Here is a 71,730-nt window from a genome sequence, read left to right as displayed (position 1 = left end):
AGGTTTAGTAGCCAATAAAAATTTCAAAATATGTAACAAGATTAAAACTTTATCACCATAGTACCATGATTATGCAACACATCATTAAGCTAAGGACAAGTCCAATAAGAAAGAGTCTGTCATTGATAGAGCAGAATAGAGAAAAAAACAATCAAAAGATGAAATCTTTGACTATTTGAAACTCTTTACTCACACGTATACTTACATATACAAGCTCTCATCAGAACTCAATTCACATAAGAAAGAGAAAGAGACAGATAAAGTCGAACACTTAACATACAAAACTAGACAAATAACATCCAAAACTGTGAAAATCAAAGCCCAATAACTAACAAAACACCTTTCCAGAACCCAAGAAGCCAGTAATAATGGTAGCGGGGATTCTATTATCAGGAGGGATTTTGGTGACAACACCAGAATCATCAGTTTCTGCGGCTGAGGTGGCGGCGGAGAGTCTGCTGCAAAAGCGCCTATTCAGCTGCTTCGATGAACATAGGATTCTTGATTTGTCGGAAGCGGTGCAAGCCAAGAACTTGCGGTTCTGACCAGTGAAACACTGCCTGTTTCTGCTGAAAAAATGCGTGGTTTTCACAGATGAAATTGGATACGAGCGGCTTTTGGCTAATCCCACAAAACTCGAGGCGATTTCCAAGGAAACTGATGCTACGGATGCCATAATAGTTGCCAGAAGAGGCTTTGTGGAGAATGGAGAGGTTTTAAATTGTTTAAGAGGGTTTGCAGATTTTTATTGTGTCTGTGATTGGGTAAGGGGTTATCGTATTCTTGGATAAGAGCATCTCTAATAAGAATAGTGTAACCATAGCCCAGCTACAAACTGCTCCTGCCACATCATCAGCACTAAAACTCCTCCTAACACATTATAAGGATAAGCAACTGGACAAGCAATAGCTCAGTCATAGCCCAGCCACAATAAACAAAATTATTCAAAACAAATAATTAACTATCACACAAAATACGGAATTAAATTTACGACACATATACCGGAAAATTCAATAATAATATTAAAGTTTTAAAAAGTACATTAATTAAAAAAAGTACATTAACAAAAAAAATACATTAATTTTTTTAAAAAAACTCCTACTCCACGCACGCCCCGCCTCCGCCTCACGCCTCGCCGTCGTCGTCGTCGCCGTCGCCATCGTCGCCGTTGTCGCTGCTATCTGGGACCCCCAAATCTATTGCATCTGAGCCCGCGTCTGAGCCCCCCACCTGTGCCGCGACGGCAGTCAAATCGGCTCGCATACTCACGAGCAGTGCGTGAAAAAAAACTCTTCTACTCGAGGTCAGTGGTATTCTTCCAGTCATATATGACCTTGTACATCTCAGCTCGCGTTTGTTGACGCGCCAAGAAGACGAGGTCGGCTGTCGGGCTGCCAACAGTGGGGGATGGCGACTGGACCTCCTCGGACCTCTGGCGAGTCCGTTGCGCCCGCCTTTGACCAACCGAGCGAGTGCGGCGAGTAAACGCGGGAGGGGACGGGGTCTCCTGAGCATCTTCGGGGAGGTCGTGGGAACTGCCGCTGCTGCCGCCGGCGTAATCACCGGTATAGTTCAGGCGCTGCTTCTTCGGCCAGCCAGCATCGACTCCTGCCCGAAACTTCTCGGAGTCCATTAGCACCAGTTAGCAGTTCCAGTAGGTGAACTCCTTGTAAAGCCCGAGCACGGGGGACTCTTTCTCCGCCATCCTTCTGCAGTCCTCGTCAGTTTGGTCACTGGACTGCATTCGGAGGGCGTTGGTGTACAAGCCTGAAAATCGGGAGACCCCTTGCCGGATTCGGTCCCACCCCTTCCGACACTCCTCCCCGCTGCGTGACCTCCCCTCCGGGCAAAATGCCTTATAGGCTGCTGTTATCTTAGCCCACAAGTTGACGATCCTCTGATGGTTCGAGGCGAGGGGATCATCACAAACACTCACCCACGCCTTGGACAGCTCGACGTTCTCCGCGTCCGTCCACTTCCTCCGTGCCAAGCTGTCGTCACCAGCTGGCTGCGACGACTCGCCGACCACCCTCTTCCCCTTCTTCTTCTTGGGCGGGCCCTGACCCCGCCCTACTCCCCCCGTTTGAACGGGAGTGTCCGCATCCCCGAGATCTAGTCTCAACTCCTCTAAGGAGAAGGTCTCAAACCCAGTGAACTGCGTCTCCGCTGGGGTCGATGTGTGCGAAGCAGCAGTAGCAAAATCAAGACTGGGACGATAGACGTTGTCCCCCCCGGCGTCCCCTGCATCCCCGGGTACCCCGGCGTCCCCTGCATCCCCGGGTGTCCACCCCGGCATCATCGGCATAGGGGGTTGCATCCCCAGTCCCCCCTGCCCGCCCGGAACCGCAGGCCCGCCCTGCATCACCGGACCCCCCGGCATCCCCTGCCATCCCATCAAACCACCCCCGGATGCCACCCCGGGCATCATTTGCTGCCAAGGGTAGTAGTACCCGGGCATCGGACCCCATCCACCTCCTGCGGGTACCATCGGAGTTTGAGACCCGCTCGTCCCTGGAGTAGGCTCGTTGTTGTGCTCCATTTCGCGTTGTTGATCTTGTACAGAAATTAAGATAGAGAGAAAACTCGTTAAAACAAGTGGTGCAAATGAAAATGACATACAGATCGCGTTTATATAGTGTTTCGAAAAAAGAAAAAAAAAATCCCGCTCGCCGATCTGGAGCCTGCAATGGCGGCCAGCGAGCGCATCGCCGAGCGCTCGGGAATCAGCGTGCGCTCGCCGTTTTTCTTGCCGATTTGGCGCTCGCCGGCTGCAATGGTTCGGCGAGCGGACCGGCGAGCCCCAAGAATTGGCTAGCCGGTGCGCTCGCCGCTATTGGAGATGCTCTAAGCAAGATTGCAGTCATTTTTTTGTTATTTACTTTTTGACTTATAATCAAAAAAATAAATGGTTAAAATAGCATTTTCATTGGATATAGACCATTTCTCGATGTATGTGTATCATATTAATCTTATGTGTATTGGTTTTAACAACCTCTCTGCATCCACGTAAAATCAACTAAAACAATGCATTCACCCGTTAAAAACATGCATATTTTGTGCCAGAACAAGAAAGTCATACTTGAATTCGTCATTATGAGTCATCTCGATATCATACGATATCATCGAGTTTCATTCTATTAACATAAGAGCAAGAAATCATACTTGAACCCGCCAATATTAGTTGTCTCGAATTCATACACCATCATCCAGTTTCACTCTCTTAATAAATACTATAAATATAACATGAACATCTAATATAACAAGTCAAATATCATAGTTGCCATGATTTTTCTTGCTTTGATAGCCAAAGTGTACATATCTCAACATATTATCTTATGTTGCTTTAGTACTACCCTGATTAATGTGAAAAATATTTTCCAAGTCCTAATCTACAACCGATCTTCCAATAATATGATTAATTGCAAATGGCAAGCATGGAAACTGAACTTATGGTTACTTTCTTGATCGTTTGCAGCATAAACAAGCAATCGTCTTCATGTTTGTAGACGAAGCTGACAAACGTCCCGCCTCGATGGAATGTGTTAGCAACCCAACTTTGTAGATGCTCTAATACATGGACGGAGTAAGCATATAAGTAGAAGGAAAATGATTATTGAGTTGGAGATGTATGAATTATGATCATGTGTGCGTATGAGTTAATTTGTGATTTTGTTTTATGGAAAATCCCTCCTTTTGTGTGTGTTCCTTTTTTCATCTCTTTGGAAGACCAGTTACTAAAGACTGACAGTCTTAGCTAAGATGATTTTATGCATAGAAAAATTGGTCACTCGTTACGATAAATATTTTCTCCCTCGTGTATTTTTTTTGGGTAGTAGCCGGTAAGAAGTGATTTAGCAAAATAAGATTTCAAGAATAAGAAAATGAGCTTATATATATGGCATGAGCATGTTAGTTGGGTAAAAAAGAAAAGATAGCTATGTTCCCAAATGATACTCAAGATGATTGATAGTTAACTTACTTCACTAAAGTAACATGTGGTACCTGTAAAAGCATTGTACATGTACTCAGAGCATTTTAAAGTTTCTTTGAACTAGCTGCTCTCTCTGAGCCAACCTCCAACAGTCCAATATTCCCCACATTTTTTTAAGTTTATGTTGAGCAAACAAAGAAATAAATATCTAGCTGTAAAACCAACCTTGAAGCGGGTCTCTTGGATAGGATGGAAACAATGCTATCCTTGTTCAAATTTCGTGCAACTGTCTTGGTCAAGTCATTAAATGCATTGAAAGTAGGCATCTCAATATCCTCTTGTTTTTAATAAAAAAACCCCAACTTCTTAAATACCTCATCTGCTCGGACATTATATATCTGAATCGTAGAATCATCCATCCTAATTGCAATTATGTTGTTATCCTGAGCTAAAAATGTTGCTGCAAGTGGTGGTGGCATGAAGGTTGTCATTGTCTGCAATATTCATGATTTAGAGAAATGAATATAAGCTCATAACACAAGGGGACAAAATTCATTATTTCATTGCATCATTACCTTGAAAGTCATCATATTGAACAAAGATATCTTTCCTCCAGATGCTGACATTACCTAAGAATCATTCTTTGATAAAGCAAAGCAAGAAACGGCTTTTTCATAATATACAGTAATATTTAAGCCAAAATACATAACAGAGCAGTTTAGATACTTGCCTCCTTTGGAACTTCAAAAGTTCTTGACCACTTAACTCCCTTGGAACTCCAGAAGCTCTTGAGCTACTTGACTCCCCTGGAACTCCAAAAGATCTTGAGTTATACCTTGGAACACCTGAAGTTTTTGAGAGAGCGTGACCTCATGCACAAATTACATAATGTAATCTTCCTTATAAAAAATTTAGGGCACACTTCCTTAAAAGTTACAACCTTTTCTCATTTTTTGGTTTTTTTCCATGAACTAACAAAGTAGCATATAATGTCATGAACTTAGCGGGTTGTGCGAATTTCTCATCCGATCCGACCCAGATATTTTCGGTGATATTATGGGCTAGTTTGAATACCTCAGTCTTAATAATTACTTTAATCAATTTTAACTATAACTATACTAATCTTTAAATATTACTATAAAATTGTTTAATTGTAATCAAATGCATATTTTATTAGTTCAAAATGAGATAATATTAGGGGTGGGTCGGTACGATATATTGTACCGATCATATCGCATAACGTACCGAGTACTGCAATGTACATTACTACCACTGTACATTTTGGACTATGCCAAATAAAAATTTATTTGGTAGACAAAATGTACAATAAATATATAGAACCAAAGAAAATTAGTACTCATATTTTATTATTTTAAAGACATGTCCTTAAATAAATGCAATAAAAGGAGTAGAAATTAAAAAATTGTCCATAAATGTGTGGGTCCAATGTTGCCAAATAAATTACGAAGTACTTCCTCGGTCCCAATGAATATGACCTATTCCTTGGCCGGCAAGGAATTTTAAGCTATCTTTATTTTGTGTATTAAGTGGAGAGAATAAAATAAGATATAGGAGATAAAGTATAGATTAAAGTGTTTCTATTTCTAATAATGAGTCTTTTTAGTTGGGACAAAACCAAAGAGGAAACTGGTCATCTTCGAAGGTACGGAGGGAGTAGTAGGGTAGTACTCTCTCAGTCCCATAAAAATAAGGACAAGACGACACATGTATTAATGTACATGTTGATAAAGTAAGATAGAGATAAAAAGAAAAAGTAATTACAATATTGTTAGCGGAAAATAGAGTTCACCTTATTAGAGAGAAAGAAGTTATTAAAATTAGAATGTGTCATTTTCATGGTAAAGTCCAAAATGGAAAAAAGTTTAAATTTTTGTGGAACAAAGAAAGTACTTATATGCATAAATATATTTTATGTTCTTAAATAGGTGTAATTAGTAACCAAAATAATGTCAAAAAATCATAACCCTTCTGAAATTTATAGTAATTCTTCTCTTTAATTATTTCCTATATAAATTTATATGTAGAAATCATGGTATTAAATATGCCCGGTCAATGGATTTTGACCAAATAATAAATGTGACGAGACATTTAATTTTGTGAAATTAAATGACATAGCGTCGATCTACATTTTACGTAGATAAATGTAGTATATTCACTTTCTCAAATCCGATTTCCGGTGAGTGAGAAATAGTGGATTAAAGTTGGACATAATTAGCTTTTATTAAAGCTTGGAGTTGGAGCTTAGGGAATAATTAACTAGTGTTAATTATCCCACATTGGAGGATTAACACATCTTTTAATGTGTATAAATTAAGTGACTTTATGTTACTTAATAATTATAGTGGACCAAGATGGGTGAAAGAGCCCACACGCGCGCACACGCGCGCGCCGCCGCCGCCCGCCCGCCCGAGCCCGAGCCCGTGCTCGCGGTCGCGGGCCGCGGGCCCGATCCCGATCCCGATCTCGATCTCGATCTCGATCTCGGACTTGGACTTGGACTTGGACTTGGACTTGGACTTTGGGTGGTCTTCGGTTACGAATCTGCCATGATGAGCCTTCATGGCTCGGTTGACCCTGCATGGTGGCTTGGCCTATAAATAGGCTAGCCATACCACTGCATTAGGACACACCATTACAAGCCTTCTGCATCATCATAAGCTCTCTCCCTCTCTCTGCATTGTCCTTCTGTCGAAGCTCTGCCCTCTCCTCCATCCAATTCGCCGGAGCTCTACTGATTGCGGTGCTGCATCAATAGAGACGTAGCCGTTTTACCTTTGGGGACGACACGCCAAACCGAAGAGCACTACCGGGGCGTATCTCGTCTTGCGGGAAGAGGCCTCCTCGACTCGGCTAAACATTCACGGTTTATTTGTTTCATTGTAATTCAGTTCAGTTTCGTTTCTTGTATTCCTTCTTTTGGGTTGTATTACGCCCGACTTTTATCTCTTGTAATCCAGTAGAACCAACATTATAGTCTAATTCTTCTCTTTAATTATTTCCTTTATAAATTTCCGTAGATGTTATTCCCAAGTTTTGTGAGCCTAAATTTTAAAAATCTATTGCTATTTTATATTGTGAATAGAGAAAAAATTTCACTTTAAATATATTGTTATAAAATGATTGTGTATACTATTGTAACAATTTGATGTGGAATAATGTCCAAAATAGGGAAACAAAATCATGTTTTTATGTATGCTTACAATTAGTTTAAAAAGTGTCCAAAAAAGTGTTTCTTCGATTCACTGCACAAATTAGTTTTAAAAATTTACTATGCACGTATGTTTACAATAAAAATCATACATATGTCAACATATGAATAAACGGACATATGTATTTCATCATTGGGTGAAGCATAAAGAAAGGCTAAACCAAGCAGAAAATTATCTTGAACAAGATAAATGGCTAACAACAAAATGAATTTGTCTATTAGTCTAGAATACCAATAATACCTCAAAAAGCCTTTCATCTTACATCATATGTTTTACCCAAAATGTGGTAAATTAGATTGTCATGTATAAGCCAAAGGTGAGAGTTACTTACATAACCAGCTCCCAAGAAGAAGAATACGTTATGGAGTGCCAGAATACTAATGTACAGTTATGTTAACCACAATGTCATTACCGCCATTCTCCACCAAACCCCAAGAGAGAGTTATACGGTGAGAGTTGAAAATGCAACGTTGCCTACTGCGATTTGTAACATGTCTAATTTCTGGATATCACCTTTGTGCTTGATCTTGGGACGATCCCCCGACTAAAGGAGTGGTTGGTACGCTGCTTGTAGACCCATTTTCAACCGGTGGTGGCATGCCCCATTTACCTTTGGATTCAAGCGGTTCAAAAACATGAACTGAACCGTCCGAGAGACCCAACGCAAACTGATTTGGCTCGTGTGGATGTGCAGCAATCACAAGAGGGTGCACATTTGAACTGCTGGAGAATATAAGACAACGTTTAGGTAACTAAGAAATAAATAGGATTTTTATAACCTCTCTTGCACATATGTACATCTGAATATACGGTAGATCCACTACAATTAGGTTCATAGTCGCAATTGGGGTCTATTTAATTCCCAATTAGGATCTAATTAGGGTGGATGCACATGAGTCTGACTCATTATAAAATGGGACAGGACCAGTTATGAACTTCACAATATCAATAATCAGATGAGAGACTAGTTTGCGATGCATGATGGCTCCTTGGGAAACATGAGGAAAACAAAGCCCAACAGCAATCGGTTAATTATCATGAGAAATACTTGCCTGACACTTGAGGGAAGATAAGAGGAAGGATTAATGCGGCATCTCAAACGAAGGTGCGCAGCAGTGAATATGCACACCGTTCCATCAAGAAAACTTGCATATACCAGCTGGCTATCACAGGAAAACGTCGCATGTGATATCGAGGCAGCAGATTCTCGTGGTGTCCACTGACCACGGAAAAGACGCTAAGTGTTAGAGATCTGCACTAAGAAACTCTTGATTTTTAACAAGACAAATTGCGCAGTTAAACTACCTGTTTCATGCATGTTAATTTCGTTGTTTCAAATATGGCGAGCTGTGTCTCATGTACAACCAGAAAATGAATCTGGTCTTGATGAAACTGTACACGTGTTTCTGACTGTGCTGCCAGTGACCTCTCAGGAGGTAGTTGCAAAAATCTTGATTTCTGCTTTTCCCATCCATCAGAACTCCACACACATATCTAGAGAGGAACAGCCAAATATATGTGAAAATCAGAAATGGCTCATCATAAAGTAAGCAAATCAACATTAGTACAAACACATTCTCAGGTTCTTGACCTGAGCATCGGCTCCTGATGAAACTAGGACATTTAAAACATTTGAGAAGGCAAGTCCTGTAATTCTTTTAGAATGACCTTTAAGCTTGCTTTTGACCTGCACAAGAAATCAAATCAATAACATACTTCTATTCCTAGCCTCTGGCGAAATAATTGTTTTTAATAAAAAACCCTAACTTCTTAAATACCTCATCTACTCGGACATTATATATCTGAATCGTAGAATCATCCATCCCAATTGCAATTATGTTGTTATCCTGAGGATGAAATGCTAAAAATGTTGCTGCAGGCGGTGGTGGCATGAAGGTTGTCATTGTCTGCAATATTCATGATTTAGAGAAATGAATATAAGCTCATAACACAAGGGGACAAAATTCATTATTTCATTGCATCATTACCTTGAAAGTCATCATATTGAACAAAGATATCTTTCCTCCAGATGCTGACATTACGTAAGAATCATTCTTTGATAAAGCAAAGCAAGAAACGGCTTCATCAGGGTTTGTGTCAGCCGCATCATTGGTCATCAAAATGCCACTTGATGGTTGCCATAATTGTGGTGAAATAGTGGCAGTTGCCTACATCATTAACATTTTAATCTCAGGTGACAGATACTTGAAATTTTAGGGTGAAGAAGATAATAGTCCCTCTTACTTTTCCACTCGAATTATGGTCACTCCGCTGCCATTTCCAGAGTAAATGGATTGTATTTGAAGCCAATGCCAGTATGGCACCACCAGAATTTGTATATATTAACCTAGATATCTGTTAGAGCAATACAAAGAAGAACCTTGTTAGTGACCAAGTGCCAACATGTCTGCACAATCAACATGAAAATGACATGATTTTAGTAGTCATAAATAGATGGGATAAGTTCTAAACAAGAGGAGATCGTTCTGGTTAACAGTTTGGCTCTGGTAGAATAAAACAGACAGGCTAAAGGTAAACAATACTCAAAACAACTTGCGAATGCAAGAACAATCATTAGATCTCCATACATCATTATAACTAATAATCAGTGATAACGACTACTGGTTAACCAAGTATACCAAGATACAAGAAAAATAAAATAAAATGGTAAGGACTATAATAGAAAAGAAAGTTTATGAATTGCAAGTGTGCTGTAGGAAAGGAATTATGGTGGAAAATAAATGATTGTGTTATACCAAGCTTTTTATACAGCCAGGAACTTCTATATGAACATATTCTTATGCTTAATGCAAAAAAACTGTTTTACAATTCGAAAGAAACATAAAATCTCATGGCAACTTCTGATCATAAAAATGATATCTCACAAGTATATGCCCGGTAAGATGTAGAACAAAAAGAGGATACACCTTTGTTACTCTTAAGTTCTCTGGGAGCTTCAGGGCTCGGCATTGAGATGGTTCATTAATTTCACTGAGCTTCCAAATCTTTGATTTGTCATTTGTTTCTTCTGTTAATCTAGGTTTCACATCTCCAAGATTTCTTGTATCTCCATTCTACAATATCAAACAGTGTTGTAAGCATAGAAAAACTAAAAATGTAAATTTTAGTACATAACAGAAAACAGGTAACACGGTGCATGTGACGTTTCTAGTAAAATAAAGATTTATCGTTCAGAACAGTAGAGGGTAAGTTGCAGCAGAAATTTAGGAAAGGACACCAACCATAGTGGAGAGGCCAACAACTGAGCCCACCCTGTCCGTTAGTCCAGCACTAGTAGCCGCCGCAGAAGATATTGGATTGACAGTGGGCTGTTAACAACATGAAACCGTTAATATAATATGGATTCAGAAGATACTGCAATTAAATGTAATTACCTTTGCAGCTTCAGAAGCCCTTGAGGCATCAAAAGCAAGGCTTTCATAATTTCGTAGTAATCGAAGACCATCTGGATTTGCTAAAATTTTGATTCCATTTTCGTTGGCAGAAACAGCCAATAAGGTCCCATCTGTATTGAACCGGATGCGTGGACTTGCCTTTCAATTTGTTGAAAGCAAAATAATATCTCAGTGAACAGTCATACTTCTAAGCTGTCGACTCAAAAAACAAAATTACTTATAAGCTATCCATAATGTGAATAAGATACTCACAAGAAGACCTCCATCAGCATCACTACTAGTCAAAAGTTGAGTATTGTCCATATCCCAGAATTTGACAGAAAAGTCGTCACCAGCAGCCAAAAACCTATTTTTAGTAGTATCAAACTGCACGACCCCCAATGATCGTTTTCGGAAACCTTGATATGTTCTTTTCACAGCCCCTTCACTTTCATTCCATTCAACAATGTGCGACTCTCCATCTTTACTGGTCCCACAAGAGAAAAGCCTGAACAAGAAAATTTCCAACTTGATGTACCTGGTAATGAGCAGCCAATACTTAAATCAATATTGCACTTTGAACCAGAATACTTTACCTTGATCCATCAGCACTGTAGGCCATGGTTGTACACCAACGACCAGGAGCATCATAGTCAACTCGAGATCCAAAATTGTCATATAACCACGCCTTAATCTTTCCATCTAATGCTGTAGAAAAGATAAACTGCAAAATAATGGCAGTTATATTATAAGCAACTTTATAAAAAGAAACATATACATTGAATTATTTTAACATCTTATTGTCCATAGATGTTGTTTACTCATGATTAGATTACAAAAGAGAGAAAATATTCTGAATTCTGAATATTATTAATTAACAAATGATGTAATTGCTATGATAGCTTATTAACTCAGGTTATTAACAAATGATGTAATTGCTATGATAGCTTATTCACCTGAATATTCTCCTTGTGGTGAGGGCATACTGAATATACAGGGGCCTCGTGACCTTCAAAAGTGTATTGTTTGGCACCAGTTTTGGCATCCCAAACCTAATAATCACGAATTACCAGAAAAACAATTTACCACATGAATATACAAGCTTAGCAGCAAAACTAAAGGTTACCATGTTTAACTACCTTGATTAGCTTGTCATCTCCACAAGTTATCACAGAAAGCTGCTTATTGGGATGTGAGAATGCAAGATCATTTACTCCGCCAACATGAGCATCAATCTAAAATACCAGTAGTCAGAGTAATTCAAAATAATCTTAGCATTGACCAATGAGGTGTGATGACTAAGTCACCTCCAACTGTTGGCGCACATCATCATTCCCATGATATGAATAAATCTGTACCAAGTGTCTTGAATATGCAACTCCTGTTGGAAGAAAGATGAAGAGAGATAAATATCAAATCACACAATCAATGATATCGCATTAAACTATTTGAGGCTTAAGCAACATTACCAAACAAAGACCCATCTGGGCTCCAAATCACGCGATTCACTGAGACGGCAGGATCTTTCACCAGACCAGCCTGGATTCAGTAGAAACTTATGTTTCGGGCTAATGATACTCAAGATGATTGATAGTTAACTAACTTCACTAAAGAAAAATGTGGTACCTGTAAAGGCATTATACAAGCAGTCACATCCCACACTTTGAAGTTTCTTTGAACTATCCTCTCTCTCGAACCAACCTCCCACAGCCCAATATCTCCCACATTGGTTCCAACTGAGTTTTCAGATAGAATAACAATATAGCATTGGCAAAATCTTTACATGAAGATTATATAGAGAAAACAAAGAAAATATCTAGTTGCAAAACCAACCTAGAAGTAGAGTCTTTTGGATAGGATGAAAATCCATGCTCATAGGAGATGATCCTTGGTTCAAAGTCCGTGCAACTGTCTTGGGCAGGTCATCTGGTGCATTGAAAGTCTGGCTATGAGCATGCCCAGAGAATGACATAGGAAGATTCGCCTACATACCATAAAACTCAGATCAGATGATGAACACAACAACCCAAAAGTAGGCGTCTCCATATCAACATTGTTATCCTTTACATATCCAACCTCCTCATCATTTCCCAGAGGTCTGGTTCTTTTACTAGGATGTTCAGAATCACCAGCGAGAAAATCAACAGAGGAATTTGTTGGCGGAGTCCTAGGATGTTTAAGGGAAGCTGCACAAGGCAATAAAAAAACAGAACCACTTTAGAAATAAACTCAACCTGGTTGAGTATTAAAGCGAAACAATAATGCTTAGAATACACTTCAAGTAAGAGAATTAATGCTTTCAGTACTAGGACATTCCAACGTGCATGTGCATATACATCAAGAACACCGAAGTGATGAATAGACTATGGCATTCACATTTAAGGGAAAAGTATCAACATTCAAACTGTGCAAACATAAACTATACAGCATTTGTGGATAACTCAACAGAAACAATCCAATTTCATCACAAGCTTGTTTCATCATTGTAGAAGAAATCAAATTGCTCATCAGTTCTTTTCCATAAGGAATGAGCTAACTACTGCAGAAGAATGGTCCAATGTCATAAATATCAAGGAAAAATTAGAATACCAAATGAAAATCCAACGAGGGGAGAGTAAACAATCTCTCATTCAGTTTTAGAACTTACATGACGCTACAGTGTGATTTTGAAAATGCTCGTGTATAAAGAAATTCAGACCTGGAATAGGCGGGCCACCAAGACCTATAGGTCCACCAGAGACAGCTGGATGAGCTGCAGTAGGTGGATTAGACATCCAACCTGCGAGGGGCGTTGGAACTGGGGCTAGAGTAGTTTGGAAGGGCTGGCCAGACCAATAACAGGACAGTAAGCGAAAAAAGATGCTGCCAGGAAAATGCCAAAACTAGATATCAACATTTATAAACCAACCACATGTGAACCCAACGGAGGAAAGCCACCCGGTTTTGGAACTGCTCCTCCGAGCAGTGGATTGTTTACTGGAGAGGGTGCGCGTGCACCATTTTGTTGCCCACATGAGTGATCAACAAAAAGTGTTTTAATATCTGGATTTGGCCTTGAAGTTTTACAAAGTTGGTGCTGCCAATTTAAGCTGCAGAAACATATGCCATTAATTTTTGTATATGCAATTGCTGTAACGAGCTGGTATGAGAATAGAATAGAATGGGGAAAAAAGCTTTGGTCTCGTATTTCCTAAGCAACAGGGTATACCTAATAACTAGTACTCCGTATTTCACAAGGAATATTAATACCTAATAAAACCCCCGTGAGTTGATCACTATAGAAGTCTTGCTTTAATCATTTCAAACACATTAGTTCTCTTGATGTTTAACAATACAAGTAGAGCCAAAGCCAATAATATGCCTCAAAGTGGAGTATACCTTTGATTGATTAGTGTTCGCAGTCTTGAGTTCTTAAGGTTTGGAAACTGTAATTTATCACGAAACAATGGATTTGCCTCAATAAGCTTCTTCAGCTCAACAAGCATAATGGCTCGTGCAGATTTCGTATCTCCGTACTTTGATAGTTGTTCATTCTCCCTAAGCAACAAGAAGCTCGGTGTGATAAGGTATCAATATCTAACCTAAGAAGGTGATCAATAAATAGCAATTGCCTGAATACCTGAAATTCTCTAATGTCAACAGCTGAGTTATCTCTTTGAAAAGCTCTTCATTAAATGATGCAAATACTTTTAGATCTTTTACGAGGATCTCAACAGCCTTGGACCGATCGTGCCTATATATATAACAATAAAACCCAATTTAAATTAGCAAATCAAACTATTCTTGGAATTCAGACTCTCAACAAGCAAAAATATAGTCTCACGTATCCAATGCTTCAAGGTACTTCTGCTTCCTAATCTCAAAAAAGATCTTCATTGAATAGCGATTGTCGTCTACTTTAGTGAAACCAGAGAGGTATTTTTCAACGTCCGCCCAGTTCCCATTGTGAACTTCATCTTCAAAATATTTCATGTTAAAGAAGAACCCAGATTCTTGCTCAAGCCTACAATTAGAATGGCCACATTAACAAAAACAGATAATTATAACCCAATCACGAGAAAAGCACCAAAATATCAATTCACACACACAGATAGCACTTGCAATAGTAATGAATTAACTTACTTGTGAACGGTCTCTTTGAACTTTTCTTCATCTAGGAACTGTAAGATCAAGTACACCAGTTCTCTACTGAGAGAAGACATTCAACCAACTCCCCCTCAAATCCAGGGGGATAATTCGCGCGAGAGTAAACTATAGTAGCAGATCTGTAAAACCCACAATAAATGATTAATCTTAAAAAAAACTAGAGAAAAACAATAAATTGAAGGGACTACCACTAGCCATGATTAATTGTCAAACCATGTTTCCATTTCATACTAAGATAACACTACTGTTAACACAAGGAAAAAAGCGGAGAAATGAAATTCAACGCATACGTAGATCCTTAAACTGATCTCAATAAAACAGAAATGGAGAATTTTATGAGAAGGGGCAAAGCGAGCACCGACAATTTAAGGGTTTTGATAAAACTTCAGGCGAACAAATTAGGAATTCGAAGCTAATTTAAGATATCAGAGCAGCTTGAAATGGAATCTGAGATGCAAAGAAAAGGGGAAGCATAAAAAAACAGAACAGAAAAATCAAGAGAAATTATGCGTCAATACTTAGTGAGCAAAAGCAGAGCTTAGGAAAAAGACATCAATAGCGGGAGAAAAATAAGAGTTCTCTTCAAAGCGATATTCCAGAATAAATATGCATACGATGCCCGCGTGTGCGTGTATTTTACTAGTAATTATATGCTCGGAGAGAGAGAGAGAGAGAGAGAGGAAGGGTTTACTTCTGAGATCGATAGATGGAGAGACAGAGCCGAGGAGCTTGACGACAAAATGGGGCTTGATTTTAGATATGGAGGTGAGAGATTGTGTATAAAAGCTATATATACACGCAGAGACACATGGGGGGTTCCATTCTCTCTCTAGAGCAAAAAAGATTAACCACTACTTGAGGAAAATAAATCATTTATATGAGGACGGGAGATGATAAGCTATTCCGCTTATCATTTCGTAAACAGTCATAAGTGAAATAATTTATCATCACGGGAATATACTGCTTATCATAAATGTGCAGGCAACATGGGCCCCAGTGAGCCGGCTAGGTTCTTTCTTGTCCGTGTTAAACGGCTTGGAATCTTTTAGCCGACAGCTAGTCCTCGGCTCCTGTTCAGTTTTAGCCACCCCTATTACATTATTCATACAGCTGCATTACAAGACAAAATACGTACACCCTAATTTGAATACTAGGAGTACTTGCAATCGATTTAAAGTTTTCTCATTTTGTAATAAAATTATGAATCAAGTGCAATTATCACCAATTCTTAAATTGGAACATATTTAAGGGATTTGTTAAGTTTTAATAATACACAACCGATTTTAAGTAATTCAATCTATTCTGTTTGATATTGTTTGGAATAGTAATTTGATTTGGTATAAAATTGTAAATTTGAACAAGTTTCAGCTTTTTAAATTCCTTTGTTCCATGGCTTTGCTGAAATAATACCCCTCCTACCCATTCCCAATAATCTTGAAGATGGTGTTTGATTTACTAGATAAAAGAGTATTAAGATATAATCTATAATTAAGTTGTGAGATTATTTATTAGGAAGATGTTGGTTATGATTACTAATTATCACATTACTATCCATTTAGGATTAAGTCATGGATTTCAATCTCATGAACCAAACATAATATAAATTTAATTATGAGATACAATCTTGCAAACTAAACACCTTTAAAATATACTATAAAGTGTAATACAAAATCGGTAAAGTGAGAAAAATGTTGAGAAAAAACAATATTATTAATAAAAATTGGATCATTTTGTTATAGAAAGAAATTACCAAAATTAGATGTAGCTAATATTCATGGATGACTTAAATCAAAATATAAGGACCTAAAGTAAACAAAAAATTATTAAAGGATCCAATGAAATAAAATGTACTAATACTTTAAGGATTTAATTAATCAAAAATTTGTAAAAGTATTTGAATAAATTTTTTGATATACTATAAAGCTTTGAACTACGAATGGATGTGATACATGAAAAATAAATCTCAATTATTATGAAATGTTGTCCCAAAACTTTGATATGTAAACTCATGGGAAATAAACCTTATTTATTACAACAAAAATACACTCTCCGTCACAATTAAAGTTAAGTTTTTTTGGAATGTCATAATAAATTGAGTTTTTTTTTTACAAAAATTAAAATAATACACCCTCCGTCTCAATTAAATTGAATCAAAACTTTAAGACACGGAGAGTAAGAAATTGTATTAAAAATATGAGAGATAAAAAGAAAGTAAAGTAAATGATAGTCTAATGTAAGAATAAATGGATGTTTTAAATTTTAGTAAAATAGAAATGATTTAACTTAATTAAAATATTTAAAAAATTGTACTTAATTTAGTTGGGAAGTAGGGAATACTCCATGTCACGTGGAAGGGATCAACTTAGTTAGCCAGCACAATATCATAAGAGCATCTCCAATGGCATAGGACATCCAATAGCCCTCACATAGCCTTCCCACTGCCACATCATCAGCACTAAAATCATCATGCCACATCATCTGGACATGCAACTAGACATCCAATAGCCCTCACATAGCCTTCCACATCACTAACAATTATATAATTTAATTTACAATTGTTGCAACATACGGAATTTAATTTACGAGACAAATACAGGAAAATTGAATAATACTATTAAAGTTTTAAAAAGTACAATAATTTTAAAAAATGTACATTTTAAAAAATTACATGCAATTAAATTAAAAACTAACGCCTTGCAATCCTCCGCACCCACAACTCTTCAATTAAATCCTTTTGGAGTCGAATATGAGCATCCATTTGACGCATGTCGGCATTTGCTTGGAGGAGGGCTTCTTCATCGTGAGGTACCCCACCTCGTACTTTGGCGGCGGCCACGCCGTGGCTTGGACCGGCTTCATTATCGTCTTTGGCCCAATCAGTCAGTTGTACACCTTCATCTTCGACAATCATGTTGTGCACGATAATACAGGCGTACATTATATCAGCAATGCAGTCGACATGCCACAAACACGTTGGTCCCTTAACTGCAGCCCATCGAGCCTGAAGCACACCAAATGCGCGCTCCACGTCCTTTCGCGCCGACTCCTGCCGCGTCGCAAAGTAGGCCTTCTTCGCATCTGATGCGCACCGGATCGTCTTCACAAAGACGGGCCACCTAGGGTATATCCCATCCGCCAAGTAGTAGTCCATATCATGCTGGTTGCCATCTGACGCCGGTCTGACGCCGATCCGGGGCCTACAATGGCGCCGTGAGGATCGGCGTGAGCCCAAGAATCGGCGTGGGCACGCTGATTTTGACGCCGATTTCGACGACGCCGCTCGCAATGGTTCGGCGTCAGCACCGGCATCTGCGAAAAATCGACGTGCCGGTGCCTACGCTGGAGATGCTCTAATACATATAGTAACGACGAGTAATGACAATGAGTTGGTGATTTGCTCTCTATCAGCAATCACATCATCCTAAATGACATTAAGAGTGTTGTCAGCCGTCGGATTTATCAGGGTGTGGCGGTGGGGCCCACATGGGATTGAGCTAATCGCACTGCTTAATTATCCTTTGAAAGAGAGTGCAAACGTGTCGTTTTCGTTTCATGTGAGAAAATGAGATCCCTTAATATCTCATGCGATCTGTTTTCCTGAACTTGCATCTCAACTCAAGATTTGGGGCCAGATTTTCGCGAAAATTACCATGCACTGCCACTGCCAATTTATCGGTAAACGATAAATGAAAATTTGAGTTAAATAGGGAATTAATTGGCGTTGAGTTGGATACACTTTTGCCAAACTTGATTCAAAGGCTATTATCAATTGATTTTATTATTCTAACTAAGTGGGAGAGGTGGTTGGTGTTTTGGGTTGGCGGTCACTTTCTTTTCTTTAATAATTTATGTCTCCAATTATAAACTATTTTTATTTATATTATTTTTGGATCCTATCTTGAAAAACTCACAATCTTCGTCACTCTTTCAAGTAATTTGCTTTGTATTATTGTGCAAGTTAGGAGATGTATGAGGCAGCGGGGGATCAAGGGGGCAGGGGTGGGGAGATTCGCTACCATGGACCCAGACGTGAATTTTTATTGTCGCCCTCTTTGATAGTTCCCAACATCTCTCCTCTCCCCTTCGTTAGCTTCCTATAAAATTTTATTCCGTTCCCTCCGTTTAGGATCCTGGATCCGATAAGGCCAGGAATATGACTATGTGGTATAGAAGCGTACATATGGAACCGTTATCTATACTAAAGATACATTTTATAGAGAAGAGAGAAGTTCGATATAGAAGAATTATCTACGTTACATAGTCAATCCTATTTGGTAGCTTATTTAAATTTGTTAATTTAACAAAGTACACAAGTTGGTGAAGATGGAGTTATTAATTCCAAACCCTACTAAGGGCACCCATAATGGGACGCCCGATGGCACGCCCGATGCGTGCCATCGTCCGCGGGCGCCATCGTCCGCCCCATTGTGGGTGCCCGCCATCGTCCGCACCCTACGCCCACGCCTGATGCATATCGTCCGCCATTGTGGGCTCGGCGGACTATGGGCGCGGACGATAGGCCATCGTCCGTGCCATCGGGCTCCCCATTGCGGGATCGGGGGCCTATTTTTCTGAAGACGATCAGCTGTCCAATGGGTGAGAAGAGGGTTTTATTTGAGGAAAAGCAGGAGTCGGTGCGGAAGGATGTCGAGCTGGCATTTGGTGTGCTCCGATCAAGGTGGGCCGTTGTGAGAGGGCCAGCTAGTCTTTGGTTCAAGGAAATCATCGCCGACTTCATGTATGCGTGCATTATCATGCACAACATGATAGTCGAGCATGAAGGTGAGAGCATCACCGAGTGGAACGATGATGACGGTGCATCTAGCTCGTCCAGCACGGCGACCGAGCCCCCCGCTAGAGGATTGCCATCGGGCTTCGACGAGGTTCTAGCTAGACAGGCCTCAATGCGCAACCAACAAGACCATGTGCAACTCATAAACGACATGATTGAAGAAGTGTGGACCCGTAACCGCCGTCGTTAAGTTTGCGTATTTTTTTAATTTGTATTGTAATGTATTAATTTTTATATATGAAATGAAGTTTTTTCCCAATTTTTTGTTATTTAAATATTCAAATAAAATAAAATGCATAGGGCGCGCCTTAGGGCGCCCCATTGCAGGTGGGAGGGTAGGAGGATAAAACTGCCGAGGTGGCGCGCCACTGTAGATGCCCTTATGCCTCTCATCCTCTAATTCTATGAATCCTAACAAAGTACCCTATAACAAATTGACTTAGACAATTCTCTTTCTTCTTTCTTCTTTCTTTAGGGGAGCACTACCTATATTAAAGTCTGGCTTATAAAGCAGTTGATAAAAAGCAATAGAATTTGCTTCCACTTTAATTTAAACTTTTATAATTTGTGTCTATTGCTTCCACTTTAATTTAAACTTTTATAATTTGTGTACACACTAAACTTGAACAATGGTTTTATGAATTCAATATAAGCTATTTGTGTGACACATGGAGGCCATGCTTTTCCATGTAGGTGGGTATCTGATTCCTAAATTTTACAAGCTACATACGGACACAAACATAATATATTACTGTACTATACTATAATACATATTTCATCAAAAAATAATTTGTACGTATTTGATACGTTCAACTTTTATAAAGTGAAAGAGGTGAAACCTTTTCCACATGAAGCTGTACGTAATATATATTCGTAACGCAATTGACGATGATGTTTGACCTATATATCTTTCCAGCCCATATAAAGAGGGGCTGGACAAAATAATTATGTTAAATCACATTGACTTTTACAAACTGCCAAAATTGCACAAGCTACCATATGGTGAAGTTTAATGGAAAAATATCCACCCTAGTAAAGTATATCGTCCATCAAAATTTTCAATCCCACTATTTCATTTTTCTCTCTTGAAAGACTAGACAGGGTATCACATAGTCTCTCTAATTATGAGTAACTCATATAATGTATTGTAGGAAAACACGTGTGAAAATGTCAAAAGGCTAGGCCTTGGGCCTTTCATATGGTGTAACCTCCAAATGTTTATGAGGTGCCCTAATTGCAAGACCTTTCACTTGTTTTTCCTAGCCTATAAATAGGCTTGACCTTGAAGTAGAAAAACACACCAAGAAATCATTATCTTTTCTCTCAAGGTCTCTACATCATAGTGTGCATCTTAGGGGCATTGTCTAGCTCGATTCTCGGAACTCCATCAAGTTCGCCGGTGCCTAGCGGGTTTGAGATGCTTCTACACGCTAGGAGGAAGTCGTTTTATCTTTGGGGGCAATACGTCATTCCGTGAGCACTAGCAGGGCGTAATTTGTCTTGCGGAAAGAGGGTTTTCCTCGACTCGACTTATAAATTTGGTTTGCTTTATTTTCGTTGTAATTTTCATTCCTCTTTTGTTGCAAGTTTCCTTTCGATTGTAATAGTTAGAGTACCGCTTGTACACGGCTTGAGAATTTCTTCCCACTATTTCTGACAATCGCAAGACAAATTAGTGTACTCTTCTAAGACAGGGTTATATCAATCGAAGTTGGAGAAAACATGAGATTCAAAGCTGGAATGAAGAAACGAACAGTACCAATGTTCATGGGCTACGAAATGGTTAATTCCTTGAGATCTACTCTCTTGAGAATTGTGTTTATCGTTTGTCATTTGACAAGCAAGACCAATTTAGACTTGGTAGTAGTAATTGGGATGCATGGGTTGTTGAATATACCAATGCACATATGGTTCAATATAATTGTGTACTTATTGGTGGAGACAATATTGTGCAAATTATTTGAACATGTTGTTATAAACTACAATGATCACGAGATGGTCGCAATGGTCTCCGATGTGAACCATGGTAACAATCCAAATGAATGGTTTGTAGATAAGGGTGCCACATATCATGTGTGCTCTGAAAGAAGCGTTTTTTCTACCTACAAATCTATTGTAGGTAGAAAAGTACGTATGGGAAACCAAGCCTCTTCTAAGGTGGTTGGTGTGGGTAATGTGTTCCTAAAATTAAGATCTGGAAAAGTTCTTACCCTTAGGGATGTACTGCATGTCCCAGACATCCGAAATAATTTGGTGTCAGGCTCACTTCTAGTAAATCATGGATTTTCACTAGAATTTGAGTGTGAAAAGGTTATATTGACCAAGAATGAAAAGTTCATAGGTGAAGGTCACCTAGTGAATGGGCTTTTTGAGCTGAATATTACGGTCATTCACCGTGGAAAAGGAATAAGCAATAAGGAAGATGACACATCCTCTTATTTGCTTGAAAGCTCTGATTTATGGCATAATAGATTGAGACATGTAAATCTAAATGCTATAAAAAGATTAGTAAATATTAATTTACTAAAAGTAGATAAGTTTAACTCACAAGAAAGATGTGAAGTGTGTGTTGAAGCCAAAATGGCTAAACTGTCGTTCCATTCGGTAGAGCGAAGCACAAAACCTCTTGAATTGATCCATATAGACGTATGTGATTTGAAATTTGTGCAAACAAGAGGTGGTAAAAAGTATTTCATCACGTTTATAGATGATTGCACAAGGTATTGTTTCCTTTACTTATTAAGAAGTAAAGATGAGGCATTTGAAGCGTTCAAAGACTTTAAAAGTGAAGCTGAAAATCAACTTAATTGTCGAATTAAGTGTGTTCGAAGTGATAGAGGTGGTGAGTATGTAGCGCCGTTTGCAGAATTATGCCATGCAAGTGGAATAATTCACCAAACCACAGCTCCATATTCTCCTCAATCAAATGGTGTTGCTGAACGCAAAAATCGAACACTAAAAGAGATGATGAATGCTTTGTTGATTAATTCAGGATTACCCCAGAACATGTGGGGGAGGCTGTGTTAACAGCGAATCATATCCTGAACAAAATTCCACTAAAAAATAGGGATATGACTCCTTATGAGTTGTGGAAAGGCAAGAAACCTTCGTATTCATACCTCAAAGTGTGGGGGTGCTTAGCGAAGGTAGAAGTGCCTCATCCGAAACAAGTTGCAATAGGCCCTAAAACAGACGATTGCATCTTTATTGACCATGCACTTAATAGTAGTGCATATCGTTTCCTAGTCCATAGGTCAGTTGTGCCTGGCGTGGCTGAAGGAACAACAATTGAGTCAAGAAATGTTATATTCTTTGAGAATGTGTACCCTTGCAAGAAGCAGGAGGATCGTTCTAGTGAAAGAATGATGGATGAATCCACTAGTTCTAATCCTCCAAAAGGACGAGTTCAAGTCCTGAGGATATAGAACCAAGACGTGGTAAAAGAGTTAAAATTGCTAAGACTTTTGGTCCAGAGTTCATAACTTTCATGTTGGATGGTGACCCAAAGTTAGTGGCGGAAGCTTTGTCTGGCCCAGATGCAGCGTGGTGCAAGAAGCTATCAACAGTGAAATTGAATCCATCATGAGAAATAACACTTTGGTGTTAGTAGACTTGCCTGAAGGCTGTAAGGCTTTAGGGTGCAAGTGGATTCTGAAAAGGAAATATAAGCTCGATGGTACTATAGATAAGTACAAAGCTCGCCTAGTTGTCCAAGGCTTTAAGCAGAAAGAAGGGCATGACTTTTTTGATACCTATTCACCTGTTACGAGAATCACTTCCATTCGGGTGCTTATTGCGATTGCTGCTTTGCACAATCTTGAGATTCACCAAATGGATGTGAAAAATGCGTTTCTGAATGGTGATCTGGAAGAAGAAATATACATGGAACAACCCGAAGGGTTTGTTGTGCCTGGGCAAGAGCGTAAAGTATGCAAACTGGTAAAATCATTATATGGGTTGAAGCAAGCGCCGTTACAATGGCACTTGAAGTTTGACAATGTGATGTTGTCAAACGGGTCACTATCAATGAGTGTGATAAGTGTGTTTACATTAAGAACACAGATAACGGTTTTGTTATTGTGTGTCTTTATGTAGATGATATGTTGATTATGGGCAGCAATAGTGCCATTATCAACGAAACCAAAAATATGTTGAAGAGAAATTTCGACATGAAAGATATGGGTTTAGCTGATGTGATTCTCGGAATCAAAATTAAAAGGAATCATGAGGGAATTGCACTGACACAATCTCATTATATTGAGAAAGTGCTAAAGAAATTTCACTCGTTCGATTGTGAGACAGCTAAAACTCCATTGGAACCCAACTTGCATTTGAGTAAGCACACGGGTGAGCCTATAGCTCAAGAAGAATATGCAAGGATCATAGGGAGTTGGATGTTTATCACAAACTGCACCCGATCAGATCTTGCGTGTACGGAGAATAAGCTGAGCCGATTTACGAGCAACCCAAGCAAGGAACATTGGAAAGCTCTGTGTAGGGTTTTGAGATACTTGAAGTATACTCTTAACTTTGAGCGGCAGTACACAAGATATCCCCAAGTACTTGAAGGGTACTGTGATGCAAATTGGATCTCTGATTCAAAAGACTCATTTTCGACAAGTGGGTATGTGTTCACTGTGGGGGGTGGTGCTGTCTCATGGAAATCAACGAAACAGACGTGTATTGCTCGTTCCACCATAGAATCTGAGTTTATCGCATTGGATAAAGCAGGGGAAGAAGCCGAGTGGCTCAGAAATTTTCTAGAATGTATTCCATGTTGGAAGAAGCCAGTGCCGACAGTAGTGATATACTGTGATAGCCAAGCAGCTATAAGGAGAGCACATAGTGACTTATACAACGGTAAGTCTCGACATATTCGTCGGCGACATAATACCGTCAGACAATTGATCACAAGTGGTGTTATCACAGTTGACTATGTAAGGTCAGTTGATAACTTAGCGGATCCGTTAACAAAAGGTTTAAACCGTGATCAAATGCATACATTGCTAAAAGGAATGGGACTGAAAACCACATTTTAAAAGATCATTATAGTGGTAACCCAACCATACGATTGGAGATCCCATGGGCTTGGTTCAATGGGAAAACGAAGCTATATGAATCTAGTTGTAACACTCAGAAGATTTTTAATCTTCGCCCATTCTTTAGAAAGCATTGAGTGTTGTAACCTGCATGTGGTAGGAGGCTAAGTTTTGACTTTTAATGATTCTTGGAAACCTCGAGGGGGTGGGTATTGCAGGATACCTGGAAAAGAATCACCTATGTAAGTGAAGAAGTGTGGGCCACTTCAACATGTGAATCACTTATGAGTCCAAAGTGGTGTTCCATGGCCAGTAAAGGACACAAACGTGAGAACTGATGAGTTTGTAAATAATATTGTGTCAATATTATTGTCTCGGTGTACACTAAGGAGGAATGGTTCGAGGCATCACGTCCACCAGGCCACCGGTATGCCCGATAGTGTTGACTATGGAAAGTTCAAAGCCACAAACTACTATTCCAAATGCAATATTGTTTCTCGAGAATTGAGCATAGAGTCTGCATGCATGCATTTGTGTATGGTGTTGGTTTGAGCTTGCAGCGCTCTAACCAATGTGGGGGATTGTAGGAAAACACGTGTAAAAATGTCAAAAGGCTAGGCCTTGGGCCTTTCATATGGTGTAACCTCCAAATGTTTATGAGGTGCCTTAATTGCAAGACCTTTCACTTGTTTTTCCTAGCATATAAATAGGCTTGACCTTGAAGTAGAAAAACACACCAAGAAATCATTATCTTTTCTCTCAAGGTCTCTACATCATAGTGTGCATCTTAGGAGCATTGTCTAGCTCGATTCTCGGAACTCCATCAAGTTCGCCGGTGCCTAGCGGGTTTGAGGTGCTTCTACACGCTATGAGGAAGTCGTTTTATCTTTGGGGGCAATACGCCATTCCGTGAGCACTAGCAGGGCGTAATTTGTCTTGCGGAAAGAGGGTTTTCCTCGACTCGACTTATAAATTTGGTTTGCTTTATTTTCGTTGTAATTTTCATTCCTCTTTTGTTGCAAGTTTCCTTTCGATTGTAATAGTTAGAGTACCGCTTGTACACGGCTTGAGAATTTCTTCCCACTATTTCTGACATGTATTGGGTCATTGGTTCGATCAATTGTCCCAGTTTTAGATAATTGAGGAGTATAATAAAAACATTTATAAACACTTTTTGATTTGTCAAGGTTTTAAGAAATTATTTAACTTCAGTAAAATTATCACAACTTTTTGTGCATCGTTTGTAAAATATGTATACATTTTCTTTTATTGGATAATACTCCACACATACAAGGAAGATTGAAGGGGAAATACACCATTTAAAAACTCATAGTTTTTTGCGTAAGAGCATCAGCAATGGAGGCGTCAAAACCGCGACGCCGATTTTTCGTCGACGCCGGTTCTGACGCCGAACCATTGCGACCGGCGTCGGCGAAATCGGCGTCAATTTCGGCGTACCCATGCCGATTCGTGTGGTGACGCTGGTTCTAACGCCGATCCTTATGGCGCCATTGTAGGCCCCGGATCGGCGTCAGAATTTAATTTTTTTTTTCGAAAACACTATATATACGCGCTTTGGACGTCATTTTCATTCGCACCACTTGTTTTAACGAGTACTCTCTCTATCTTTCTTTCTGTACAAGATCAATTTAAGAAATGAGTAATGCTGGTGGTAGTGGTGGTGGTAGTGATGGGGATGCTGATGAGTACGAGCGTATGCTGAACGAAGAGCTAGATGCCTATACGAGTCGTGAGGTTAATCGATGGATGCAGAGTTATATGCAGCCGCCGGTACCTCGCCCACGACCAGTTGTCCGCCGTCGACTAGTGGTTGATCGTGATCATGTAGCTGCACATCAGCGCCTGTTCACAGATTACTTCGCAGAGGAGCCGCGTTTTAATGCCAACCATTTCAGGCGTCGTTTAAGGATGAGACGGGACTTGTTTATGCGTATTGTTAACGGTTTGGAGCAGCGATATCTGTATTTTCGCTTCAGGCACGATGCGGCTGGCAAACCCGGCCACACCCCTATTCAAAAGTGCACTGCGGCAATCAGGCAGTTGGCCTACGGCACTTCGGCAGACATGTGGGACGAATACCTCCACATCGGTGAGACGACTGCCCTCGAATGTATGAAGTATTTCTGTCAGGGCGTGATTGAAGTATTCGGTGATCAGTATCTCCGAAAGCCTACCCCCGAAGATTGCCAGGATCTGCTGCGGATGCACGGGGAGCAGCATGGGTTCCCGGGAATGTTAGTCAGCATAGATTGTATGCATTGGGAGTGGAAGAACTGTCCCGCTGCCTGGAAGGGGTTCTACACGACCGGCTACAAGGGAAAGAATCCCACGATGATCCTCGAGGCCGTAGCTGATTACCGGCTGTGGATTTGGCATGCGTATTTTGGGATATCCGGTTCGAACAACGACCTAAACGTCCTCAACTCGTCGCCCCTTTTCAACGAGCAGTGCCAGGGCGTCGGTCCAGCCATCAGTTTTGTCGCCGACGACAACCAGCATGATATGAGCTACTACTTGGCGGATGGGATATACCCTAGGTGGCCCGTCTTTGTGAAGACGATCCGGTGCGCATCAGATGCGAAGAAGGCCTACTTTGCGACGCGACAGGAGTCGGCGCGAAAGGACGTGGAGCGCGCATTTGGTGTGCTTCAGGCGCGATGGGCTGCAGTTAAGGGACCAACGCGTTTGTGGCATGTCGGCTGCATTGCTGATATAATGTACGCCTGTATTATCATGCACAACATGATTGTCGAAGATGAAGGTGTACAACTGACTGATTGGGCCAGTGACGATGATGAAGCCGGTCCAAGCCACGGCGTCGCCGCCGCCAACGTACGAGGTGGGGTACCTCACGATGAAAAAGCCCTCCCCCAAGCACATGCCGACATGCGTCAGACGGAAGCTCATATTCGACTCCAAAAGGATTTAATTGAAGAGTTGTGTGCGCGGAGGATTGGAAGGCATTAGTTTTTATTTAAATTTATGTAATTTTTTTAAATGTATTTTTTTTAATTATTGTACTTTTTGAAATTTTAATAGTATTATTCAATTTTCCTGTATTTATCTCGTAAATTAAATTCCGTATGTTGCTACAATTGTAAATTAAATTTATATAATTGTTATTAGTGATGTTGATAGGTTATGTGAGGGCTATTTGATGTCCAGTTGCATGTCCAGATGATGTGGCAGGAGGATTTTAGTGCTGGATGATGTGGCAGTGGGAAGGCTATATGAGGGCTATGGGAGGTCCTAGACCATTATGGATGCTCTAAAGATAAACTTGGCTAAGTTTACATGAACTGAGTAGATATGACTGCTATCAACAAACTAGAGTAATTCACAGCTAAAATTAATCCTAGTGGAGTAGCTAGGGGCAACAATATGTCAAATTAAGTTACTAGTACTACAATCCACACTACCTCGATTTGAATACTACAAAATTTAATTGATAAAGAATAGTTTAGATAGTTAAGAAAAGAGTATGTGATATTTCTGACGTAGTTTAATAGTATTTTCTTTGATAACTAAAATAAAGAAAAAGTATGTGATATTTCTGACGTAGTTTAATACTCCCTCCGTCCCATGCTACTCGCACTTTTCATTTTAGGCCGTAAATTTGGGATTGATTTTTTTGTGTAATTAAAAAAGAATTTTAGGTGTAATGAGACATCACTTAATAAAAGAGCTCTTAACTTAAACTAACATATTAATTAAATGCATTAATTCTAACTTTAAATTATAAATAGTGTAAGGACTTTGTGACGAGCCGAAAAGCAAACGTGCGAGTATCACGGGACGGAGGGAGTAGTATTTACTTTGATAACTAAAATAAAGAAAATAATGCCTCTACTCTAAAACACGAAACAAACAAATCAATCATGGCTCGTCTTTTTTTATCTAATTATCGTCTTATTTTGTTTGTCATTACTATTGGCTGCATGTACACAATCCTTTAGGGTATCCACAGTGGTGATAGCCCAGCAATAGCCCAGCCATAGTCCAGCCATAAACTCCTCCTGCCACATCATCAATACTAAAAATCCTCCTGCCACATCAGAAATAGCCCAGCCATAGCATAGCCATATCATAAATAGCCTTATTGACCGTCGATAATTTTATGTTTGTGATATCGAAGACGATGAAAATAGTGACAGTAAATCAAGCATTGCAATTTAGAATTAACAAATTCTAAAATAAGATGTTAATATTCGCTGTATACATTAGGCCATCTATAAAAAATAGTACTATTAATATATACTCCCTCCGTCCCGCTTAAGATGACACATTTTCCTTTTTAGTTTGTCCCAACTAAGATGACATATTTCATTTTTAGGAAACTTTCTCTCTCCACTTAATACACTCAACTACTTTTTCTCACTCCTATTAAAATATTCATCTTTCTTTCTCTCTATTTTAATACTTACTCTCATATTTTCTCTCTCCAATTAAACACTTTAACCAATAACTCCTAAAATCTCGTGCCGGCTAAGGAATGTGTCATCTTAGCCGGGACGGAGGGAGTAGTACATACAAGGAGATAGGATATGATTACCCATGTTTTAGGTAGAGTATATACATTACATTAGTATCTTAATTATTAATTGTGCTTGTATGTAAAAAATTCTACTAATGAGGATGATCAAAGTATAATTAATCTTAAGTGCATATTAGAGAACACAAATTAATTTCACTATAAGAACGATTTTAGTCACTATAAGAGCGATTTAGTTTACTATATTTTATAGTGAAGTATTTACTCCGTGAAATATTAAGTTCACTATAATAGCATTTTGGTTCACTTCGTGTTTTCAAATTTGCGTTGTGAACTAAAACGGTTCTATAGTGAACTAAATCGCTCTTATAGTGAACTAAATTCATGTTATATAGTTATGCATCTAAATAGTGGTTGCCCTATATCACTGCTTCGTATGAATAATATTAATGGAAAAATTTGTATTAGTAAATTCAAAGGCTTAGAGCCTTAGATGCTATTAGTATATATAGTATACTTTATATTATGCGAATATCATACTCCTTTTGTCCCATCTCAAGTGATTGATTTCTTTTTTACCGTTGTTTTGCGAATATGATAATAAATAGTTAAAGTGGAAAGAAATTAAAGTAAGAGAAAGATTAATATAGAAGAGAGTCATATCTACATTATTCTCTTAATTACTTTCCTTTTTATTGACTTTAACTATTTATGATTATTTTCCCAAACACGTGCCGAAAAGCAGTCAATCACTTGAGATGGGAGAATATTATGTTACCATAATATGATAGAAAAGACAATGAAAGAGTAAAACAAATACCAGTAGTTATAAATATAAATAGCAGTAGTAACATGATTATTACTCCCTCCATCCCACTAGAATATGCATTCTTTCATATTTAATCCGTCTCACAAGAATATGTAGTTTTCAATTTTGGAAACTCTTTTATCTCTAATGAGGTGAGACTCATTCCCACTACCAATACTTTAATTACTCTTTCTCTTTATCTCTCTTACTTTACCAATTTTATTTTAAAACTCGTGCCGAAGTCAAAATGCATATTCTTTGGGGACAGATGAAGTAAGTTGGAATCAAAATGAGATCATTATTATAAAATGAGAGAGAAAGATGAGATCGTGGGACGAGTTATCGTTTGAGAGATGAGATCGTGAACGAGTTACCATTGAGAGAGAAATAGAGATTGCGCGTGAGGATTTAATGAGGAGCCAAATAAAAGTTGTCAGTGTCAGAGTTAGCGCTTTCAATTATTAAAACTAATAATAGAGAAATGAAAAGAGAGGGATTTGGGGGAAGTGGTATTTCGATTACGCCATTAATGCATTGAGTGGTCCCCACAATTCCCAACACCAACAATCTACACTCTTCTGATCACGTGCTATTCTTTTCAATTTTCTCTTTTCTTTTTTACTCCATTATTAACCGTTAAAACTCGACAGTTTTGTCATTTTGGATTATTTGTTAATAAGTGGACATCACACGCTCGAATTAGACCATACTCATTACACTCATATTTAAGTATTAAGGGCACCCGCAATGGGGCGCCCGATGGCACGTCCATCGTCCTCGGACGCGGACGATGCCCCCATTGTGGGTGCCCGCCATCGTCCGTCCCCTTCGTCCGCGGCCGATCCATAGGGCGCGCCCTATGTAGCGGATGATGGCCTATCGTCCGCGTCATTGTGGGATCGGCGGACGATGACGAGGACGATAGGCCATCGTCCGCGCCATCGGTCGCCCCATTGCGGGATCGGCGGACGATGGCACGCGTTTTTTATTTTTTGTATAAATACCCCTACCCCACCTTCATTTCTAACGTTTCATTTCACGATTTCACTATCGAAACTCGAATTTTTATTATTACTACGAAATGGATTCAAGTCCCAAGAGTCCGATGTTTGGGGAGGCTCGTTGGCCGCGTAGATTTTAGCCAACTCAAAACGTGTAACTTTTGTTTAATGAATGCAATCTTCGCATGTTTTTAGTTAATCGTTGTGTTTTTTAATTTAGTTTGCATTACATTTTTTAAAACATTTACATTAATTAACAAAATAATAATATAACATTTAAATTAATAACATATAGGGCGCCTTAGGGCGCCACATTGTAGGTGGGGGTAGGAGGATAAAACTGATGACTTGGCGCGTCATAGGGCGCCCCATTGCTAATGGCCTAAATTAATAAATAAAAATAAAAGTTGCATTCCATTTAACTATTTTATTATAAAGTCAAACAATTCGTAAAACTCCTAACAAGTCGAAATGAGTCTTTAAAAGGCAGACGGATGAAATATCCTTTATTTAAACTAATAAATCAAATTTCCAACTAATAGGTTCCTTCTTAAATATTGCATAAACATACCCACCTAATAAGTACTCCCGTCATTCCGAGGTGAATCTTACACGTGGATAATGGTACAGATTTTAAGAGTTGTTGTGTTGTGTGTTTAGGATTAAGTGGTAAGATAATATATATTTTTAATGCATGAACATTCTTGGCGTTAATAAGACATCACTATTTATCTTTTAAAAATTTTTACAAAATACAGGATTGAGGAAACGAAGCATATTGCTCATTTGATATTTTAGGGCCCAAAAGCCCAATACAATAACGTACATGGTAATGGTAATCGAGATGGACAAAATCAAGAAAGGAAATAAATTTGAATATAGTGACGTGAGAATATCCCATATTAACTAAAACTATAAAGTTCACATGTTCTTTATACACGTTCACTAAATAGAGACCAGTAAATTTGAATTGGACATGTAAATTTTAATTTTGCTAGTGTCCCAAATTTATATTTTGTTGAATTTATACCAATATTTTAAAAATCAGAGAGATAAGTAAACTTGATGAAGATATTGGGTCATGGTTCAATAAGTAAGAGGACAAACTAAATATTAGATTGATCATTGGATTTGAAGATCTAATAATATATAGACTTTAAAAGCAGAAGGATAACAATGTAATATTCTATGTTTTTCAGATGCAAGCTAAAATTTCTTACACCTTTAATTTTATATATAGTTATTGTGAGGGCAAACAATTCCCACATTAGAGAATGAACAAGAGTTACAAGCAAATATAAGAGCTACCTCAACTCCATCAGTATGATGCCTTTTGGGGAGTACCCCAAGAGCAAAACCGTGAGGGCTTTGCTCAAAGCGGACAATATCATATTAATGTGGAGTTCGGGTGTGCACCACCGGGACCCTACAGTGGTATCAGAGCCATGAGGGGATCACCGTGACACGCTAGGTCGCTAAAAATTAAAGGAGTTGGGCTCGTCATAGTAAAGCTCAGCCTCCAGTATAGGTTCGGAGGTAAGTTAGGTGCTCCTGATCTAGGACCCCATTATTGTATATTGGCTTAAACCCTAACACTTTTACAGCTTTCTAGTTTTAGGTGTGGGCAGTTGTTTCTGGTAGTCACCGCTGGCCGCGGTCTAGGCTTACTTGCTCTTGTTTTCTGCATGATCTTGGTGTTTACAGCTTTACTGCTTCCGTTGCTTTCTTGCTTTCTCTGTCAGTTTCTCAAAGTGTGTATCTTAGAGCTCTAGCTTTGTGTCTTGAGTGAATTACCTATCTCTTAACCGCCTTGAGTGACCCCCTGCGCCCCATACATTGGGTGATTGCGAACTGGAAAATCCTCTTGCCGTGGTACACGTGACAGATAGGGAGGAACTCTTTCTGGACTTGATCTGTGTGTCTGGGATCACTTTGAGATTGTTTTCTGTGTGTGTGTGCTTGCTGTAAACTGCATCTGTGAACTCTTGCATGAAAAATCCCTGCATATTTGTGCTTTACTTGTGTTGAGTTCTTTTGTGTGTAAAACTTTTCTATAAAATGACTCAGCCAGTTGGTATTGTCCCTTTTAATGGGAAAAATGATTTTGTAATTTGGAAACAAAAAGTTAAGTGTATCTTGATTCAACAAAAAGTTTTCAAAGCAGTTGAAGGGACTATCCCTAATATTGAACCTGCTTAGAAAGTGGCTGAAATGAATGAATTAGCTAGATCCACTATAATTCTCAACCTTTCTGATTCTGTGATTAGAAAGATTGGAACTATAGAGTTTGCTGCTGAGATGTGGATAAAGCTGGATACTCTGTTTACTGAAACTTCTATGTCATGTAGGATGTATCTTCTTGAAAAACTGTTTAAATTCAAATTGGATCTTACTAAGGACATATGTGATAATATTGACCGTTTTCAAAAACTTGTCCAAGACATTAAAAGGTCTAAGGACAAAACTATTGATGAGTATACCAGCATTGCCCTCATGAATGCTATCCCTGACATATACAGTGATGTTAAGGCTGCTATTAAGTATGGCAGGGATAGTGCCCTCTAGACCTTATAATCAGTTCTTTAAAATCAAAGGAAATTGAACTTAAAGAAAACTCTGACAGTAAATCTTATCAAACAAAGGCCTTAAATGTTAGAGGAAATCTCAATCTAGAGGGGATGGCAAGAACTATAATGAGAATGGTAAGAAACAAGGTAAAGACAGGTCTAATTCTAAAGGCAAAGACCCTAAAGCTAAAAGGAAGTGTTTTAATTTTGGTGAAGTGGGTCACTATAAAAAAGAATGCACCAGACCCAAGAAAGGTAGAAACCACAATAATAACAACCAGTTAGAGTCTGTTGCTAATCTGGCTAAGGATAATGGTTCTGATGGTGTGTGTTTTATGAACCATAATCTGTTTTCTGTCAACACTGCCCCTGAGTGTTCCTTTACCAGTAGTGATTGGCTAATTGATTCTGGATGCACCTTTCATATCTATCATTTCAAAAATGTATTTTCTGATAAAAGTATCAATGGCAAATGATAAGAAGTACCAAATTCTTGGTACTGGTTCTGTGTGTTTGAAATTCTGTAATGGCTATGTGCTTAATTTGAAAGATGTGAGATATGTGCCTGACTTGTGTTATAACCTACTTTCCTGAACCATGGGTAGATGGGGACAGGGGGTTATGAAGATATGCAAGGGTGCTATGTGCTTGTTTAAAGCTGTTAAGAGGTGTAATCTCTATGTTTGTTCTGCTCAGTCTGTGGCTTGTTTGAGTAATCTTGCAAATGTGGCCAAGGTTGATAGAACCATGTTGTGGCATAACAGACTTGGTCATATGAGTGAAAAATGTCTCAATATTTTAAAGAAAAATGATTTTTTACCTGAAAATAAGTTTCAAAATAGTCTTCATTTTTGTGACACTTGTGTTCTGGGCAAACAACATAGAGTCTCCTTCCCTACACCTATGACTGAGAATACCAGTCAAGTGTGTTAGAATACCTACACATGGATGTGTGGGGTCCAGCCTTTGTTTCTACTCATTCAGGGTCTGTGTATTTTCTGTCCATTATTGATGATTTTTTTCACAAAAGTTTGGTGTTTTTTAATGAAACAAAAGTCTGAAGTCTTTGAAAAGTTTTTAACTTGAAAAATCTTGTTGAAAATCAAACTGGAAAACCATTAAGGTCATTAGGATAGATAATGGTTTTGAGTTTTGTAATTCTCAATTGGATGCTTTGTGCTCCAAGTATGGAATTAAAAGACACAAGACCACTCCTTATACCCCTCAGCAAAATGGAGTTGCTGAAGGGATGAACAGAACCATTTTAGAAAATGTTAGGTGTCTTTTGTCTAAAAATGGTTTGTCCAAAAACTTTTGGGGTGAAGCCTTACTGACTTCAGCATACCTTGCTAATAGATCTCCCTCTGTTCCCCTCAAAGGGAAGTGTCCAGAGTCTGTTTTCACTGGTAGAAAAAATGCCTTATCCCATTTGAGAGTCTTTAGATGTAGTGATTTTATTCATTCTAAAACTGATAAACTGGACCACAGATCCAAGAAAGGGGTGTATCTTGGATATTCTGAGGGTGTAAAGGGTTATAGGATCTGGAATAGGGGTAAGTCTGGGTTCAGGGTCACAATAAGTAGAGATGTTATTTTCAATGAAGATGAATTCCCTTGTCTTAAACCTGCCCCTGATCCCTCTCCAACAAGTGATGACAGTGACCCTCCTAGTGAGGTGGAGTTCACTGACACTCTCACTGAGGTGGAGCCATCTAAGGATGCTCCAAGTGAGGTGGAGCACTTCTGGAATTCCAGCCTTGTTTCCCCTGAGCCTGAGCCTGAGCCTGAACCTGACCCTGTTCCAGCCCTTGTTGACCAAATTGTTGAGCCTGCTCATGTTGATAACCCTGGTCCAGATTTGCAGAATTACCTTCCGGCTAGAGATAGAGTCGGGAAAAATAGAAACCCTCCTGACAGATTTGCTGGTTTGGTGAATTTAATTGCTCTTGCTTTTAATGTGCATGAATCTGATGGGGATGAACCTCAGTCTTATAAACAGACTCTTAAATCTAAGTTTTGAAATTTGTGGCACAAAGCCATGGAAGATGAAATACTTTGATTGAAAATTAATTGTACTTGGTTGCTTGTTCCCTTGCCTGTTGGTGCCTCTGTGGTTGACTGCATGTGGCTTTATAAGATTAAAATTGAAGTGGATGGCATCAGGTACAAGGCCAGACTAGTGGCTAAGGGTTTTACTCAACAAGAGGGGGTAGATTATACTGAAATATTTGCTCATGTTATTAAATTTACTACTGTTAGACTTATACTTGCTTTATGTGCTCACTTTGATTGGGAATTGAAACAAATGGATGTTAAAACTGCATTCTTGCATGGTGACCTACATGAAACAACCTGAGGGTTTTGTTGATCCTAAGTACCTAATCATGTTTTCTTGCTTAAAAAGGCTTTGTATGGCTTGAAACAGTCCCCTAGACAAAGGAACATCAAGTTTAATTCTTGTATGCAGAAGCTTGGGTTTCTGAGAAGTACCCTTGATGCATGCTTGTGTGTGAAAAACCTTGATAAAGTTCCTGTTTTCTTGCTGCTATATGTTGATGATATGATGATTATGGAACCTTGCCTTAAGTCTATTAAGTCTGCGCAATCTGCTTTGTTTGAGAACTTTGACATGAAGGATCTTGGTGATGCTCAAAAGATATTGGGTATCAATGAATAGAAAGGAATCTGTTCTGGTCCTTCACCAAGAACCATATGTGCATAAGATCTTGCAAAAGTTTAACATGTCTTCTGCTAAAATTGCTTATGTGTCTTTAGTTGCTCATTTTTTGTTGAATATAGATATATGCCCTAAGTCTGATGTTGATATTATTGCCATGAAAAAGGTGCCTTATGCCAAAGCTATAGGTTCTGTGATGTACTTGATGGTTACTATTACGCCTGATATTGCTTATGTTGTTTCTTGCCTTAGTAGATATATGTCTAATCCTAGACCAGTGCACTGGGAGGCCCTGAAATGGCTCCTTAGATATCTCAAACATACTTCAAAGTATGGTCTGTGCTTTTTAAAGTGTGATGATGGTGTAGAGCTATGTGGTTATGTTGATTCCAACTATGCTAATGACAAGGACAAAAGAAAGTCAACTACTTCTTATGTGTTTACTGTGTGTAGGTCTTGTATAAGTTGGAAATCTCAGCTGCAACACATAGTTGCTCTCTCCACCACAGAGTCAGAATACATAGCCATCACAAAGGCTATGAATGAAGCTATTTGGTTGAAGGGAGTTCTCTGTGAACTTAAATTCTTAAAAGTTATTCTTGCTGTGTATTCTGATAGTCAGTCTGCTATACAAATATGCAAAAACCTTGTGTTTCATGATAGAACTAAGCATATATATGTTAGGTTCTATTTCATAAGAGACGTGGTTGAAAAAGGAGAGGTTTTGTTGCATAAAGTGCATACTGATAAAACTCCTGCTGACATGGGTACAAAGTGCTTGCATGTTGATAAACTGCTCACTTGCATTAGGAGTTTGCATTTTAATTGTGGCTAGCATGTGCATGTCCCGGGGAAAAGGACCATGTTGATTTTGGGAGCTTTGGCTCTTTCAGGTCACAAGGCAACTAAAGTTCTACAAGACTAATTGGCTTGCCATCTGGTGTATTGTTAGGCAACCTGGTTATTCTCTTGACTAATGAGCTAACACTCTTTGGTGTCTTGGGATAACCTTGTAGGCTGTGATGAAGCAGCAGTGGACCAAGGTCTCCCTTGTGTCTCCTGATGCAGTCCAAAGATGGAGAATGTTGCAGGTTGGACTTCATGTATTTGGTCTGGGCTGTGATATAATGTTGGCTTGTGGGCTAATATTATGTTAAGACCACTGGAATTAATAAGAGGCCCAAACTGGTATAAGGCCAACCTTATTAATCCACTTACTTGGTGTTCCCGATGGCCTCCATGTGTGCACCTCCACGCGGATCACGAGTGTCAGCCTTTGGATGTCTTGTGTGTTTGTTGATGAGAGTTAAGACTCTCTGGATCCTTCCACTTCATCATTCAGTTTGTTATTCTCTCTCTCTCTCTCTTGTGCCGTTTGCTCTGCCTTCTCTCTCATTTCATCGGCGGTTAATCGTCGGTCTTTGCCTCTGACCTTCCGTTTCCACCGATGATTCTTGGTTTTGGAGAGATCCTTCGGTGTAGATCTTGAGTGGGCAACCTCTTCGGTTCCCTTGGAGATCTAGGGTTAGATCTGACTTCTTGTGCTAGACCCGGTTGGTTTTGGTGTTTCTCTTGAGAGGTTCTGTGTTGTGAGGCTGAGTTCCAAGAGTTGTGTTGGTCCGTGTGTGAGAAGGTTGTGGTGTGCGGTAATCGGGAAGATCTAGGGTTTCTGATCTCCGATGGTTTAGTCCGTTCAACGGTTTCCTCCTTGAGACTTTCAGTTGAGATTTGGGGAGGTCCAAGGCCTAATGCAGTCACTGCTATGACCTGAGCCATATCCTTAATTCTCTATTTTCTGAATCTTTGTTAGTATATGTGTTAGACTCTTCGGAGTAATTTCTTGTTATACTGAATTTTGTTCTTAGTGTGCAGGTGGTTAAATCGATCTAAGCTTGGAGTCCAGGTCCTGACGAGGATCTAGTCCTAGCTAGAGTTTTCGATTGTAACTTGTTACTAAGTAGTTAGGTTGTACTTAGGGTTCTTACTATGTAACTATCTTTTGTATCTTGGCTTGTATTTTCTGAGACTAGCCATCTCAGTACGCGGTGTAATACAAAAGAGGTCCTAGTAACTAGTGTCATAGTGGTCTGATCCCTAAAGTGGTATCAGAGCCCTGGTTCAGGGTGGGGCATGTGTGGCTCGGGGTTCGGTGGATTGCGCTTGCAAGTTCTCCAATGTCCCTACGTGAGCTCGATCAAGACCTATGGTGACCTGATGACCTGTAACATGGGGCGGACATGTGGTCTTGGTCTGGTGGTCTTGGTTTGAGGGGAGGATTGTGAGGGCAACAATTCTCACATTGGAGAATGAACAAGAGTTGCAAGCAAATATAAGGGCTACCCCAACTCCATTAGTATGAGGCATTTTTGAAAGTACCCCAAGAGCAAAACCGTGAGGGCTTTGCCCAAAGCTAACAATATCATACTAATGTGAAGTTCGGGTGTGCACCACCGGGACCCAACAGTTACCATAGTAAACGTGATTCTTTCTTTATCGTATTTTCTTTTTGTAATTCACACAATTTGTTTATAATCAACTTATCTTTATTTTAACTATGTGTTTATCGTTTTCCATTGATCATCTAAGGATCGCTTCTTTAATTTTTTTACTCTTTATATTCATCAATTATCATCATACTGAAGATTGAAGAGAAACAGTAGTTCCACCAGTTGTTAGACGTTTGATGAGAAATAAGCACGGGGCTTTGGGCTTCTTATACCATCCACTATGTGCCTACTAAAAGTAAAAAAAAGCTAATCTTGGATTAGACATAACTACCAAAACCAAGTACTAGTAATGCTTGATTTATTAGGAAGCAAGAGTAGTTGTAAGACTGAAATGATAATGATAAACTAACTATTGATGAAGTCTATCTCATCTTGTGTTTCACAAATCAGAATTAATTTTTTATTTGGTAGTATCATTTGTCAAGGACAACTTCATTAAACTAATTTCAGGTTAGTTGTACAAGTTTACACACAACTTTTATATATATATAAATCCTTATATATATATGCATGCGCATAAGCATGCTAATAAACTAATATAATTATCAGCTAATATATTGGATTGCAGAAGTTCCTTTTGTAAAAATCATGGATTAAATATGCCCGGTCAATGGATTTTGACCAAATAATAAATGTGACGAAACATTTAATTTTGTGAAATTAAATGACATAGCGTCGATCTACATTTTACGTAGATAAATGTAGTATATTCACTTTCTCAAATCCGATTTCCGGTGAGTGAGAAATAGTGGATTAAAGTTGGGCATAATTAGCTTTTAATTAAAGCTTGGAGTTGGAGCTTAGGAAATAATTAACTAGTATTAATTATCCCACATTGGAGGATTAACACATCTTTTAATGTGCTTAAATTAAGTGCCTTTATGTTACTTAATAATTATAGTGGACCAAGATGGGTGAAAGAGCTCACACGCGCGCACACGCGCGCGCCGCCGTCGCCGCCCGCCCGCCCGCCCGCCCGTGCCTGTGCTCGTGCTCGCGGACGCGGGCCGCGGGCCCGATCCCGATCTCGATCTTGGACTTGGATCTTGGATCTTGGATCTTGGTCTTTGGGTGGTCTTTGGGCTTGGTGCTTGGCCCAAACTAATCTTTTTAGACCACCGCCGAGTCAGCAGTCCAAGTGGCTTGACACGTCGTCAAGCAAGGCACAGTCACGGCTGCCACATAAGAAATCCACACGCTCCACACGCGAAAGGCACACTCCTGCCACACGCTCGTAACCGCCGGCGGTTACGAATCTGCCATGATGAGCCTTCATGGCTTGGTTGACCCTGCAAGGTGGCTTGGCCTATAAATAGGCTAGCCATACCACTGCATTAGGACACACATACAAGCATTCTCTGCATAAGCTCTCTCCCTCTCTCTGCATTGTCCTTCGGTCGAAGCTCTGCCCTCTCCTCTATCCAGTTCGCCGGAGCTCTGCTGATTGCGGTGCTGCATCTAAAGAGACGTAGGGACAACAATTGAGTCAAGGAATGTCGTATTTCTCGAAAATATATTTCCTTGCAAAGACAAGGAAAAAGTCTCAACCAATTCTGAGACAAGAATTGAAGAAGTCACTAGTTCTAAACCAGTGGAAGAAGAAGCCACTAGTTCTAAATCAGCGGATGCGGAACCTGAATCGCGCAAGCGTGCAAGGCCCGATCCAAAAGATACAGTACTAAGACGTGGTAATAGAGTCAGAACACCAAAAACTTTTGGTCCTGACTACATTGCTTTCATGTTGGATGAAGAACCAACATCGATAAAAGTAGCATTTGCTGGCCCAGACGGGTTACATTGGAGAGAAGCTGTTCAAATCGAAATTGATTCAATTTTGCTAAATCACACTTGGGTGTTGGTTGATTTGCCCGAAGGTGCTAAACCTTTAGGATGCAAATGAGTCCTTAAAAGAAAGTTTAAGGCCGATGGAACAGTAGATAAGTATAAAGCCCGATTAGTAGTAAATGGTTTTAAACAAAAGGAAGGACATGACTTTTTCGATACATATTCACCTGTAACAAGGATTACATCTATCCGAGTGCTTCTCGCTATTGCTGCATTGCACAATCTTGAGATTCATCAAATGGATGTAAAGACCGCGTTTCTAAATGGTGAATTAGAAGATGAAATATATATGGAGCAACCCGAAGGGTTTGTAGTACCTGGACAAGAGAAAAAAGTATGCAAGCTCGTAAAGTCTCTATATGGATTGAAACAAGCGCCATTGCAGTGGCACTTGAAGTTTGATAATGTGATGTTATCAAATAGGTTTAAAATCAACGAGTGTGACAAATGTGTCTACATCAAGAGCACTAATAACGGCCATGTTATAGTATGTCTATACTTTGATGATATGTTAATCTTGGGTAGTAACACTCAAGTAATTAACGATACAAAGGCCATGTTAAAGAGAAACTTTGACATGAAAGACATGGGTCTAGCCGATGTAATTCTTGGAATAAAGATTCTGAGAACGTCTGATGGAATCATCTTAACACAATCTCATTATGTTGAGAAGATATTGAATAAATTCAAGGCCTATGATGGCGCGCCAGTTAAGACTCCAATTGAACTCGACGTTCACTTGAGCAAAAACAAAGGCGAGCCCGTTGCACAAGAAGAGTATGCACGGGTCATCGGGTGCATTATGTACTTGACTAATTGCACTCGACCTGACATTGCTTGTGCCGTGAACAAGTTGAGTCGTTACACGAGCAATCCAAGCAAAGAGCATTGGAGAGCTCTTGTGAGGGTTTTGAGATATTTAAAACATACTCAAAATCTTGGGCTACACTTCTCGAGATACCCCCGGTACTTGAAGGGTACTGTGATGCCAATTGGATATCCGATAATAGAGACTCACTTTCAACAAGTGGATACGTCTTTACTATTGGGGGTGGTGCTGTATCGTGGAAATCCACAAAACAGACATGTATAGCCTGATCAACAATGGAATCGGAGTTCATTGCCTTAGATAAGGCGGGTGAGGAAGCCGAGTGGCTTAAGAACTTCCTTGAAGATATTCCATGTTGGTCTAAGCCAGTGCCACCAGTGCTAATCCACTGCGATAGCCAAGCGGCTATTGGAAGGGCAAACAATGGTTTCTATAATGGTAAGTCTCGACATATACGTCGAAGACATAACACCGTGAGACATTTGATCACAACTGGCGTGATTACAATTGACTATGTGAAGTCAATAGATAATCTAGCGTATCCGCTAACCAAAGGGTTAAACCGTGATCAAATGAATAAGTTGCTAGAGGGAATGAGTTTGAAATCCACAAACTAAAGAATTATCATAGTGGTAACCCAACCATGATGACTGGAGATCCCAAGAACTTGGTTCAAAGGGACAACTAAGCTATGAGAGTTTATGAGAAACACTCAACTATATCCATTCCCTAGAGAGCAATAGAGTGTTGGAGAACTTGCCTAGTGGTAAAGGCCAAGTCTATGACTTCTAATGGTTCTTAAGAATCTCAAAGAGATAGAGTTCTCAAAGAGACCAAGTATGGCAAGGTACTTGAGTAAGAATCACCTATATAAGTGCGAAGTGTGGTCGCTTCATAAAACACACTTATGAATCCAAAGTGGTGTCCAAGACCGCAATGGACACAAAACGTGAGAACGGATGAGGTTGAGGTGTTTAAGCGTTAACACCATTGTCTCGGTGCACGCCGTGGGGGATTAGTTCAAAGCATCGCGCTACTAAGCCGCATGTGTATCCGATGGTGTCGACTATGGAAGGTTCAAGGCCAACAACTACCTATCCTTATGCTTATATACCTCTCGAGGGTTGAGCTTGTGTCTGCATGCATATGCATTTGGCTATTTCCACTCATGTGGGGGATTGTAAAAATCATGGATTAAATATGCCCGATCAATAGATTTTGACCAAATAATAAATGTGACGATACATTTAATTTTGTGAAATTAAATGACATAGCCTCGATCTACATTTTACGTAGATAAATGTAGTATATTCACTTTCTCAAATCCGATTTCCGGTGAGTGAGAAATAGTGGATTAAAGTTGGGCATAATTAGCTTTTAATTAAAGCTTGGAGTTGGAGTTGGAGCTGAGGGAATAATTAACTAGTGTTAATTATCCCACATTGGAGAATTAACACATCTTTTAATGTGCTTAAATTAAGTGCCTTTATGTTACTTAATAATTATAGTGGACCAAGATGGGTGAAAGAGCCCACACGCGCGCGCCGCCGCCGCCGCATGCCCGCCCGAGCCCGAGCCCGTGCCCGTGCCCGTGCACGGGCTCGTGCTCGTGCTCGCAGGCCGCGGGCCTCGGGCCTGATCCCGATCTCGATCTTGATCTTGGACTTGGACTTGGACTTGGATCTTGTATCTTGGATCTTGGTCTTTGGGTGATCTTTGGGCTTGGTGCTTGGCCCAAACTAATCTTTTTAGATCACCGCCGAGTCAGCAGTCCAAGTGGCTTGACACGTCGTCAAGCGAGGCACAGTCACGGCTGCCACATAAGAAATCCACACGCGAAAGGCACACTCCTGCCATACGCTCGTAACCGCCAGCGGTTACGAATCTGCCATGATGAGCCTTCATGGCTTGGTTGACCCTGCATGGTGGCTTGACCTATAAATAGGCTAGTCATACCACTGCATTAGGACACACATACAAGCATTCTCTGCATAAGCTCTCTCCCTCTCTCTGCATTGTCCTTCTGTCGAAGCTCTGCCCTCTCCTCTATCCAGTTCGCCGGAGCTCTGCTGATTGCGGTGCTGCATCTAAAGAGACGTAGCCGTTTTACCTTTGGGGACGACACGCCAAACCGAGAGCACTACCGGGGCGTATCTCGTCTTGCGGGAAGAGGCCTTCTCGACTCGGCTATCATACCATACTGGTTTAGTTGCTTCATTTTTTAAGTTGTAATTTCAGTTCAGTTCTTTCTTCTGTATTCCTTCTTTTGGGTTGTATTACGCTCGGTTTTGCTATCTTGTAATCCAGAAACCAACACCTTTTACCATTATATTCTTTAGTATTTTTTCACGTTTTCTTAAAAGAACATATAATTAATTACCCATATTATTTGTTTGTTAGATATTGTTTTACCCATATTTAAATACTCCATATTGGAGTAATAATTATAAATTAATATTTTAAGCTTTTTTACTTATTATGATTTATAACTTTATACTATAATAACGATTAATAAATTTACATTTATTACCATTCGGAATAACAGGCATTCAGGATATCGAAGAGAAAAATATATATTTAAAAATATGGTTATCATTTTAAAGGTTGTCACAATGTCTCAATCTTTCGATTTCTTATAAGTTCGATCATCATTTTATTTGCATGAGTTTGAAATTGAGATTTAGAGCATCCACATCGGCGAGCACAAGCTCGTCCGTCCATGCCAGCGGCGCGGATGAGTTGTCTGCCGCTGGCACGGCGCTGCTCGATGCATCGAGCATGTCCGTGCCAGCGAGCAGGCGACGTGGCAGCTTCCTATTGGCCAACGGCTATGCCGTTGGAAATTATTTTTTTAAAAAAAATCGGATTTTAATTAAAAATCTGATTAAAAATAAAAAAAATATATTTTCCCACTTCCCAAAAAATTATATCTGCTTTCTACCCACTTTTAATTTATTTTTCAAATTTTTTTCCCTAAAAATACACATTTTCATCTATAAATACCCCCACTTCCACACCAAAAATTCACACCACACTACACAATTTTCATCTAAATTCTCTCATTTTTATTCTCAATTCTCAATCTTTCTTTCACTCTTACTCTTACAACAAAACAATGTCCGGCCACGGCGATCACCCCTGGCTCCCACGGTTGGAACCCCGATTGGTTCGGTTCACAACCGTTTCCTAGTCCGGAAAGGGAATATTCAGCCCCTCCTCAAACCCAAGGTTCGAAAGTTTCGGGTGGCTACCGGCCTTACCCGATCGACGACCAAGATGCCCCCGAAGGGCAATACGGGTGGACTCCCGAGCCTAGAGCGAGGTCGAGCTGCCCCTCCCAAACCCCAACTCCTCCTACTCGAGGTGTCCGCACACCGTACACTTCGGCGGAGATGGAACAATTGTTCAAAGCGTTCTTGTCAATCTCCGAAGATCCGGAGGTTGGCACGAACCAATCCGGCGATCATTACTGGTGGCGCATCTGTCGCCTGTACAATGAAAACCGGTCGGATGGAACAATCGAGCGCAACGAGAGTATGGTGCGCAACGCCATATACAGAGCCAACAAAGAAATCCAAAAGTTCCAGGGGGTATTACCTCCAGGAAGAGCGGCCGGCGGGGAGCGGCCGGAGCGAGGTCGACATCATCAGTTCCGCCTTGTCGACCTACCAATCCATGAACTACAAGCCGTTCAAGTACCTCAACATTTGGCAGGAGACGCGGTCGCATCCGAAGTATAGGGGAGGCGTAACATCCTCCTCTAGCGGCTCCTCCAAACGGTCAAGGTCGGTATCCCTATCCGACGCCGGCTCCGAAGACGTGGCTAGCCAACTTGCCAGAGCTAACTTGGGTAGCCCCGACGCCAGTCCGAGCGGTTCCCAATGCAGACAACAAGGAAGGAAGAAGTCGACGACCAACCGCCGTCGCGCCGCGACTCCATCCGCCCCCGCTCTCGAACCGGCTCCCACTCCCGCTCCCTATGTGCCACCTCAACCCCCCACCAACTCGTTGTGGGGGGTTTTGGCCCAACTCAATTTGGCCGATAGGTCAAATATGACCCCCGAGCAATGATACGGGGTCTCCAAAGAACGTTGCGGGCCGGATGATGACTAGTCTTCCCCGGGGGCATTTTTACGCTTAAATTATGTAATTTTTATTTTTTAGGAGTTTAATTATGTAATTTTTATTTTTTAGGATTTTAAATATATAATTTTTATTTTTTAGTATTTTAATTATGCAATTTTTATTTTTTAGGAATTTGATTATGTAATTTTAAATTTTTTTGTAATTTGTAATATTGTTCTGGGTATTTTTAATGTATTTTAATTTTGTGGAAATGTTTTTTATTTAAATTGAATAATGGAATGGTGTGACCCTTGTGCTCGTCCTTGCGGAAGAGCACGGATGTGGGTGTTGTGCTCTTGCCTAAGAGCAGACAAAAAAAGTGGGGCCGGGCCCACATCCGTGCTCGTTGGCAAGAGCACGGATGTATATGCTCTTAGACATATATAACGTCAAAACCAAATTAATTGATGATTTCTTGTATCTTCTGAGTTTTGAGTGGGTTATCTATCTTAATTGTCTACAATTCGGCATATAATTGAGATTGCGAATTAATCTGAACCATGGTTCAATCTTTGTATGATTTACTATTGTCATTAAAAATAAATATCGTTGCATTATATAAAAAGCAATCTCGAATATTAAAAAAAAATCTCATAAAAATAGAACTAAAAATGATACTCTCCGATCCACGAAAAATAGTCTCATTTGGCCATTTTGGGATGTCAAAAAATAGTCACAATTCTAAAAATGGAAAGTTTATCTCTCATACTTTATCTACTTTTTCTTCTCTCTCATACTTTATCCATTTTTTCACCCTCTTTCTCTCTTTCTTTGCCTACTTTTTCTACATCTCTCTTACTTTACTAATTTCTTATTAAAACTCATGGCGTCCACAAATGAAATTATTTTTTGTGGACGGAGAGAGTATTTATTGTCTCAATCATATACACATACATCGAATGCGTATAGTTTTGAACAAATTGCAGAAGGGCATGGGCACACATGCATATTTTTGAACAATTTGTATGACAAGTCAAGCTAGAAACAAACCATTTTATTGTTTATGAACAAGTTATCCATCAATGGTCGCCAATGACTAGTTTCTTTGCTACAAAAAATGAGACAATTGACCTTTAGTTTTGAAATTGCTCTATACTCTAACAGTAAAAAATTCGATCTCCTAATCTTTGATTAGAATGTACTATGAATCTCTACCATTCAACCACACCCTTGGATTAGAAAGCACATCATTTTGTTTGTTGGATAAACTCCAAATTATACGACTATTTATAAGAATCATAGCCATAGGACATAGCCTTTCACATGGGAGACAATACGACTCTATTCTTTGTCGTTTTGGAGCTCGTGAACTCAACCTCCTTATTTCAATGATGGCTTTTTCTAGTTTGGCATGCCTCATAAAAATTGGGTTGGTTGAGGATATGAAATCATGATTTTTGGAAATAAATCAACAATGATGTTTGGAGAGAATATTAGAGACATCCTATAATAACATTATCTATGATCCAACGTAACAACATATGTAAGAAAGCTACTGATAAGCGTGAACTAATCTCTAAGACACATAAACACCATTGCATAACATACTTAGGGCAACAGTGGGGCGGACGATAGGCCGCCCGATGCCTCGGGCGCGCCATCGTCCGCCACTGTGGGTGTACGGACGATGGACGATGCGTCGTCCTCGCCCGATAGATAGCCCGCGGAGGAAGCGCGGACGATGCCCGTGAGGACGATGCAACGCGTTTTTGTTTTATATTTTTTTTAATTCAAAAAATTCATTTATATAAATACCCCCTACCACACCTTCATGTGTAACATTTTCATTCGCATTTTCACTCTCAATTTACACTAGAAAATGGATTTCGTGTACTTTTTTTAATCAAGGTAGTATTTGTCATTTTTTAGTTAATCGTTGTGTTTTTTAATTAATTTGCATTTATATATTTGAAAACATTTAAACTAATTAACAAAACAATAGTAAAACCTATAGGGCGCTCCACTGCAGGTGAAAGGGTAGGAGGATAAAATGCTGACGTAGCGGTGCATAGGACGGGCTTTAGGGCGCGCCTTAGAGCGCCCCACTGTTGATGCCCTTATTATTATGACTAACGGTCAATGTTAATTCCAATCTCGTTGTACATATTTTTACTGAAATTGAAATTTATAAAGTTGCTTTCTTATTAATCTATCTGATGCTGATTGTTACACATAATGAACTAATTAATAGGGTATTAGTTACGGATGATATCAGGAAAAAACCTACTTCAAATTAAAATAGAAAGTCAAGGCATGATTTATAAATAATATGAACTTATAGTAGTAATAATAAAAATTTGTACTGCTTCCCCACTTTGTATTGCTCATAGAAAAGCTTAGACCATCCACAATGCGTCTCGCGCCGGGCTCGCGTCTCGTCTCGGAGAGACGAGACCCCCGCGAGACGCATTGCAGCGCCCATCTCGTCTCTATCTCGCGCCCGTCTCGTCGCGTAGCTCGTCTCGGCGAGACACGAGACGAGATGGCTCGTCACGCGCCAGGGACACGTGGCACGTCCCCATGCGTGCGTGACGCCCACTCGCTGGCCCGCGAGTGGGCATCGTCACTGATGACGCAATAATTCGTTTTTTTTTAAAAAATCGATTTTTAATTAAATTTTTTTTTTCAAACGGTAATATTACCGTTAAATTTTTATTTTCATTTTTTAAATTTTTTAATTTTTTTACTCTATAAATAATTCTATTTCATACTCATTTCAAACACAAACACACATCTATTCCTCTCAAATCCTCTCTATCACTCCAATTTCCATCTTCAATCAACTCAAACAAATGGATCCTTTTGAGCAAATGCGTCAATTAATGGAACAATCACTCGAAGAAGATCGACGACGAGAGGCGGAGGAAGCCGGACCACCCCCACGACGCTCCCGGAAGTACATCAATCGGAACCGGGAGGAAGCCGCCGCACGGTTAGTACGCGACTACTTCTGCGATAACCCGATTTGGGGAGATACCTATTTCCGTCACCGTTTCCACATGCGGAAACCGCTATTTCTCCACATAGCGAATACTTTGGCGGCCAGGGAGGAGTTCTTCCGAGAAGGGTTCGACGCGGTCGGTCGTCCCAGCCACACGACGCTGCAGAAATGTACTGCAGCCATCCGGCAGCTTGCGACTGGACAAACGGCCGACATATTCGACGAATACCTGCACATCGGAGACAGCACTGGGCGCTTGTGCTTGCTCAACTTCTGCAGAGGCGTCCGGGCAGCCTTCAGTGACGAATTTCTCCGGAGGCCAACCACGGAGGATTGTCAGTTCCTCCTCAACCTGCACGAACAAGTGCACGGATTCCCCGGGATGCTTGGCAGTGTCGATTGCATGCACTGGCAATGGAAGAATTGCCCGGTGGCTTGGAGGGGTTCCTACACGAGCGGCCACAAAGGCACCCACCCAACCGTTGTACTCGAGGCTGTTGCCGACTACCGACTTTGGATCTGGCATGCGTACTTCGGGGTCCCTGGCTCGAACAACGACGTAAACGTGCTCCAATAGTCCGACCTCTTTACCGAAGTTTTGGATGGTAAAGCGCCGGGCATCAACTTCGTCGCCAACAACCGGCGGTATAAAATGGGGTACTATCTCGCCGACGGCATCTACCCGAAGTGGCCGACCTTCGTGAAGACGTGCGGCAGGCCAGCGAACCCAAAGCAGGCTCTTTTTGCGCAGAAGCAGGAGGCTGCGCGCAAGGATGTGGAGAGGGCGTTCGGGGTTCTCCAAGCGCGCTTCAACATCATCAAAGCCCCGGCTCGTTCGTGGTTCATGGAGAGCATGGTCGACATCATGTATACGTGCATAATCTTGCACAACATGATTGTCCGAGACGAAGGACCCGATGCCGGAAATTGGTTCGACCCCGAATCCCCCGGAAGCTCAACCGCAAGTAGTCCGCCGCGAAGTGGAGCGCATCCATCTATACAAGAACGGTTGGCTATTCGGGCAAGGACACGCGACTCTAGCGCCCACACCCAACTCCAAGAGGATCTAATTGAGCACATTTGGAAAAAATTTGGCGGAGAAGATTAAATTATGTCATTTTTATTTTTTTAGAATTTTAATTATGTCTTCGTTTTTTTAATGTTAAGTTGTAATGTTGTTTTAATTTTAATAAAGTGTGTTTGTTTAAATTGAATTGGGTTTTAAAAAAAATTTATAAATTAAATTGAATGAATAGTAATTAAGAGACGGTATAGAGACGGTTAAGAGACGGAGCGTTGCAGGTTCCGTCTCTTAGTTAAGAGATGGATGAAAAAAGGACAGTGGGGCCCTCAAATAGTGCTCAAATAGTAGTTAAGAGACGGTTTAAGAGACGGTATAGAGACAGCGTTGTGGATGGCCTTATTCTTGGTCAATAGTTAGGATTTGCTGTTCCAGTCAAATCCCTAATTGTGTTGTACTATAAAGTAACTATATAAACCAGAAATATTTACTTTGAAAGTTGACAACAAATAAATGCTTTTAGTTAGTGCTTCTTCCTTTTTCACAATAGCAATTATTCAACATTAACCACTTAGTATACATTTTGGTACACAGACATGTCACATGACAAATTACTTTCTTTATTCATTACATTTTGTCTTGTTATTTAATTTACTTACCATACTTACTTTACTTACCTAATTAATTCACTACGTGACATTAATGACAATAATTCGTTTGCTGTCAGTTGAAGTAAATGTCGTTAATTTGTTGAGATTTGTGACATGTGTTTCGACGAATTCAATGAATTAAGCTATAGTTCCTTTCATATATCAGATCCAAAGGGTTTAATTATCTTGTAATTTATCACAGACTTAATTAGAGCATCCGCAATAGCGGCGAGCGCACCGGCTCGCCGATTTTTGGCACTCGCCGGTCCGCTCGCAGAACTATTGCAGCAGGCGAGCGCCAAACCGGCGAGAATTTCGGCGAGCGCACGCCGATTCGCTCGCCCCTATTGCAGCCTCCCGATCGGCGAGCGACTGACGAGCACAATTTTGTTTTTTTTTTCGAAAGTCTATATATACGCGATTTGAACTTCATTTTCTTTCGCACCACTTGTTTTAACGAGTACTCTCTCTATCTTAATTTCTCTATTTTAAAATTTTAATATTATTATTGAATTTTCTCGTATATGTGTCGTAAATTTAATTCCGTATTTTGAGTGATTGTTTAATTATTTGTTTTTAGTGCTTATGATGTGGCTGAGCTATGACTGGGCTATTGTTTGTCCAGTTGCTTGTTCTGCTGATGTGGCAAGAGGAATTTAGTGTTGCTGATGTGGCAGAGAAGTTTGTGGCTGAGTTATGGCTGGGCTATTGCTTGTCCACGAAATATTGTGGATGCTATTAGAATATAAATTGAAAAAGCAAAAAGGAAGCACTGGCGCTTTAGACTTCCTTTACTCAGGCCGTGATTGATGGAAAATACATATTCTCATATATTAACTGTATTTTTATTTTTTTGAAATAATATCCCATATATGTTAATAAAACTAATGATACATTAACATATTTATTTATTTCTTTATTGGGAGAGGGAACAATAAATAGCATTGAAGCCCACACTTCTCGTCCCATACTCCTACCCCAAGCAAGCCTCACAGGATATCTCTTGCTTTATTATGTATTATGTATTCTTATTTTTTTTATATTCACAATTTATATTATTATTATTATATAGGTAAAGTAAAAATAATTGTTTTACAAATTTCCTATTCAACTCACTCAACACGCCCAACCCCAACTTCACTTTTCTTTAACATTCAGCTACCAACCCAAAAAAACAAACATTATTTCAAGAATCAACTTAAGCAAAGTTCACTATAGTCTTTTCATAAATAGGCTGCCTTTAACCATTTCCACACTACCATAGTTTGAAACACACTCATTTTTCTCCACACACTTTCTTCAATGGATTGGTTCTCATGGCTCTCAAAAACAGGGCTCGATCCCACCCTGGTCTACGAATACGGCCTCTCGTTCGCTCGAAACGAGCTCGAGGAAGGCGACATCTCCTATCTGAACCACGAGTTCCTCCAGAGCATGGGGGTCTCGATAGCCAAACACCGCCTCGAGATCCTCAAGCTCGCGAGGAAGGAAACTGGGAGGCCGGTATCCCGGATCCTCATCGCCATCAAGAGGACCAAGAGGTGCTTCTCCAAGTACCTCCGCCCGCCGTGGGCCCGGGCCCGCGACGACTCTGCCCTCGCGCTCGTGCCCCTGCGCAGCAGCTACAGCGCCCGCTGGAAGGGCGGTGCGCTGCTGAGGCGGAACAAGAGGATTGCCCTGGCCAGCAGGAGCGGGAACCTGGTTGGTGGCAGGGCGCCGCTCCTGCTGACCAATGGGAGTCCCATGTTGTTCCACAGCTCGAGAATCGATAGCTTCTCGAGCCCGTGGACGAGCGATCACCCCCTCGAGGGTGATCGGAAGGAGGAGGAAGAGGATTGTGATGAGTATTGGTCCCCTGCAGTTGAAGATATCAAGTGGGATGCCATGTTTCAGAACTTGAAACCTACTTGAAATTAACGGTTGGTGACAATTTCGTAATATATTTTAATCTTTTGTTAATTTTGAGTTCAATTGAGTGGTGAGAAATTGGTTTTTGGGGCTCTTTCCACCATTAGAGCTCGATTGGTTTAGGCATCTTGGTTATTTTAGTATGTATTGTAATTTGCTAGGTGTAGAATCGACTGTCAACCAGTCCCATCCACCAACTGAAATTCGGTATACTTAGTCTCTTTACTAATTTCAATTGTGTCTTTAATTTACTTGAACATGACATGTTCTCATAAAGATGTTTTGCATATGATGTGTTAGTTTTACTTTATTGTGGCATGTGTACTAAATTGAGAGTTATTTTGTTATCGACTTTCATTCGATTTTACATGTATTATTTCGAGTGCGATGTGTAGATCAAATATACTAGTAGTAAGGTACTATAATTTTGTTACCAAGTTTCCTTCAGTTTAACAAATTTTAGATTAAAGAATATCATGACACGTCGTCTATTTTATAGATGGTCCTATAACATGGATAAAAACAAAACATTACATGTTCACCTTCTATTATAAGGCAAAACAAAGTATTTGAAAACATTTATAACTCTAGAGTAGCATTAATACATTTTGAAATCCCATAGCTAGGCAATATCAAATATTGCCCCCAATTAATAATTCAAAAGCGATTGTTGTTAGGTTGTTCTGAACAAAAGCCACAACATGTAACAATAAAAACTGATAGTACTTGATATCCCATTACCAAAAATAGTGATACTTGTAATAAAAAGTTATTGAAAAAATGATATAGTTATTCGTAAAAAATTAGTAGTAGTATTTAAAAAAAAAAAACCGGCTTTGACCAAGTTCCGCATGTACATTGTGGATGGAGTGCCGCCCTATGTTAAATACCATTAACTATAGCAACAAAAGCGTTACAAACTTTAACACTTCATATTTTGCCGAATGTTGACATCAAATTCGTTAGAAATTAGGCCAACTATGTTTATGCCCAAAAAAGTCAAAGGTAACATTTGTATGAATGAATCCACATTTAAGTTGTTGATAGGTAGAAATGGGAGTGGGTGGAAATTATGAATGACCCACACTACAACTTTATTACAAGCCAAGAGTGTGCAGAGAATTCATCAACACAATCCCTTTGGTTTCACTCCTATGGAAAAAGTTTGAATATGTTGGCCAATATTTATAGGAACAACACCTAAAACAAGGGGGTATGCCCACTTTTTCCCTTTAGTGTCTCTCTCCACCACCAATTTTCAATCACTCTTTGCTCATTCCTTCTCTTCTACTTTTGTACCCACAATTTGAAAGTATACAAGTTTGAAACGTCTTAGAGTTCCCACATTTTTCAAATAAAAGTTCGAAAAAGAACCATAAGAGGAAATTGGCAATCAACCATTTTGCAAGAAAAGATTTACAACAATCCATGGACACTTATTAAAAGCCTAAAACTAAAAAAACTAGTTTAGAGAGAAATCCAGATTTGTTCCTACTGAATTTGAAGGATTCTTTTAACCTAAGAATAATTTATCGATTAGGTAAGCCGATACATTTGGTCCACCACTTAATTCAGTGATGTTCCAAATCAACAACTTCAAAAAATAATGATTAATTCGGAGAATCAGTTAAGAAGAATGATGCATTGAGCTAGCCATGTTGGAAGAAGAAATCAAAGCCCTAGAGAAGAATGATATTGAACGCGCAAAAAGATAGTAGTAAAAGTTTTGAAGTTGGAAACACCTTTCTCTCTACTTTATTACCTTTCTTTTAATTTATTCTCTCCATTTCACACACAAAATAAAACTGCATAAATACCCGTGCCACCCAAGGAACGGGTCATCTTCCTCGGGACGGAGGGAGTATTTTATATTGGCAAATGAATAATATTCTAAAGGCTTCGTCACAAAGGACTCTAACTTGAGATTTGTAGTTTTAAACATTAATCGCTCTACCGCTAATCTTCTAGATGAACAAATTGGCATTCTTGACTTTTGAGCAAATATATTCATGGAAATAAATTTGAATGTGAATGAGTTAGTGAAATATGAGATCTAATATCAAATATAGTAAAAGTGAAATATGACAGATTTATAGGCGGATGAAAATCTATACAATATATAAAAGGGGAATTTTGGAAAAATTTACAAGATTGCCATTTAATTTAAAAATTAATATTAAATTAAAAATGTATAATTAAAGGTCATTTAAACATTTGATTAAAAGCTAAAAATATGGAATTAAGTGGAGTGAGTGGGAGGTTTTACTATCTATACATATATAAAAAGTTCAATGCTTAAAGACGTTTAAAATGGCCCAAGGAAGAAAACGGTTGCAATAATTGTCCCCATTAAATTGGATAATAGGGTAGAGAACTGAATTAATAATAATTTAGTATAAATTTGAATCAATCTATCTTTATATTTTTTTGTTATAAATATGTGATATTATCATAGAATGAAAGTGTGCAATAGAAATATCGTTAAGTATTATGAATACATAGATGCAAGATCTATAAGTGAGAGATGTTACGGACTCAATTCTCACATCGGTTGTGAGAACAACTGATGTGGGGTATATAGACTAAATGAGCTCTCTCTCCTAACAGACTAGTCTTTTGGGATGAGTTCTCTTGTTTGGTCTGTATCAATTGGCTCTCTAATTGACAGCCCAAACGGCTCGGAGTGGTGGCCGGGCAACGAACTCGCCGTGACCAACGAGTGTTTTTGGAGCCGCTCGGAGTGGTGACCCACGGAGTGGTGGCCGGACAAAGAATCCGCCGTGACCAACGTGACCGTGACCAACGAGAACTCGGAGTGGTGGCCCACGGAGTGGTGGCCTGGCAAAGAACCAGCCGTGACCAACGAGGACGTTGGCCCTTAAAGAAGGGTCGAATGTTACGGACTCAATTCCCACATCGGTTGTGAGAACAACTGATGTGGGGTATATAGACTAAATGGGCTCTCTCTCCTAACAGACTAGTCTTTTGGGATGAGTTATCTTGTTTGGTTTGTATCAAGAGATGTCGTCGATTTTGATAAAGTTCTTATGTACATTGGAGTTTATAGGGTAGTCTTTTATAGAGAATTCTTTTGTTATTTTCGGTTGAAATTGATTATGTATGATGATCATATGTAGAAATTGGAAGTGAAGGTGAGTTACGTTTGTGATGAAAAGATTTTTGTTTATGTTTCTCATTTGCCTTCGGCCAATTTTTATGGCAATTCTGATAGGGCACCTGAGTCTTTTTTTAGGGTTTATTTGGGGCGAGAACAATTTTGTAGCTTTTATAATTAGAATCTTTTGTTATAGGTGATGTAAGTGGATTCATTTTTTCTTCTTAGAGCTTAATCAAATGATGTTTTAAATGTCACTATTCATGTATTGTGAATCAGCGCTCTCCAAATTTTTATAATTTGTTATTAATTATTTCAAGCTTATGGTATGTTTTAGTTGTATAATTCATAGTTATTTTGTTTACAATTTTATATAATGGTATTGTTTTTAATTTCATTTAATTAATTTACAATCTAAAATCAATTTAATTAATTTACAATCTAAAATCAATATTTAAAAATTTCTTAATCTGTGCATCGCACGGGTGTAATACTAGTAGAAACAAATAACAAACTTTATAGTAAGGACTAAGGATAGAGTAATATTCTAGTGTACACATTTGCCAGAATATTAGTCTCCGAAGGCGACTTGCTTTATTACTCGAATTGACGAACATTAATTTTCAGGTTTAAGATGCATTAGATATCGACTTTAGTCGAGAAATGCATGTTTAAACAAAAATTATGGATTTTCTAGGCTTTTAAGTGCACTTGATGAAAAATGTAATCGTGCAATCCATATTCGAAATAAGTAATTAGTGCATTATCTTTTGAAATGTGATTCTTGTTTATGTATTTAAACGAATTTGCACTGAAAAAGACAACTAACATTGAAGAGATTGATTCGTGAGCTAAGAGTATGTTCCATTATCTTTTAATAAAAGTCTAACACATTTCTTCTCACTTACTTTACTCCCTCTTATATTATTCTCTCTTCATCTCTCTCCCTTATTAATTTTCTATTTGATTCATTCTTTACTTTACTCACTTAACATATTTTTTCTTAATTTATGTAGAAAGAAATGCGTCCACTACTATGGAATGAAGGGAGTATCAATATACCGAAAAAAACTAATTGCTTTAATTAACACTTAATTACCTTGATTAAAATTTAAATATCCTGAGGAATATTCTAATTCACGAGATATAAAATTAATGTACATGACACAAGAATAAATCCAACGTTTGACTTGAAATTTTCGAAAATGTTGAAAAAAGGGTGCGCACTCGTTCACATATGAATAATACTCTATTCATCCAAGAAAAGTCACTCACCTATGTACATAGTTGATCTATTCGTACTCCATATAATCAACAATAACAACATCTCGTGTTTCTCTAATTTGTCAACAAAAATAAAGAAAAAAAAATGTTCGAACCAACCTTTCAACAAATTTAGATTAACAAACAAAAAAAGTACAGTGAAAGATACCTTTGAAGCAGCAATCAATTTTAAAATTTGTTAGAACAATAGTGGCGTATATGTCAATTTAATTTGTTTTTCACGCACTCCATTAAATTATTTTGTCATTATTCGCGACGCAATATTGATTCTGGGGCGTTTACTTTCTATTGTTGAATAAGGAAAAAAAATGTTATTAAGAGCAAAACTCCAATTTTTCAAAATAAATAAAGAATTAGTCATTAATCAATTAATGCTTAATAGTAAACTAACTAAATGCATAATTTCAAAAAAGATGTAGTTGACCTTAACTTATATCGCAAATACTCTCATTTTCCGAACCCGCAAATTATCAATTTCCATAAATTCGACTGTCATTAATGAGAATTTGAGGCATTAAAATAAATGTATTTACACCTTTTGGTTTCAATATTGTTTTTCCTATTCACTGCAGCAAAAAAGGCGATTGTGGCGCCTTGGCGACCCCCACACTCCGGCCCGACATCATGTGATGGAGTTAAATCAGGGTACGCAGTAGTCTGTTAAGAGGATTCAATATTGTTTTTCTTATTCATATAATCATTTTATTCAATTTTTCGTTAGTAAATCAGGATCATAGATTTCTGTCACTTCTCAAATCTCAATTCATTCCTCAACCTCTTCAGCCTAGACAATATATTACTGCTAACTTGACTACAGAAGAAAAATCAAAAGTTCATAATTTACTAAAAATAAAAACCATAAATTCACAAAACCCCTTTACCGTATATAAAATAATCCTTTTTAAGCGGAACATGAAAATTTAACTTAAATTTCAATATATTTCTCTATTATAAGTTTTCCAAAAATCGCTGCAGCTCCAAGTCTCCAACTACATGATTGCTACTTCAATAAAATTTAAAAAATTTTAAAAAAAATCGAAAACCGCTCCGAGTTCTTTTTAAATTCAAAATTTCCACAGCCACGAAAGCACGGCTAATCCGACTGAGTTCACTCAGCGCGTCACTCACCCAGTCTGTCCTGTTATCCTGTACAAAAAAAACCGCCAGATATAAATTTTCCCCTATTATAAGCCATCGGCTTTCGACATGACGGAGAGCCGGCTGGGCCGAGGCTGGAAGTCGTGCCGGCGGCGCAAGCTGTGCGACGACGGACGAATCAGCGCAGCCAATGCTCTCCTCACCAAATCCCCCTCCACCGTGCCAATTCGCACAAGCGAATTCGTCATCGCTGAGCGACGCATATTCAATTGGTGGCTGGACCGATACGACGAGGACGGCGACGCCTGGCTCCCGCCGTAGCCGGTGACAATGCTGTTTTTGTGCAGGCTGCACCGGAAGGAGCCAGGGTGCGTCGTAGGGGAGCACATACACGTCTTCTTCGGCAGCGAGCGTTGGCTATGCTTCTGGTGATGAGAAGCGATCGGACGCCTCTGAGATGCGGAGAATCGGACAGATGACGACGGCGAAACGGATCTGCCGAGGCTGACGCGGGTAGGGCTGGTGGATCGGCCAAGGAGCGAGTCGGATCGTAGCCGGGGATCAGAGCGGGCGGAGAATGTCGCGGCGGACGATGAGATGGAGGAGGCGCAGAATCGGCCGGACGGCGAGAGCGAGCGCGGGAAGTGGCTGTGGAAGGTTGTACCATGCGAGGATCTGTTTCTCGAAGACGCTTCCATTGGTTGTACTTTGGTGTGCAAATAGTTGTTTTTTTAATTCTGGAAAAAGTAGAAAAGATGGGGAAAGTGAGTTTAGAAGGGCCGATTTGCTATCTAATTCGGCAAACCTAATGAAAAGTGATGCCAGGTTTATATAGGAAATCGGACGGTGGTAGTTCACTAATTAAATAAAAGTATAGGGGTGTTTTGGGTAATTAAAAACCAGCTGTTGGTTGCGGTTATTTGTGGTTAGTATTTGGATTTTGGAGTAATACTTTTGGAAATTTATTGCAGATTTAAATTGGTAATAATATGGTATTATATTTATTACTATAATAATAACTATTATGAATTTTGTATTTATGTTTATGTAGATATGGAAGGAAACCGCATGGAGTCATAAATTATGTTTCCTAATTTTTGGTATTATAAGTATTCTATTACCTTTTGAATAATAGAAGAAGATTTAATATATTATGTTTCCTAATTTTCGGTATTTTAAGTATTCTATTACTCTATATATTATGTTAAACAATATTAATAATATAATGGGATTAGACGATTAGTTGTATGAAAGTTGATCAAAGTCAATGAAATCATGATCATAAGCACCAACAAAAAAAATGCTGTGTTATATAGTCTTATTGTTATATTGTAGTTATAAAGTTGATTTGGCTTTGTTGATTTTAATGTACAAGTTTTCTTTTCATGAGTTTGAGTAAAGTTAATTTTAGGGATGAATTAACGATAGATATGGTCAAGAGACAAGATAATCACAAATATGATATGATCATGTTATGTCACGATTGGAGTAATCATAAATAATTGCAAGGCATACAAAAACTAAAAGTAAAACTTGAAGCGCTCAATACATTAATAATAAAAGTGCTTAAATGATTTGAATTCTCCATTAGATTGGAAGTGTAACAAACTAACAATAATGCCTAATAATTTATTGTCTTTGTTTATTACTCCATGGAATACATTAGCAGATACGGCAATATCAAGTTAATTGCTCTTGTTATTTTACATTTCTATTCCACTTAGTTCATTCTGGTCCTAGTTTAGTCTTGATAGTGTGGAGGTATCCAAGTTGTGGGCCGTCATTTTGTCTCTTCATATTTTTGCTTTGGATCCTAGTCACTTTTGAGCTGAGATTATGTTTTGAAACATTATATTTTAATTTTATTCACGGGTTAGAGGTCTGCCTAAACCCCCGCCCACTCTGGGGTCTTTGATTTTAAAAAACAAGAAGTTAATTGATTCTCAAATTTATTCTATCTACAAGACTTAATCAGTGGACTACATAATAATTATGATAAATAAATTATTATTGGTTTGAGCAAAACCAACTTTGACACTTTTACTAGAGACACTCAATGTCGAATTTCATAAAAGAAGTCATAAAATAATTTTTGAATTACGAAATTGGTCCACAACTCAAAAAATTAAATGAAAGGTAAAGCAATTATTAGGCATTAAAAAAGTAGGAAGAATAGGCGTGAGTGTTACGCAGATTAATTAAGTCGCCCGTATTAAACTTAACAATTACTACTATTCCAGTAATTAGTCTCACTTTTATTAAAATAATGCTATGCGGCCACGTTATGGCCAGCCATAAATTAATTAAATAAAAAAAAAATTGATTTTTTTTAAAATTTTTGGTTTAATACTACTTGATTTTACTTTTATATCATCTTCATTATATGTTGCTCAACATGTTAGTGTTGCTCTTTCGTAGTTTTTGCTCAACTTATTACTACTGTCATTTATTGATTGTTGCTCAACGTATATAGTAATTCGTGATATTAATGTGTTTTACGTAATGAAATTCAAAGATAAGTATCAACTCACAAGTCTATTCACACACATATAAGTTTATATCGGTAATTCTAATTTTTTTATACATGTAAATGGACTAAATTAACTCTTTATGGCCGGCTATGGCCATTTAGCATCACTCCTTTTATTAACTAATGTCATGCTTCCATAACAGTACTCGCGGTAACGGACATTTTTTGTCGTCACAAAACGCAACCAAATTTATACTATAACGTATAAAATTTTGATTTCTATAACGTATACTATACGGGTTAGCAATAATTTTCTCAAAATGTTACACAAAATCTACATAGGGAGTGCATAAGTAGAAGAAGATCGACGGAATTTTCATATAATTCATACCTTTAGTTAGTACACCAAATCTTAGTGAAGACCAATCGAATATGATTAAATCCAATATACATGCAAATAATATTTGCAACACTAAGCTATAACCATACAATTTTTAAATTAGTGTATTCTTAGTTAACTAAACAGGATTTTATTATTTTAAGCTTCAGGGTATCATTGATAATGTTATCATATTCTTAGTAGAGATAGTTGGTGGAATGGACCACCAACGAAAAAAATTAATTAATGAAAAATTCAAGAAGTCAAAGAATCAAAGAAAGGGAGAGGTGAATTAATATACTCCGTATATGAATTATTTTAAGTAACACTTACATTTCTTTTTCTGTTCAAAAACCTTTATCTTTTTATTCTTCACTTCAACTCCATTTTTATGTATTGATTCAATTCATATGTATTGATTCAATTCATATGTATTGATTCAATTCATAGTACTTCATAAGTTTCTAGAAACCCCGTTGCTAAGAGCATCAACTACGCGTCCCGTCATCGTCCCGCGTTCCGTCACGGAGGGACGCGTTGCAGCAGGTCGTTCCGTCCCCGTACCGTCCCGAGACCCGTCACGCCGCGACGCAGGACGCGACGTCTCGCCACGCGCCGAGGCGACGTGGCGAGCTCTCAGGCCATGCGTGACGCCCACTCGCTGGCCCGCGAGTGGGTTTCGTCACGCTGAAGCAATAATTCATTTTTTAAAAAAAAAGCTAATTTAAATATTAAAAAAATTCAAACGGTAATGTTACCGTTTTTAGCCGTTTTTCAATTTGTTTTTAATTTTTTTAAATTTCTTTACTCTATAAATACTCATATTTCATAGTCATTTCACACACAAACACACATCTATTCCTCTCAAATCCTCTCTATATCCACTCCAATTTCCATCTCAAATCAACTCAAACTAATGGATCCTTTTGAGCAAATGCGTCAAATAATGGAACAATCACTTGAAGAAGATCGACGCCGGGAGGCGGGGGAAGCCGCGCCGCCCCAACGACGCTCCCGGACGTACATCCATCGTAACCAGGAGGAAGCCGCCGCAAGGTTAGTACGCGACTACTTCTGCGATAACCCGGTTTGGGGAGATACCTACTTCCGTCGCCGTTTCCGCATGGGGAAACCGCTATTTCTCCACATCGCGAAAACTTTGGCGGCCCGGGAAGAGTTCTTCCGAGAAGGGTTCGACGCGGTCGGCCGTCCCAGCCACACGACGCTGCAGAAATGTACTGCAGCAATCCGTCAGCTTGCGACTGGACAAACGGCCGACATATTCGACGAATACCTCCACATCGGAGACACCACTGGGCGCACGCGCTTACTCAAATTCTGCAAAGGCGTCCGGGCAGCCTTCACCGACGAATTTCTCCGGAGGCCAAGCACGACCGATTGTCAGTTCCTCCTCGACTTGCACGAACAAGTGCACGGATTCCCCGGGATGCTTGGCAGTGTCGATTGCATGCACTGGCAATGGAAGAATTGTCCGGTGGCGTGGAGGGGGTCCTATACGAGCGGCCACAAAGGCACCCACCCAATCGTTGTACTCGAGGCCGTTGCCGACTACCGGCTTTGGATCTGGCACGCGTACTTCGGGGTCCCCGGGTCGAACAATGACGTAAACGTGCTCCACCAGTCCGACCTTTTTACCGAAGTTTTGGATGGTAAAGCGCCGGCCATCAACTTCGTCGCCAACAACCGGCTGTATAAAATGGGGTACTATCTCGCCGACAACATCTACCCGAAGTGGCCGACCATCGTGAAGACGTGCAGCAGGCCTGCGAACCCAAAGCAGGCTCTTTTTGCGCAGAAGCAGGAGGCTGCTCGCAAGGATGTGGAGAGGGCGTTCGGGGTTCTCCAAGCGCGCTTCAACATTATCAAAGCCCCGGCTCGTTCGTGGTTCATGGAGAGCATGGTCGACATCATGTATACGTGCATAATCTTGCACAACATGATTGTCCAAGACGAAGGACCCGAGGCGGGAAATTGGTTCGACCTCGAATCCCCCGGAAGCTCAACCGCAAGTAGTCAGCCTCGAAGTGGAGCGCATCCGTCTATACAAGACCGGTTATCTATTCGTGCAAGGACACGCGACTCTAGCGCCCACACCCAACTCCAAGAGGATCTAATTGAGCACATTTGGGCAAACTTTAGCGGAGGAAATTATTAAATTATGTATTTTTATTTTTTAGGAAATTATTAAATTATGTTTTTTTACGAATTTTATGTTGTAAGTTTATTTTATTTAATGAAGTGTGTTTTTATTAATTGAATTTGGTTGGAAATAAAAAAAATGAAATTGAATGAATAGTAATTTAAGGGACGGTTAAGGGACAGATAAGGGACGGAGGGTTGCAGGTTCCGTCCCTTAGTTAAGGGATGGAGTAAAAAAGGACAGTGGAGCCCTCAAATAGTAGTTTAAGGGACGGTATAATGACAGCGTAGTGGATGGCCTAATTGACCCCCCAAAAAATATTATGTGCTTATTAAAAAAATACTCCGTAATTAATATGTAACGCTCAATGGAAACCAAAAGTATTAGCTCAAATTATCGAAATCATCAAGCCGCTGGGCATGCATAATTGCATATATATCCCAAATTTCGAATCAATTTTGTAAAATACAGATTAATCTATGATAATTTTAAAGTCTATGATAGATTAATCCATGATAATATATGTACATAGACTTATTCGTAATAGTAAACGTCGTCGTGACAATCATATCTAACATTTCAGACATGATAAAATACAATATTTGAACAGTGTCTTCCACAAATTCCATAAAATGAATAACATTAACAAGAGCTACATATAAAAAGTCAAGGTTGATATATAGGGACGATGATCAAGCAGAGGGAAATATAAAAATGAACCATGTACTTGTCTAATATTCAAACTAATTTTATTCTAATTTTATCACACACCAAATAAAGTTGAGAATGAAAAATATAATTAAACAAGGCTTACAAAGGAAATGTATAATACTCCTAAAAGAATTGGTCAATCAAATGAACTAAACTAATACCATAGTCGGATAGTCCATAATGTTGACATAAACGCAACTTTAATGTTGTACGTGAATCTGGTGAGCAGTGATTTCGATCCTATCATCACCATACATTGCCATCAAATTTCAATAAATCAAATCCTAATTCTTCATATAACTATGTGGCTAATTTCTGTGTGATTTTAAAAATATGCAAGTGATATGAAGATAATTAAATTAATTTGATTTTTTGTTAATTTTCCGTTTGATTGTAAAATGATGGAGCAGGATCCTGACAACTTCAAGTCATCACCCAATACTCAGCACTCAGAGTTGTCCGATAGAAGGTAAAACACAAAAGAAAAAAAGTGAATGAAAAGGATATTGCGATTGTGAGTGATGTGCCGCCCCTACCTAACCCGTCTCTAGATAGAGTTGTCGAGGCTATTGGCGGCATCAACGTTAATGTGACCATCCAACAATATGCCGACCAGCTGGCTAAGGATAATTAAGTGCTCTGATACGATCCCACATCGGTTTCACATGGAAGTATAGAATAATATATAAGAGAGAGTCAATCTTCTATCTTGGACCATGGTTTAGGGTTAAAGTTAGGCTTCCTATCTTATATGATTATCAATTTGGTGCGGTGAACGTGGACCCAAATGTCCTACGAAAAGGGGCTCAATACTTTATAAGATCATAAGTAATGGAAGGAGCCTCACGAGGCGGGGATATACATAAGCGTCCTATCCTCCCGTGTGTCACACAATTGAGGGACAGAGGGGGTTGTCTCTCCACACCTCTATCATGTGCCCAATATTTTTTTGTTGATTTTAAAATAAACAAATTTTCATTTTATAATCTCTACCAATATGTACCATAATAATACTTGCAAAACTAACTATTAGAAATCAATAATATAATACTACACTTGTGAAATTAAAAATTAACAATATTTGGTGTGATACAAGAAAATTTTCCAATAAAAGAACATTTTAGTTATTTTTTAAATATAAAGAAAAATAAATCGAATAATTCATTTATCCTCATATTTAATAGTTTAAAGAAAAAGAAAAAAAAACTTATTCCAGTTAAATACCAGTGTGTAAAATTTTTTATGTGATTCTTTTAACAAGAGTGGTGATATTCAATCGGTTCAAATAGAATTACAATCCGAGCCAAAGGGCATATCGCATAATACTAAATCTAATTGAAATATAAGTAAGGTAAGTAAAAATTGATAAAAATATTTGTTTAGTTGGAAGTTGGAAACTCTTTCCAAAAATAGAAAACACAATCCTTGTTTACGTTGGAATGACACGCTTTCAAAAATAAAATCTCGACTTTCCTTGCTCTATGTCTATATATTTCATCCAAAACTCAGACTTGAAACTCAAGCAACTTTTAAGATATCTGATCTCTCTCTCTCGCGCGCGCGCATTTGTTCAGACTTGAAAAATCAAGATTTCTGATTTCACCTTCTCGCGTTTGTTTATGGAACAGAGCTTCTTGAAAAATCAATGGCTGCTCATGTCCGAAACAACACCAACACCGATGATTGGTTCCCCCTTTTCCGCGGAAGAAAGACCGCTTGCAAATCCAAGGCCCCCAAAGGCATTGTCATCAAGAAAACAATTAGCGTTTGGCCTGAAACCATGTGCTCCCACAATGGGAAGAAGCGGAGGCTGCAATGTTCTAGTTCAGAGGAAGAATTCAGCAACAAAAAGAGACGGCTTCCTGATTATCCAATTGTCGATGGCTACCATTGTTTGGGGAAGATCAGTTCGGGCTCCTATGGTGTTGTCTACAAAGTTCAACACAAGCATACTGGCGACATATGGGCTATGAAGAAGCAGTTTAGTTGTAGTGGTCCGTCTGAGATCGACATCCTTCAATCTCTCGGCGGCAAACATCCCTCCATCGTGGGATTCAAGGAAGTGGCAGAGGATGCTTCTGGGGGCCTTTACTTGGTGATGGAGCATATGGACTTTGATTTGAGAGGATACATGGCGGAAGAGGTCATCCCAACTCCTCAAGTCAAGATGTTGATGAAGCAGTTGATCCAAGGCGTCTACTTTCTCCACCAACACCGGGTTGTGCATAGGGATCTCAAGCCCTCCAACATCCTTGTCAACAGAGGGGGTGAGTTGAAGATATGTGACTTCGGGTTGTCGATGAGGATTGGGGAGGAATGGGGGCCCACTGTGGGGACATTGTGGTACATGGCGCCGGAGCTGCTTCTTGGAGAGAAGAGCTATTCGTGTGCGGTGGATATGTGGGCGGTGGGATGTGTAATGGCGGAGTTGTTGTTGAGGAAAGTGCTCTTTAGAGGGAAATCCAAGGAAGATCAGCTGCACGAGATATATTGCATTCTTGGTCATCCAGATAACAAGAATGATGATGCTACAATTTCATCTGCAAAGAACATGCTCTCTGAAGCTGGATTTGATCTCCTAAAGGGGCTGCTGACTTGTGATCCAACTAAGAGAATCACATCACAATCTGCTTTGAATCATGCTTGGTTGGCTGATGGACTGAGTCCTACTCAATACATGGACAAACTATCTCTCTTAGTTGGGGTTGGGGAGTACTATATAAATAGTGGTGCTAGTGTAGTTGCTTAGCTAGTTAGTTTGGTAAATATAGCCTTAATTGGTGAATTTGTTTAAATATAAATTCAAGAATCCTATTTCTTTCTGTTTGTTGATCTCCCTTCAATCCTCACTGAGCAAAATCATAATCCACCTTATCTTTATTATCTCTCTGTCAACTTTCTTCCTCTGCTTAGTTCTCATAAAAATTGAATCTTACCAATTTGTCTTTGCCTAAAATCTGTGAGAAAAATCAGAGGGGGAAAGGGATTGCAGAAATGCAAGCTGTTTGACAATCAATAGCTGTAGTTGAGGAAATTTTGAGTAGTTGATAAAGATGTTAGTTTTGTTAGAAAAGGCTATGGAGTTGCTGTTTGTTCTATGTTATGGCTGAGCTTTAGGGAAGTGTGGTTGTCTCAGTTCTGTTTTGGGGGTTTGCTAATCAGGTAATTGTGTTGGTTTAGTACTGCATATATTATTACTGTTAGAAAATCTGTGCTTGTATGGTTTGGTTTCCATGAGTAATTTTTGGGTGCTGCTTATTATTTTTAACTTTTTTCCACCTAAGGCTTGTGATGCTGTTAAAGATTTTGCTTTTAGTATCTTCCACGAGTGATTGAATATTATTCTTTTCATATGATACAGTTTAATCGATTAGCAAATATTTCATTGATAATTCAATAGTACGAGGCTTTCTGTTAAGCATAATTTAGTATTCTTAGCTAGCCACTGACATTCCATGTAGTAAACATAGCCAAAATGTAAATTTGTGTAAGTACTAAATGCAAGAGTCCTATTCCATTTCTTCTGTTATAGTAGGGTTTGTTTGTTTTCCTTCAACCCTCAATGAGCAAAATCATAATCTACCTTATCTTCATCATCTCTCTCTGAACTTTCCTCCTATGCTCAGCTCATAAAAATTGATTCTTTCCAATTTTTCTTTGTCTAAAAATTGCGAGGAAATCAGAGGGTGAAAAGGGATTGCAGAAATGATAATTGATTAGAGGTACAGATTCAATCCCAAATACAGTCGTACTATTCCAATTGTGTTAAAAAATAAGAATAAAAAAGTGATAATTGACTAAACAGTGAGTAGCTTATGAGAAGTTCAGGCAACTCTTCTGTCAACATTCTTCTCCACAAGAAAATAGGTGAATGTGTGCAACTGTATGTGTGGAATGTGTTCTTCTGTGTTTATAGTTGATAAAGCTGTTACTTTAAAAAAAGAAAAAGAAAATCCAGAATAGGAAATTGAGATTTGCAAACATTGGTGACGCTCTTGTAACTCATTGAGTTTTTATTGATCATTCACCATATATAATTACTGCAACAAAACCTCATTAAATTAAAAAAGGAGTAATCACAAGTATTCATTCTTAACCAATAGTAAATCTTCTCTTTTAATTAATAAAAACAATAAAACTCACTAAAAATTTATACTTAAATACAGGCCAAAACCAATGTACATTGAATAATGCAAATCTGCTATCATGCCAATCCTGATCATCTCAGGGCTATTTGGTTCCATAAGAGGCTTGAGCTGATGCAGCAGCGTCTGCGAGCCTCGTATACTTGCGATGACGCCTCTCTCGTGCATAGACCATCCAAAATACGAGAGAGAACATGACTGCAGCAGAGACCTTCACCAGACCAATGTACACCAACTTGCTGTAGAGTCTCAAGTCTGGGCAGTGATCCTTGTGTATCGTGGCAAAGGTGTCTCGTACAAACGTGCAGTCCACTAGGTCGGTCAGGAACGGCCCGTAATGGTACAGCCCGTAGCTCACATTCACAGCTGCACTCATCTGATCATACATACTTGGCATTAGCCGCCCCACTGTCGTGCATTTGTTGTTTGCAACTTGGCATTCGTAATTCTTCCAAACCTGTATCATAGTATAACCCAATTCGTAAACCTGACTCAACCTTACTAGTTGATCTTAGGAAAAGGATGAGCAGTTCACCTGTGTTGCATTTGTGAAGCCAACTTCACCCGGAATGCATGCTTTGCGGTCTGTCTCGTCAGGATTATACGGATTGCACAGAAGAGGCACCAATGGGCCAGATTGGTTGTACGACAAAGGTCCAGCGATAGGAGGTAGGTTGACATTGGATACATTAGCGATGAACCCATTCACAAGTTGAACGACTTGGAAGGTCACTTCTTTGCTTTGCGAGCGTGCTTCTTCAGCGGTGGCTGTGTCCACGCATGGGATAATTTTGTCCAATGCAGTGTGAGCCGTTGGGTTAACGACCCATTCGTTCATGGCCACACACGTATCACCCATCACACTAAAAGATAAGGAATATGCCTAGTTAGCATTCCAAACAGGAAAGAAGGAAAGATTCTTTTCTATTGATGATAAAAAGATGGAGAAGATGACACGCACTTGTGAAGAACAAGGAATATGCCACACAAGACGAAAGTGAGTGCAACGAGGATCCAACCGATGATGACCAATCTACAAAAAATAGCATAGGGTGGTTTTAAAATTGTACTGTATAACTGAAAATAACAAGAGGTTTATGTGTGTGACATATGCTTGAGTTTCACTCACATGTAGACGAGAAACTGTAGGCCTGAAACGGATAACACTGCACCAGATAACACAAATAAGCTAATATCAGCAGCAAACTTCATTTATTTAGAAAAGCACCATTAATTTCAAGAATCACAAATTGAAGGAATCAGATACTTACAGAAACCAAGAAAAGCAAGGGTAAGCATTACAGCAGCTACTATAATGAGTATCAACCCCCTGCAAGTCGTAAAACAGGCCCAAGGTAAAAGATATGCACAACATTGAGGAAAATATGAACAAGTAAAGCAATTAGGCTCAAGATACTAACACAGTATCTAAATAGTTGAATATGTCATCCTTATTATTCTTCGTTGCACTCTCAAGAGTGTCGGCAGCAGAGGTGACCAACGTGTTGACATTGTCAATGTTGCTCTGCACATCTTTAGGAAGAAAAACTTGACCTACTCCAACCGTCTTAGCATTCGTGAGATAATTTGAAAAACTTTTCAGATTTCCTACAGTGGAATCTGCTTGTCCCAGCACATACTCTAATGTATCTTTTGTACTATCGTGAAACTTCGCTTGGCCAGTGTATAGAACAATAGCACCAATTCTGATGCACGAAAAAAAGATAGGAATGAGATTCAACATGAAGAGTTCGAGCATATATGATGTAAAATTTCATACGGAGCAGGCTTACATTGCAGCAATTGTGAACAGGGTCAACAGAATGAGCGAGAGAGCATAGGCAGCGCGTGAATAGCCATAACTGCGACGTCTGCAGCAGCAGACATACATACAAGCCAGCAGCAAGAAGATCCCGAATAGCACAAACCAGAATGCAGCAACGAGAAACAGAGGAGTTCCAGTATAAAGCACAGACTGCATCAAAAGGGAAAAGAAAAAAACAAAAAAAAATCCAAAATAGAGAGAGAATTAGGGTCCATTTGAAAATGCTCTTATTCATCCAAAGAGACAAACTAAATGAACAATATTTAACCACCACAGCATTTTCTGCCTAACTCAATCTCATCTCAAAGACTGAGAATTGATCGCTCTGAGCAAACTTTTATCCATTACAACCTTTTAAATCTCCAATGATGAAGCAATAAACATTAATTTCTTTAAACAAATGAGTCCCAATTTTAGAAGCAACAATCCAGAAAACAGGACCCTAATCTCCAGCCCCAAAAATGAAGTTAAAGAAGATCAAAAATCCATGGTAGCTAGTCAACTCTAGTAATGCTATGCATGAATAACATGATTACATGATGTTGCTGGTCAGCGAGGGACCACTCCTCCTCCATTTGACATAAATTTTAATTGCAACAACAAAACCTAATGAAACAGTCATATACAAGAAAGTAATATTATATCCAAAGCTTTCAAACACAGAAAAAAAAACATAAACAAAAAAAGAAAAAAAAAAGAGAAGCGTTTCCTTATAACTATATTGCCTCAAAATTCGAAAAAAAAAAAATTTAAGCAACGAGAAACACAAATTTCGAAAAACAAAATCAGAGAAATTCTTACAGCAAAGTAATGTTTATTGGTGATATTCCAGCCTCCTGTATAGTATTTACGGTTATCAAGCGGATCCTTTCTACGCGTTCTATCCTTCGCCAGCACTAAAACCGTTTCATTTTCCAACACAGAGCGCCGCGCAACGACGCCGCCGCCGATTGCCGCACCCGCTGCAAGTCATATCATGAGGGTTGTCAGATTACTAAAAAATGTGAATTTTGACAAAATCCCAGTTGAAGAAAAGTACCAGGCGATGAGAAGAATGTGAGGAAGAAGAGGATTAACGCTGCTAGAGCGAGAAAAGAAGAAGCTTTGGTGTTGAAAGTGAGCATCTTGGCGCTGGGGCGGAATGTGGGTGCAAAATTGTGCGTAAATATAAAAGGGTAATGTGTGTGTATTGATTCGGAGTGTTGGATGGAAGCTCTCTCTCTGGTTGGTGAAAGAGACGCGGTGGACTGGTTTGGTTGATTATTTTCCAGAATCTTTTACTACTACTCCTTTTCTATTTTCTAACGCATGTTTGAAGAGAGAGAGGAAATAAGAAAATCTGTGTAAAATGGAATGTATTGTGGGAGTGGCCAAAACGTGGATATTACTAAGAAACTTCTCCTTTTTTTATTCATATCAAAACTTGGATAACTAATATTTTAATATTGGATAGTACATACGAAACAAAGGTCAACTATGTTTGAGGGAATAAAACAGTTTGAAAAACATAAAAAAGCATTCAAATAATGTCAATATCTGCTGAAAATTTATTTGAACTGCCACTATTACTTAGGAATAAAACTGATTTAGTTTTTATATGATTTTAATTTACTTTGTTATACACTTGCAATCTTAATAATGAAAACAAGGTATTGTTTAGTAGGGAAATAAGCATTTTCTCTTGTTATCATTACATCAAACTCGGTATGTTGTTACATTGATTGTATTTTTCACTACGCATGTAGTTAAATATTCCGAATTTAACATTTTAAAATATTTATTACTGTTAAATAATTTATTTTATTTTTATTATTTTTAAAAATGGATTTGTCATTTTACTATTTACATTCTATGTTGTATATTTTATTATGAATCTAAACAATTACTACTATTTTTCTATCCACTTTTATACATTTCTTAAAATTCATGTGAATCAAAATATGACATTTCAAAACGAAAGGATACAATATTATTTTAGTAAAATAACAATTTCACTATAACTCAAATAACGAAATTATGAGGGTATGATTCGGAAAAGAATAAAGGATTCATTTTATAGGACAAAATGAGTGCCCTAAAAACGTGGGCAAATATTTATAAATTTAAGAAAAATAATAATCTCCCAAAGGCTTCTCCACAAGTGTATTGGTATGGCTGTATAATCATAGTATTTAATATCTCACGAGTTTAAGATTTCAATTCACGAAAGTTTTCCATCTATGTAACTAATAGTGTAAATGCATGTTTGATATGGTAGATAACTCAACATTTATGAATAGATTTTTTTAACATATGAATAGATTTTTTTAACAAAAATGTGAGGTAGATATTCTGTTAATAAAAAAAGGTGTTATATTAATAACAAAACTATGAGTTGAGACGATAGATTATGTGGAACAAATAAGGAATATTGTGAAGATAAATTATAAGAGCATGCACAAGTGAGAATGCTTCCTTAGCTAAAAGTGGAGCTCGTGCCATAGGCACGGCACGGCACGCTCATTGAAACGGGTTCACGCGCCTAGTCCACATGGCGGGCTCTTTTTTTTGCAATTTAATTTTTTTTTATTGCTTCCACCTATCATAGTTGAAGTGCAATACCTTTAAACATGAAGAT

At 39.0% G+C, this 71,730-nt stretch overlaps 6 protein-coding genes across 7 annotated transcripts in view; 2 read left to right on the top strand and 4 right to left on the bottom strand.

Annotated features, from left to right (window-relative positions):
- LOC121806612 (P-loop guanosine triphosphatase YjiA-like) overlaps positions 1 to 759 on the bottom strand; it is a 4,087-nt gene extending 3,328 nt beyond the window's left edge. Inside the window, exon 1 of the mRNA XM_042206726.1 lies at positions 341 to 759. Coding sequence (XP_042062660.1) covers positions 341 to 676 — 336 coding nt within the window. The 5' untranslated portion in view covers positions 677 to 759. The remainder of the gene's footprint in view (positions 1 to 340) is intronic.
- Positions 760 to 7,355: 6,596 nt separating this feature from the next.
- On the bottom strand, positions 7,356 to 15,369 carry LOC121808116 (protein TOPLESS-like). Of its 2 annotated transcripts, none has more exons than XM_042208480.1 (26): positions 15,221 to 15,369; positions 14,679 to 14,821; positions 14,380 to 14,559; positions 14,176 to 14,289; positions 13,935 to 14,093; positions 13,465 to 13,645; positions 13,255 to 13,378; positions 12,633 to 12,742; positions 12,390 to 12,540; positions 12,183 to 12,292; positions 12,026 to 12,095; positions 11,864 to 11,937; positions 11,696 to 11,791; positions 11,513 to 11,608; positions 11,153 to 11,280; positions 10,830 to 11,064; positions 10,557 to 10,715; positions 10,404 to 10,490; positions 10,089 to 10,235; positions 9,406 to 9,516; positions 9,150 to 9,329; positions 8,940 to 9,068; positions 8,753 to 8,848; positions 8,467 to 8,655; positions 8,214 to 8,380; positions 7,356 to 7,884 (listed from the first exon to the last, which is right to left on the bottom strand). In XM_042208480.1, exons 2-26 carry the CDS (start codon positions 14,756 to 14,758, stop codon positions 7,671 to 7,673), a joined length of 3,387 nt encoding a protein of 1,128 aa, XP_042064414.1. In that variant the 5' UTR covers positions 14,759 to 14,821; positions 15,221 to 15,369; the 3' UTR covers positions 7,356 to 7,670. The 2 variants fall into 2 exon arrangements, with proteins under 2 accessions (XP_042064414.1, XP_042064415.1); XM_042208481.1 differs by having other exon boundaries at positions 7,356 to 7,881.
- A 35,752-nt stretch (positions 15,370 to 51,121) lies between these two features.
- Positions 51,122 to 52,184, top strand: LOC121806877. Its single transcript, XM_042207046.1, has one exon. The coding sequence runs from the start codon at positions 51,320 to 51,322 to the stop codon at positions 51,926 to 51,928; it is 609 nt and encodes a 202-aa protein (XP_042062980.1). The 5' UTR covers positions 51,122 to 51,319; the 3' UTR covers positions 51,929 to 52,184.
- Positions 52,185 to 57,062: 4,878 nt separating this feature from the next.
- LOC121807073 lies at positions 57,063 to 58,305 on the bottom strand. Its single transcript, XM_042207264.1, has one exon. The coding sequence runs from the start codon at positions 58,118 to 58,120 to the stop codon at positions 57,509 to 57,511; it is 612 nt and encodes a 203-aa protein (XP_042063198.1). The 5' UTR covers positions 58,121 to 58,305; the 3' UTR covers positions 57,063 to 57,508.
- Positions 58,306 to 64,788: 6,483 nt separating this feature from the next.
- LOC121809182 (cyclin-dependent kinase G-1-like) lies at positions 64,789 to 65,892 on the top strand. Its single transcript, XM_042209722.1, has one exon. The coding sequence runs from the start codon at positions 64,789 to 64,791 to the stop codon at positions 65,890 to 65,892; it is 1,104 nt and encodes a 367-aa protein (XP_042065656.1).
- A 1,343-nt stretch (positions 65,893 to 67,235) lies between these two features.
- Positions 67,236 to 70,470, bottom strand: LOC121809670. The gene is made up of 9 exons (XM_042210421.1): positions 70,153 to 70,470; positions 69,915 to 70,075; positions 69,082 to 69,263; positions 68,710 to 68,994; positions 68,560 to 68,618; positions 68,418 to 68,454; positions 68,250 to 68,321; positions 67,824 to 68,151; positions 67,236 to 67,745 (listed from the first exon to the last, which is right to left on the bottom strand). The coding sequence occupies exons 1-9, from the start codon at positions 70,235 to 70,237 to the stop codon at positions 67,374 to 67,376; spliced, it is 1,581 nt and encodes a 526-aa protein (XP_042066355.1). The 5' UTR covers positions 70,238 to 70,470; the 3' UTR covers positions 67,236 to 67,373.
- Positions 70,471 to 71,730: the final 1,260 nt, after the last annotated feature.

The sequence above is a fragment of the Salvia splendens genome, chromosome 6 (genome assembly GCF_004379255.2).
Source record: "Salvia splendens isolate huo1 chromosome 6, SspV2, whole genome shotgun sequence".
Taxonomy (NCBI): Eukaryota; Viridiplantae; Streptophyta; class Magnoliopsida; order Lamiales; family Lamiaceae; genus Salvia; species Salvia splendens.
The sequence above is the reverse complement of the archived record's forward strand: the minus strand, read 5'-3'. Positions and strand labels throughout refer to the sequence as shown.

What these genes read in the sequence shown, in the direction of transcription:
- LOC121808116 (XM_042208480.1), bottom strand. Translation starts at nt 14,758, where the DNA reads ATGTCTTCTCTCAGTAGAGAACTGGTGTACTTGATCTTACAGTTCCTA. An exon ending in TACCTTGAAGCATTGGATAC is followed by an intron (nt 14,290 to 14,379) that starts GTGAGACTATAT and finishes TTATATATATAG; the next exon opens with GCACGATCGGTCCAAGGCTG. An exon ending in TCAATATGATGACTTTCAAG is followed by an intron (nt 9,069 to 9,149) that starts GTAATGATGCAA and finishes TGAATATTGCAG; the next exon opens with ACAATGACAACCTTCATGCC.
- LOC121806877 (XM_042207046.1), top strand. Translation starts at nt 51,320, where the DNA reads ATGGATTGGTTCTCATGGCTCTCAAAAACAGGGCTCGATCCCACCCTG.
- LOC121807073 (XM_042207264.1), bottom strand. Translation starts at nt 58,120, where the DNA reads ATGGAAGCGTCTTCGAGAAACAGATCCTCGCATGGTACAACCTTCCAC.
- LOC121809182 (XM_042209722.1), top strand. Translation starts at nt 64,789, where the DNA reads ATGGCTGCTCATGTCCGAAACAACACCAACACCGATGATTGGTTCCCC.
- LOC121809670 (XM_042210421.1), bottom strand. Translation starts at nt 70,237, where the DNA reads ATGCTCACTTTCAACACCAAAGCTTCTTCTTTTCTCGCTCTAGCAGCG. An exon ending in CACATTCTTCTCATCGCCTG is followed by an intron (nt 70,076 to 70,152) that starts GTACTTTTCTTC and finishes TATGACTTGCAG; the next exon opens with CGGGTGCGGCAATCGGCGGC. An exon ending in ATATTCCTTGTTCTTCACAA is followed by an intron (nt 68,152 to 68,249) that starts GTGCGTGTCATC and finishes CTTATCTTTTAG; the next exon opens with TGTGATGGGTGATACGTGTG.